This window comes from Staurois parvus, unplaced genomic scaffold (assembly GCF_062004578.1).
Source record: "Staurois parvus isolate SC_StPar_1 unplaced genomic scaffold, SC_StPar_1.0 ptg000654l, whole genome shotgun sequence".
Taxonomy (NCBI): Eukaryota; Metazoa; Chordata; class Amphibia; order Anura; family Ranidae; genus Staurois; species Staurois parvus.
The window spans coordinates 72,963-145,051 of record NW_028318450.1 but is presented as its reverse complement, the minus strand read 5'-3'; the positions used below and the strand labels follow the sequence as shown (position 1 = coordinate 145,051).

Below are 72,089 nucleotides of genomic sequence, written 5' to 3'. Positions count from 1 at the left end.
TTCAATTTCCGACAGTTTTTTCCACAGATCTCCTTGTAGTATCAGTGATTTCTTCTTAAATTCTTCCACATTTTCTATTGCAGCAGTCATATTACGTGCATACTCTTCTGCATTCTGACATTCAAGAGAGTTTTCATCTACAACAATAGCAAAGTCATGAATTTCTTTCCCCACATGGTCCAGTAGTACCCGTTTATTGTTAATTAAGGTACTAATGCATTTTTGTATCCGCTTCACAAATTCTACATTATTCCCTGTTTGTGCATTTGCTAATATTCTTGTTTTATCTAAGTTTAATATTGGCATTAGTTTTTTTAGGTATTGCAGTGTCTCACTTTTAATTTCTATACCAGGAACCGGAGTCACAATGAAGTAATATTGGGTGCTAGCAGTGCTGCAAGATGATAACAGTCTGAATTCCCTCTCAGAAATATTCTCAATCAAGATAAATACAGCTGATGAGACTCGCGCCAGAAACATAAACTGGTCCCAGTTGGTCTCCAGGTCTCCTCGAAGGTTGGTGACAGCGATGGGTTCTGGGAAAACATCTGACTTACCGCAGGGAAAATACCAGGACATTTCCACAAGTCCATCAGATATTTTCCTCTCAATATTTCCTCCCTCCATATCATGGTGGATGAAGAAGTTGTTATGTTGCTGAACTGGATTAAGAACTTGGTTCAGGATTTTAGATTTGGATAATTTGCTTTTGCCCATCCTAACAAAAGAAAAGATTGGCATGTGTATGTTGACCACATTTTCTTCTCTGAACCCTTTATTGTGAACGAGGGAATTAGGTTTCCACCTCTTCACTATATCTCTCATTGCCTCCAGCATGAGGGTGCAGTGTGACCCGTCATCAGCAGGAAGTAGCAGGGGGACAGCAAACTGGCACATGGACAATTTGGTTACAATCTCTCCCTGAACAAAACTGTCTGAGCAATGGAGGAGAGCACATAGGACATCCAGAGGGTGAATGGAATGTGGGAAATGTTTAACTTTAATTTTAAACATTTTAAGCAGGTCATCATCTTCATTCGGCCCTGCACATAGCAATTCATTTTCAATTAAAGTGTTTCTTGCAGTTATGTCCACAGCCATTAACTTCCGTAGAAAATGCCAGGGAAGGTCTTCTATCTTCTTGGGCTTGTCATCCTCTAGACTTTCTGGTCCTATAGCAAGGACATCACCTAATGTTATTTTCTCATTGCTTTTTAAATTCAACTGCATTAAGAGATCTAAGAAGGTCTTTCTCCTGTCTGTAAAAACATATAAGCACAGTTAGTGTTCAATGAAAATTAAATTGCAAATTTAAATTAATTTAAATAAAAATGTAAAATTAAAGTAAAATGTAAAAATTAATTGAATTAAAATGAAAAGTTACAAATTAAATTTTAAACGTTACAAAGGTGCTTGATAATAAATTTACACATTCTCTTTATTATTATTATACAGGATTATTTTAGTACTATCAGTTTGCGCAGCACTTTACAATATAAAGGGAGACAGTAAAGTTGCAATACAATACAAGGGGGAAAGGAGAACCATGCTCATGAGAGTTTACAATCTTATAGGGTGGGGGCAAGTGATACAAAATATATGTCAGGGAAGGGGCCGAGGAACGGACAGGCAGGCCTAACAATGTAACGCACTGGCTGACGACAACCACCACCCACAGACCGAAGTCCCTCAGGGCGCGGAGTCTAAGTCCCAGGCTGCCCTTCACCAGGGCCCCTGATGGTGGGGATGGACTTGACGCAGCCAGGAACCAGGTCGCGGCCCCCGAGACACCTCAGCTGCGGTAATGGCCGCCGCCAATGGCGTGTAGCTGGTGGAAGAGACAAAAGAGTAGTCAGACAGGCCGGGTCAACAACAACAGGACAAAACAGTACAGGACAGCAGACGAGAATCACAGGTCACGAGCCGGGTTCAGCAACAGAGGGTCAGATCAAAGGAGAATACAAAGAATAGTCGAGTCACAAGCCGAATCAGATACCAGGAGTCAGAACAGAGTAATAGCAACACAAAGACACAAGACACAAGTGCAAAGAGCATGTGCGGGCCACAGGCTTATATGTCATCAGCCACACCCCTCTGGGGGATGGACCTCAGAGACCTGAAGGCATAAAAGGATTCCCACCATGCACAGCAGAATTCCAAGATGGACACCAGCACATGGAGTAACATAACCTCAGGGAAAAGGTAGGACCTTGACAATATAGTAATTGTGAGGGATGAGCTTATGGAAGAGTTAAAATTTCAGTTATTAAGGGGATGTTGGATAGGCTTCCCCAAAAAGATGAGTTTTCAGGGATCATCTAAAAGCGGACAGAGTAGGAGATAGCTGGACAGGTTAAAGTAGAGAGTTATAGATGATGGGAGAGGCTCTGGAAAATTTCTAGAGAGCTAGAGAGCAAAATTTCTTAGAAATGGAGAGCATGGTTTTGGTGATATATTGAGACAAGATTGGTGATGTAAAATGGGACAGATTGGGAATATGTGTGTAGAGGTAGGCCAATGGGGAAAGGGTTGCAATAGTCAAGGCGAGAGATAACAAGAGAGCGAATGAGTTGGTGGTATCATTGGTTAATAAAAGTGCATATTTTAGAGATGTTACGAAGCTGATGTGTGCAGGATTTGGACAGTTATTGGATTTGGGGCTGAAAGGACAGGGCATTGTCCAGGATTATACCTAGCACCCTGGCATATTTGGGATGGACTGACAATTGTACACTGCTCAAAAAATGCAAGGAACACTTTGAAAGCACATCAGATCTCAATGGGGAAGAATCTCCTGCTGGATCTCTATACTGATATGGACTAAGTAATGTGTTAGGGACATAAGCATGACCCATCGTTTGATGGAAATGAAAATTATCAACCTACCAAAGGACTGAATTCAAAGACTCCCCGAAATCAAAGTGAAAAAATGATGCAGCAGGCGAATCCATTTTGCTGAAATGTCATTGCAGAAACTCAGAATGGTCCTCAATAGTTTGTATGGCCCCCACGTGCTTGTATGCATGCCTGACAAAGTCGGGGCATGTTCCTAATGAGATGACGGATGGTGTCCTGGGGTATTTCCCCCCAGATCTGGACTGGGGCATCACTGAGCTCCTGGAGAGTCTGAGGTGCAACCTGGAGGGTCGGATGGACCGAAACATGACATCCCAGAGGTGTTCTATTGGGTTTAGGTCAGGCGAGCGTGGGGACCATTCAATGGTATCAATTCCTTCATCCTCCAGGAACTGCCTGCATACTCTCGCCACATGGCTGGGCCCTGTCGTGCACCAGGAGGAACCCAGGACCCACTGCACCAGCGTAGAGTCTGACAATGTGTCCAAGGATTTCATCCCGATACCTAATGGCAGTCAGGGTGCCATTGTCTGGCCTGTAGAGGTCTGTGTGTCCCTCCATTTATATGCCTCCCCAGGCCATCACTGACCCACCACCAAAACGGTCATGCTGAACCATGTTACAGCAGAACGTTCTCCACGGCTCCTCCAGACACTTTCATGTCTGTCGCATGTGCTCAGGGTGAACCTGCTCTCATCTGTGAAAAGCACAGGGCGCCAGTAGTGGACCTGCCAATTCTGGTGTTCAATGGCAAATGCCAATAGAGCTCTGTGGTGCCGGGCAGTGAGCACAGGGGCCACTAGAGGATGTCAGGCCCTCAGGCCACGCTCATGAAGTCTGTTTCTGATTGTTTGGTCAGAGACATTCACACCAGTGACCTGCTGGAGGTCATTTTGTAGGGCTCTGGCAGTGCTCATCCTGTTCCTCCTTGCACAAAGGAGCAGATACCGGTCCTGCTGATGGGTTAAGGACCTTCTACGGCCCTGTCCAGCTCTCCTAGAGGAACTGCCTGTCTCCTGGAATCTCCTCCATGCTCTTGAGACTGTGCTGGGAGACACCGCAAACCTTCTGGCAATGGTACGCATTGATGTGCTATCCTGGAGGAGTTGGACTGCCTGTGAAACCTCTGTAGGGTCCAGGTATGGCCTCATGCTACCAGTAGTGACACTGACCCTAACCAAATGCAAAACAGTCAGAAAAGATGAGTGGGGAAAAAAATGTCAGCGGACTCCACCTGTAAAGCAATTTCTGTTTTGGAGGTCATCTCATTGTTGCCCATCTAGTGCATCTGTTAATTTCATTAACACCAAAGCAGCTGAAACTGATTAACAACCTCATCTGATACTTACCTGACCAGATCCATATCCCAGGAGTTTCATTGACTTGATGCTAGAGTCTGATTAAACAGTGTCCCTTTAATTTTTTTGAGCCGTGTATTATTGATCTTGATGGAAAAGTCAGGGAGGGCACAGGGAGGGGGGAATATCACAAGTTCAGTTTTAGAAAGATTTAGTTTGAGGAAGGTGTGTGACATCTATGGTGATGTGTCAATTAGTATGCAGTTATAAAATTAGATTTCTATCACAAGCATAATGACATTATTGAAAAAAAGTTAAGAAAAATAATAATGGTAAAGTAACAGAATTGTAAGTTTTATTACAGTCCATCAAAACAGCAGCTTAGCAGAGAAAGGGGTTCATTGGAGTTGATTAGCGTTAACTAAAGTTTAATCATGGGTTTATGAACTGGGAATTTTTATTTACATTTTTTTTACCTGCAAGGTTTATTTAACCTCTTCCCAACTGCCCTATAGTAGAAATACCGCTACAGGATGACAGGGGTGCACAAAATCACATACATATACGTGATTTTTCATTTCTGGGTAGGGGACGCGTGCCCTACCCACGCTGCCATTTGGGGCCGTGGCTTTCAATCACCGGGTCCCGGCAGATAATTACTCACCGTCGCCCGGTGATTTCCGAGCATCTAAGATGGGGAGGAGAACTTTTGTAAACAAAACAGTTGTCCCGTCAGCTTGTGCACACTGCTTTGGATGGCTGTGCACAGCACAGGCATTCAAAGCAGTGTGCTTACAGTGAAGCACACAGACACAGCACACAGTAAAACAGCACACAGTTAACCCTTTGATCGCCCCTCATGTTAACCCCTTCCTACCCAGTGCCATTAGTACAGTGTCAGTGCTTTTTATTACCACTGATCACTGTATCGGTGTCACTGGGGATGTCAGTCTGGTCAGGAAAAAAATCCTCAGGAGGGCAAGTGGTTAACTGAGGGCATATGCAGATCTCTTATGAATGAACCAGAGTAATTAGAATGTAGCAACACTAATATTGCTACTTGACAATTCTTATTGGCATTGTAGGCACTTTTCTGTGAGTGTCACTGAGGCCAGAAGACGCTGTAGCTCTTTACCCAAAATCTGTAGATGCTCATGGGTGACAAAAAAAAAAGTTTTTTTTTCCCATTATCATAAGATTTATCATTATAATGTAATTATCAGTTAAAGAAAAAAAAAAAGCTTTTGTGGTCACCACTTTGTGTGTCATATCCTGAACTTTATATCCCTCCTACTGCCAATTCACGTAATCCAAGCCCTTAATCTATTTCCAGATGGAACAAAACTCATGTTCCGCCATACTGGACAATATAGAACAGAAACAAATGCCCTGCACCCAGGATTAATGTAAATTGAGCCTAATATATATACATATATATATATATATATATATATATATGTATATATACATATATATATATACGTATGTATATATATACATACATATATATATATATATATATATATATATATATGTATATACATATTTATATATATATATATATATACATATATATATATATATACATACATATATATATATATATATATATGTATATACATATTTATATATATATATACATACAGTATATATATATATATGTATATATATACATATATATATTAAAATTAAATAGCTGTTATTATGTGTTCAGAATAAAGTGAAGTAAACTGTACAAGATAAACCAATAATAAATGGCTATGTAAATCAAAAAGTGCAGCGCTTAAAAGGGAAATACAGTATGAGTAGTACACGTATCTACATCATTAGATAAACAGTTCATTAGGTGACTTGAAGTGACTTCAGGTGTTCTCATGTGACTGTATCCTCCTATTATTAGTAAGGTGCTGTGATATAAAGTGCGGAAAGACTGCGCACTCACCAGAACGCGCAATTTAATGAGCGTTTGTATATAATTATCCTGATGTCATCTGTTGGTCTGGGTAGTATCTGGAATCCAATATATTCCCTTCAATGGTCCTAGAAGCTGTTAGTAGGACATCAAGATGATCCAGGGATCCCTTCAGGTGATAGCTCAGGTACTGCCTTATAGGAGTGGAAAGGGCTCCCTCTCTGGTGATCAGGTGGGTGGCGTCCAGTGCATAAGATGGCCGCCGGAGCTGCTGCATTGGGTGTTACCCCTCAAATATTGTAAACATAGGTAGGAAAGTGCTGCCTTATAATATCCAGAACATAATTGCAACAAAGTGAATCAATATAGTGACTCCATCAATAATCCATAACACTAGTGCAAACTCTGCAGTCTCTATATTAGTGCCTGTGTTTATTCTTCTTTGCCAAAGTGCCAATTCCCCATCTTTGCTCCCCGCCATTGGTCTCACTCACTCACCAACTGCAATGGACTCTTAGGGGTTTATTTACTAAAGCTGGAGAGTCCAAAATCAGACTCCCTTCTGCATAGAAACCAATCAGCTTCTAACCTCAGCTTGTTCAATGAAGCTTTGGCAATGAAACCTGGAAGCTGATTGGTTTCTATGCAGAAGGGAGTCTGATTTTGGACTCTCCAGCTTTAGTAAATAAACCCCTTAATGTTATATAAGAGCCTATTTCACTTATTCTGAAGGTCTCGGTTTTGCTGGTACTTGTAGTTCCCCTCGGTGCAGATATGCTCTTCACTCAACAGGATCATCCAGTACAGCTTTCTTTTTTTTTTTCACTTCTTTTTTTTTTTTTTTAAGTCCGCAAACGTGCAACTATAACGAAAAAACCCGTAAGTGTTCACAAAAAATGTGCAAGTGCAAAACACCACACGAAAAAGTGCACTTAGGGGTGTGCTGTGTCCTACCCCTAAAGGGGCTTGGACCGCTTACCCTGATCCCCCGGGGCACGAAGCTCCTGACGGGGACAAGGTTCCCAATTGGTCCTCCTGGCCAAAAGGCCTGGTGGACCACCGTTCCTTGTGTCCAGCCGAAGCCAGACACACAGTACTTGGTCAGGGGGCTCTCCCGAAGAAAAGCCCCCTAGGGATCAGGGGAGGAAGGAACCAAATGGCCACACATCCTCCCCCTAGACTTCAGGGTAGGCCTGAGGACCCACACCCTCCATCCGTGAAACACACACATAAGCGAAAGAAAAAAAGTGACAAACGTGGGAGGTGAATAAATTAAATAAATAGAAAATAAAAAAGTGGTACCGTGCCAAATAGTGCACAGACCAGGCCCTGAGGCCCGTAGCAAAAATTGCCCTGGATTTAGCCAAAAGACCTGGTCCTTAGGGCGCTGTGCAAAAAGAGTGAAAAACAGTGACCATGTGCCATCTTCACACCGTGGGGTCCCACACCCAAGTGTTACTAGTGACACCCCTGAGGCGACTACTCAGGGGGCACTGAGTTTGCGGACTTTTTGCGTCCTCAGCCCCTGGCCAGACCAAGGTAGATCCGTCCAAATCAGGAGGTACTGGGTCTTTCCAGTCTTCTCGGGGGAATTACTCCCGAGGCCCCAGAACGAATCATGGCGCTCCCCGGTTTCTGTCCCTCCGGTACTAGCCTTCCGGACCCCCATCATACCAGTGAGGGTACTATACAACAGCCATCCCCGCAAAGCTAGAATGGCCGGGAGCACCCCCACTGGACACTGATAAGAACAGATACTACACTTGATCTTAGCCAAAAGGCCGAGAAGCAATCATCCAGTACAGCTGTCACACAATGTGGATATATATTTATAGGAAGTAAAGGTAGGGGGCCATATAGTGTAATTCTATGTAAACAATTGATATTGCACTCACATTAGAGAGAACGATTATAAGCATTAAATGCCAGACAGGAGGTGACGCACCGGCGTGCGCTCCACTGGCTGGCAATGATGTCACCACAGCTCACATAGTTATGTTTTAACCATTAGCCGCCCGGCCAATGGCCGTTTGGCGGCTTCAGATGTGTTCCTCCATTCCGGGTGCACGCCATTTGGCGTGCTCCCGCACATTCGCCGTTTGCGCTAGTGCAGAGCGGCGCAGCAGTGCGATCTGTCGCCGGCCGTGCACCTCAGACACGGCCGATGACAGATCCAAGTACCGGCTCCCGTTGCTGGTACCATGTGACCTGCTGTGACCAATCACAGCAGGTCACATGACAGTTGTATACAATGGATGGCTTCATTCATGATGCCGTCCATTGTATACTAGTGCCTAGCTGTGAATGGTCACAGCTAATCACATGCACATGTCATGTGATTAGCTGTGACCAAATCACAGCTAAGCACAAAAAAAAAAAAAAGCTGAATGAATCGATTTCATTCAGGTAAATGCTTGCTTATAGCAAAGTAATTCTTTGCTATAAGCAAATTGTGTAAAAAAAAAAAAAAAAAATACTGATCACTTCCCCAAAGTAGTACAATGTTACTATGGTAACATTGTACTATTTTGGTCATAGTAAAATATGAAAAAAAATCTTAAAAAAATTTTAAAAAATGTAATAAAAAATTAAATATAATAAAAAAATTTAAAAAAATTAAAAAAATATATATATTTTTTTTTTTTCATACTGTCACCAGTCAGTGTCCCTGTTCACCGCCATGCCAGTTATATGATGACGCTGTACTGCACTGGTGACAGTATGTAAAAAAAAAAATAGTGAAAATAATTTTTTTCATTTTTTCATTTTCGGAAAAATTATGACAAAAAAATACAACTTCAAAAAACTCGCCATGCCCCTTATGAAGTACGTCGGACTGTCTACTCTGCAAAAAGGGGTCATTTGGGGATATCTGTACTATTCTGACATTTGGGGGATATCTGTACTGTCCTGACATTTGGTGATATCTGTACTATTCTGACATTTGGGGGATATCTGTACTGTCCTGACATTTGGGGGATATCTGTACTGTTCTGACATTCTTGGACCTCAAGAAATTAGATTGGCTGTCAGTACTTCAGGATTGATCAATATTCAGATCTATACCATAGTTTGTGAACTCTATAACTTTCCTACAAACTAAAAAATACATCCTAATTTGGGTTATTTTCACCAAAGACATGGAGCAGAATACATCTCGGCCTAAATTTATGAAGAACAATTATTTATTTGCAAACTTTTATAACAGAAACAAAGAAAAATGTGTTTTTTTTCAACATTTTTGGTCTTTTTTTGTTAATTTAGCAAAAAATAAAAAAACCAGCGGTGATTAAATACCACCAAAAGAAAGCTCTAGTTGTGTGAAGAAAATGATAAAATTTTAGTTTGGGTACAGTGTTGTATGACCGCGCAATTGTCATTCAAAGTGTGAGAGCGCTGAAACCTGAAAAATGGCCTGGACAGGAAGGGGTAAAATTGCCCGGTATTGAAATGGTTAATAACATATGGGTACAAAACTACAAGACTAACCAACCCCATGCAGTATTGCACTAACCTTCCTTGGTCAGAGTCTTGGAAATGCGGTGAAGGGTTAGAGATAGGTATTTTTGCACTCAATGTCACCATTGCATAGATTTATTTCACTTCCGGACCCAGTGACAGGTACACAAAGTGCATACTGCAAATTTAATTTCTGTTGAAGACACTGCAAAAAAATTTTTTTTTTTGCCATTGCGGCCTAATGTATGTAGAATAGAATATTTGCCCTTATCATTCGTTGGCAAACACAAGCAGATAAAAGCAAAAAACATTATCGGTTAAGTTACTGAAAGACTAACATATGCAGCATTTTCTGAACCATGGATTACGGTATTTCCTTTTTAACTTCACAGTCGTTATAATTCAGACCAAATGATCTGATCATTGTAGAGGAAATATACAGGACTGGGGAATATATAACCAATGATATCACTGTTCAACAGGTAAAAAGTTTTGGGCATAAAATTAGCTAATCTTACATAATTTTGGGGTGCTGAAAACGAAAATGACCCTAAAAAATGTTGATTGGCTCTAGTTTCCATGATATATTCACCCATCTAATGACGTAAGCCATTCAAAATTATGATGCAACTTCAGCTGCATATTGCGCAATTGATACTGGTGACTAGAGATGAGCGAATCGAATCAGGCGAAGTGGAATTCGTTTCGAATTTCAGGAAAAATTCGATTCGCAGCGAATCCGAATTTTTGCCAACTTCGGATGGTCGAATCGAATTTTTCCTGATCGGCCGTTTTCATCCCTTCTACAGCCGGCAAAAATGTCCCTGCAGAGAGCTCCGCTATTTCTGACAGCTGTCTGACAGTTCTTTCACATTTCCAGCGGTTGAAACATTGTATGTATTTGTTTCCATTTAGGATACAGATGTTTTTATTAGGAAACAAATAGATACAATGTTTCAATCGCTGTAAATGTGAAAGAACTGTCAGAAATAGAGGAACTCTGCACATACACTTTTTGCTTTACTGGAATTATTCTTATTTTCATTCTTCTTCTTCTTATTTTCATTCTTCTTTTCATTCTTTTCATTCTTCTTTTCATTCTTTTCATTCTTCTTTTCATTCTTCTTCTTATTTTCATTCTTCTTTTCATTCTTTTCATTCTTCTTTTCATTCTTCTTCTTATTTTCATTCTTCTTTTCATTCTTTTCATTCTTCTTTTCATTCTTTTCATTCTTCTTTTCATTCTTCTTCTTCTTTTCATTCTTCTTTTCATTCTTTTCATTCTTCTTTTCATTCTTCTTCTTATTTTCATTCTTCTTTTCATTCTTCTTTTCATTCTTTTCATTCTTCTTTTCATTCTTCTTCTTATTTTCATTTTTCTTTTCATTCTTTTCATTCTTCTTTTCATTCTTCTTCTTATTTTCATTCTTCTTTTCATTCTTTTCATTCTTCTTTTAATTCTTTTCATTCTTCTTTTCATTCTTCTTCTTATTTTCATTCTTCTTTTCATTCTTTTCATTCTTCTTTTCATTCTTCTTCTTATTTTCATTCTTCTTTTCATTCTTTTCATTCTTCTTTTCATTCTTCTTCTTCTTTTCATTCTTCTTTTCATTCTTCTTTTCATTCTTCTTCTTATTTTCATTCTTCTTTTCATTCTTTTCATTCTTCTTTTCATTCTTTTCATTCTTCTTTTCATTCTTCTTATTTTCATTCTTCTTTTCATTCTTTTCATTCTTCTTTTCATTCTTTTCATTCTTCTTCTTCTTCTTTTCATTCTTTTCATTCTTCTTCTTCTTCTCATTCTTTTCATTCTTTTCATTCTTCTTCTTCTTCTTCTTCTTCTTTTTCTTTTCATTCTTTTCATTCTTCTTCTTCTTTTCATTCTTTTCATTCTTCTTCTTCTTCTTCTCCTTCTTCTTCTTTGGCCCCGTGACTGCCCAAATGAGTGAAGTGTGCGGTGATTCTAAGATCGACGGCACTCATCTGCATGTCATACTGACTGACAGTATTATTTCTCTTCCCCAGCAGACTCCAAGGACATTTAAATTAAAGGTACAGTGTTCTGCACTAATATAAAGGCTCTCTGAAGCCTAGAAACCCTTTTTATAAGTAAAATTCGCAGCGAATAAATTCGAATCGAATCGAATTTTTTCGGAAAATTCGGCGAATCAGGCGAATCGAATTTTTGAAAAATTCGCTCATCTCTACTGGTGACCAATAGAAAATTGCATGTATACTGAGATGATGCAATATTAGCCTTTAATTGCATCACTTCACTGCATAAAAGCTGCAGTATCTGTAGCTGATTGTAGTTCGTCTTTACATTTCGTTTTATGCTTCTATAGGCTACTCAGTAATGCCTCGAACTTGTGTGAATAAAGCAGATAATTTCTGCTATATCTGCGGTGAAATAACTTTTATCTCACAAAAAAGGAGGATAACAGGAATGATTAAGAAAGCCTACAACTTGTATTTTGGCTGCAAGATAGGAGACCAGGACAAGAGCTGGGCACCACATATATGCTGCAATTCTTGTGGGACGGCACTGGAGCAATGGTTGAATGGAAAAAAGGCATCTATGCCTTTCGCTGTGCCAATGATTTGGAGAGAGCCAACAGATCATGTTAGTAATTGTTACTTTTGTATGGTGCCTCCAATTGTAAAAGGGCTAAATAAGAAGAAAAAGTTATCTGTGCACTATCCAAATATTCCATCGGCAATACGTCCAGTTCCTCATGGAGAGGGGCTACCAATTCCTAAAGCACCAGAATCCTTCGTGGTTGAGTCAAGTGAGGAAGAACCTGAAGCGTGTAGTCACGTGCAGTTGTAAGAGATAGCCCTTTCCTCGAATACAAGAGAAAAGCCAAGAGAAGCAAAACCGACACAAACTGAAGACAAAACTAGTGAGAATCCTAAGTATTAAAATGATTCAACTTAGCTTATGGCTATAATTTTTCTTGGTAATCCTATGCAATATATTATGCCATTTAGGCTTTGTTATGTAGTCAATATCACTTGCTTTATATTTGTGGAAAGACATCTATCTATATAATTATTGTGCATTATGTAGTCATTACGCCTATAGTAGAAAACTTTCCGTTTACAGAAAAACTAGAGCCAATTGACAAATTTCATTGTTATATTTGAACTCAGAATGTGAAATTCATTAAGAAATGGATCCTTTTGTTTCCAAAACTGGCAAAAAATAAAAATATATTTAAACAGATACTTTTATAATGTCAATAGCCACAAATTACTCACAGTCCTTCATGTATTGTGACAAGCCAGCCAGTTCAGGAAAACTTGGTGTCATTTTCTTTAAGTTGATGAAAAATTCAGCGCAGACTGCTTCTCCTTTACAATGTAAAATGTGTAGTAACATTTCAGTCCTCTCTTTTGGGGTCTCTGCTGCATCCAGAATTCTTTGGTCCTCCTGAGTGATGGAGTGTAAATCTTCATATAACCAACTTGCATCTTTCTCCAATATTTTCAGTAATTTTTCCCTTAATTCAGCAATGATTGATATCACCGATATGTCTGTAGCCATGGTTTCTTATCATAGAAGCCTGGAAAAAAAGTGTAACGATAATATTAAAAATATTATGATATTAATTCATTTTGTCACTTTTTACTAATTTTTTGTTATGCTCACATCAGTGACGTATCATCCATTGTGCAAGTGTGCGCAGGAAGCACAGGCCCCGATGGAGGGGGGGCCCACTTTGCCCTGTCAGGCACTGTACACTAGGGGGTAACTGAATCCTTTGCAGCACTGCCGATTTCCTCCTGTGCTCCCCATACCAATCCCCTGTGCCTTTTCCTCTTCTCCCTTCCTGCTGGCTTTGGGTGCTGCAGGCAGTGGAGTATTTAGTTCTTCTGCTCCCCTAGGCAACACTAAAATTGGTATCCCACAATGGAAAACCCTGCCAACCAAACCCCCCCCCCCCCCTCGGCCCCTGCCATCACCACTCTCCACCAACCACCCCCCATCCCACCCACAGAGGGAGAGAGTTAGTCAAGCACTACCTTTATCTGGAAAGCAGCTGGACATCCCCAGAGCCAAGCCCAGTGTCTTCCTTCTTTGTGTCTACCTTGTGTGGGAAGCATACACCCTCCAGCAGTGCTCGGCCTCCTCAGATTCCATGGCGGAGCCTCACCAGGTCCCTATCCCTGCCACATGTGTCCCTTCTTCTAGTGGGGGGTGACGCTGCCCCCCTGAAAGTCGCCGCCCTAGGCAAATGCCTTTGTTTGCCTTGTGGTAAATATGCTGCTGGCTGCAATGGAATCACATGGGGATTTTACTGTACTAATAAATCCCTACCCACCCTGCTCTGACCCTCCTGTACTGCCCCCTTCACAGATCCCCTGGAGCCCCCTCCCTGTAGATTTGCTGGCCAGCTTCCCCTCCTCTCCCACTTGCTGGTTTCAGCTACTGCATGGGAACCTCGGGGGGGGATCAAAATCTCATACGTTATCATAGAGTGTGTTCACAAAATCCCCTCAAGACAGGGAGAGAGGGAGCTGCAGGTCTTTTTACACTTGCAGCTCGGTTGGTGCTGGGAAGGGTGTGGCGCCCTTTGTTAGGATATGTTGAGGGAACAGGTGGAGGGAGGTTTCTCTTCCTCTTCCTGTGGGACCTGGAGTTGTGTTTGGGATGATCCCTAATCTATACATGTCAGCACCTGGTAATCATTGATCTTTTATATAAATTTTTTTACTTTCGATCTATATTCTTATTTTGGTAGTGTGGTAGTATATATATATATATTGCCCAAAGTATTGGTTGGCCGGCCTTTCCACGCACTTAAACTTTAATGACATCCCAGTCATAGTCCGTAGGGTTCAATATTGAGTTGGCCCCGCCCTTTCCACACACATGACCTTTAATGGCCCCCCAGTCTTAGTCCATAGGGTTCAATAATGAGTTGGCCCCGCCCTTTGCAGCTATAACAGCTTCAACTCTTCTGGGAAGGCCATCCACAAGGTTTAGGAGGGTGTCTATGGGAAGGTTGGACCATTCTTCCAGAAGCACATTTGTCAGGTCAGGCACTGATGTCTGGGGAGGAGGCCTGGCTCACAGTCTCGTAAAGGTGTTCTATGGGGTTGAGGCCAGGACTCTGAGCAGGACAGTCAAGTTCCTCCACCCCAAACTGGCTCCTCCATGTCTTTATGGACCTTGCTTTGTGCACTGGTGTACAGTCGGTTGGAAAAGGAAGGGGCCATCCCCAAACTCTTCCCACAAAGTTGGGAGCAGGAAATTGTCCAAAATGTCTTGGTATGCTGACGCCTTAAGAGTTCCGTTCACTGGAACTAGGGGGCCAAGCCCAACCCCTGAAAAACAACCCCACACCATAATCCCAGTTCACCAAACTTTACACTTGGCACGATGCAGTCAGGCCAATACCGTTCTCCTGGCCACCGCCAAACCCAGACACATCCACCGGATTTCAAGACACAGAAGCTTGATTGGTCATTCCAGAGAACACGTCTCCCCTGCTCTAGAGTCCAGTGGTGGCATGCTTTACGCCACTGCATCTGACGCTTTGCATTGCACTTGGTGATGGAAGGCTTGGATGCAGCTGCCCGGCCATGGAAACCCATTTCCGTGAAGCTCTCTACGCACTGTTGTTGGGCTCATCTGAAGGCCACACCAAGTTTGGAGGTTTTTAGCTATTGACACTGCAGACAGTTGGTGACTTCTGCACACTTTGCGCTTTAGCATGTGCTGACCCCGCCCTGTCATGTGACGTGGCCTACCACTTGGTGGCTGAGTTGCTGTTGTTCCCAGTTGCTTCCATGGCCATGGAATATTTAGTAGCCAAGAAATGGATGGATTTATTGCACAGGTGGCAACCTATCACCAATGTTTGTAGAAGAAGTCTGCATGCCTAGGTAATGATTTTATACACCTGTGGCCATGGAGGGGATTGGAACACCTGAATCCCATGATTCGGAGGGCAGGCCCAATACTTTTGGCAATATACTGTACATATATATATTTTTATTTTTATATATATATATATATATATAGTTAGTGTCTGCGAGGAATACTTCTAATGTATTGAGGCATTTTAGAGAGATGCACACTGATGAAATGTCCTCCTTTTCCTTTTGTGGTATTGAAAGGGTTTTGCCCCGTGACAGAGGTGGTAAGAGACATCATAGACTTTTAGAACGAGAGGCTTTTGGATTTTCAGGTTACAGACTCGTTCACCACAAGGCTTACATCATAGGTGGGATGTTGACCTTTTTTTGAGATGATAATATGAGCCTCTTTACAGTGTCATCTTTTTTGTATCTTTCTTTCCTTTCTTTTATGACATTATTTCTACCATATTAGCCTTGTTTTTCTACAAAGATTTATGGTATTTACATTGTTTACGTGTTTATGCCTTTATTACCTGGTACAGATTCCAGTCCACTGAACCATACAGGATTTCCTTTTAACTTTTACCATTGTCACTCCTCACCTGTGTTGGTCTGTCATGTGACTTTTCTTGTATTATACACATTTATTTTATACAGTGTTTTATCAGTCATGACTAAGGAGTAAGCTTCAAAACACGTTGGGGCTTTTAGCCTTGTTTATGTGCATTTAATAAAGAAGCAGACACTGGTTGTTCATCCTGAAGTGCTGACCATCTTTTGCCTTTATCATGGATCTGTGGGGGCATAGGCAGCCTCTGGGTCTGAGCACCAGGTGGAGCGGTAATTGAGGGAGGTTGCAGCGCCTACACACCTGTTTCTCCTATACTGGAGGACAGTTTGACCTTGGAGGTGAAGGACTGTACTAGGGGACAGACTGATCTGAGGGCATTATAATGGGGGACATACTGACCTTTGGGGGGTTTATACTGGGGGACAGACTGACCTGGAGAGGAATATACAGAGGCCAGATTGTCCCGGGGGGGAAGAATTATACTGGTGGACAGACTAATCTATAGGGGGAGGCAGACTGTACTGAGGGGAAAGATGGATGGGGGGATTATACTGGGGAGCATATTGACTTGGAGGGGATTATACTGGGGGCAGATTAGCCTGGGGGGGAAAATTATACTGGGGGACAGACTGACCTGGAGGGGATTATACAGGGGGGAGGGACAGAATCATCTTGGGAAGGAGGTCTGTACTTGGGGACAGATTTATCTGGGGGGATAATACTGCAGAACAAATTGACCTGGAAGGGGGCATTATACAGGGGCAAACCGACCTGAGGAGATTGTACTGGGGGAGAGGCTGATCTGGGGGATTATACTAGGTGACAGATTGACCAGGGGGGAGTTGACTGGGGGACAGAATGACCTGGGGGGATTATACTAGGGGAAAGATTGACCTGGAGGGGGGAAGAATTATACTGGGGGACAGACTGACCTGGGGGGATTATACTGGGTGACAGATTGACAAGAGGAGTTTTACTGGGGGACAGAATGACCTGGGGGGATTATACTGGGGGAAAGACTGACTTGGTGGGGGGATTATACTGGGGTACAGACTGATTTGGGGGAAAGATTATACTGGAGGGGACAGACTGACCTGGGGGAATTGTACAGGAGGAAAGATTGATCTTGTTTTTTTTTAATCACTTCCACATCTCCACTCCAAAGCAACACTAATTTTTCTCTGCTTTCTCCCTCCAATACAATTTTTCACCCCTCCCCCCCTCCTCCCCATGGAGATGATCTTCTCTCGCACCTTCCTTCTCCATACCATCTGCTTTCCACAGTGATATTCATTTCCTCTGCCTCCCCTCTGCAGTAATGCTCATCATCTACAATTTCCTGCTCCATAGCAATGATCATCTCCATCTCCACCCCTCTCCATACTGTCATTTTTCTCCTCAGTCTCCACTCTCCATAGTGATGATCATCTCCTCCGACTCCCTTCTATAGCAAAACCTCTCTGCGCTACCACCACTCCTCATACTATCATTCCTTTACCCTATAAATACCATCATTCATTTGTTCTGCCTCCCACCTCTATAGTGTGACTTGTTTTCTCCACTTCCCATCCCTATACCATGACTCATGTTCTCTGCCTTCCATCTCAGTAGCATGTTTCATCTCCTTCATTCTCCCTCTCCATACCATCTCACAGCTACTCTACTTTTGACCTCCACAGTGTGGCTATTTTCTCAATTTTTCCTCTCCATATTGTTGCTCATCTCCTTTGCCCTCCATCTCAATATTGCCACTCATCTCCACCTCCTCTCTCCATTGCTCTATCTGTTGATCATCTCTCTCTATAGTAATCATCTCTGTTGTGTTAATCTCCCCCACCTCCCATCCTCATAGTACCATTAATGTCCCACACTTCCCTACTCTATAGCAACACTCATTTCCCTCACCCTCACCTTGTCCTTCTCCCCTCTCTATAGTGGTGCTCATCTCCCCCATTTGTCCTCCTCATTATGATGCTCAACTCTCAATTGCTTTCACCCCCATAGCAAAGGCCACCTCCTCTATCTTCCCTGCCTATACTGTTGCATGGTGCAGCATGTATTGGGGTGTATTGTGTGGTTTGTATCAGGGTACACCGTGCTGTGGGTATCAAAGTGCATAATGTCAAACAAATAATAATTCCAGACAAATGGTAAATTTTTCAGGGTACTGCTTAGATACAAATAACATTTGTAGACGTTTCTTGTGATAATACACCTTTGGTAAAGAGTAAAAAGAATCTGAGCTTTTTTTTAAGTTGGTCTTTAATGTGCCTTGATAGTGGCCAGATTTGGGTGAATTCTCCCAGGCACATGTTACAGTCATCCACAATGCTCTGTACACCCTTTAATATTTGCTCAGAAGAGCCAATAACTGAGAGGACATGGATAAGCCAGCCATCTCACTATAAAAGGAGATGATAAGGAGAGCTGAAACACCGAGGGGAGAGATTAGGGTCAGTTATCAAACTGTACCTTATTTCTGTGAATTGCAGTGGTGATGTTCATTGCCTCCTGTGGCCATGTTTACAAGTCATCACTTGTCCTAACCCAACAACTGTTATCATCACTACTATCTGTATCCTGAAACACTAGGTCTTGGTCAATCACCTGCATTTTGCCTCAATCTTTTTTTGTGTTCTTTTTTATTCAAGGATTTGGAGTGCTCAAAATACAGCATTCACCTACTGACGACCCTCTGTTTCTGTATCTGCCTCCTGTTCACAGCATGCTGCTGCATCAGTTAAATAAAAAAAAATGCAAAACCATTGTGCACCAAACCACCTTACATCCATTACATTCACAACACCCTACTATAGTCACAGTAAAAATAAAAGTTAGGAGAAAACATGTTAGGCCTGTTCTTGCTAGTGCCAAACTGTCCTGCCTCTGACCAACTTTTAGAAACCTGATTCTGAGGGCTATTTTTATCTATCAAACATTTAGTTACCGAGGTGTAAAAACTGGCTAAGAAGGACAGTTTTGCATCAAAGAGGACAAGCCCAAAGGCAGAGAAACTAGAGAGCCTCAGACCTCAGACATAGCCATGTAAAATTGACCATTGGCAGTTTTTTGTTTGTTATGATGCCATTTTTTTTTTACTGCACTTCATAGTGTCTAAGCTGATGGAGCTCAGAGCATATACCGTATTTTTCGCTCCATAAGACGCACCTGACCATAAGACGCACCTAGGTTTTAGAGGCAAAAAACAGGGAAAAAAAATTCTGAACCAATGGACTGCGGACATAGTACAGGAGATGACCAGAGACTGCGGACATAGTACAGGAGATGACCAAAGACTGCGGACATAGTACAGGTGATGACCAGAGACTGAGGACACAGTACAGGGGATGACCAGAGACTGCGGATATAGTACAGGAGATGGCCAGAGACTGCGGACACAGTACAGGAGATGACCAGAGACTGCGGACATAGTACAGGAGATGACCAGAGACTGCGGACAGTACAGGAGATAACCAGAGACTGCAGACACAGTACAGGAGATGACCAGAGACTGCGGACACAGTACAGGATATGGCCAGAGACTGCGGACACGGTACAGGAGATGACCAGAGACTGCGAACACGGTACAGGATATGGCCAGAGACTGCGGACACAGTACAGGAGATGACCAGAGACTGCGGACACAGTACAGGAGATGACCAGAGACTGCGGACACGGTACAGGGGATGACCAGAGACTGTGGACATGGTACAGATGACCAGAGACTGCGGACATAGCACAGGAGATGACCAGAGACTGCGGACATAGTACAGGAGATGACCAGAGACTGCGGACACAGTACAGGAGATGACCAGAGACTGCGGACACAGTACAGGAGATGACCAGAGACTGCGGACACAGTACAGGAGATGACCAGAGACTGCGGACATAGTACAGATGACCAGAGACTGCGGACACAGTACAGGAGATGACCAGAGACTGCGGACATAGTACAGATGACCAGAGAATGCGGACAGTGCAGGGAATAACCAGAGACTGCAGACAGTGCAATGGATACCAGAGACTGCAGACAGTAAAGGAGATGATCAGAGACTGCTGACCTTTGGGGAGGGAGGGGGAGCGGGTACCTGAATTTGACAGGTACCCGCTCCCACTTCCGCGGCGTTGTCCTTCTCTCTTCTTCCCGCGCCGGCTTCTGTGACAGCCGCGTGCCCACTGCGCATGTGCGAGAAGCACTGCGCTTTGTGAATGGCCCGGCGCCTTCTGGGACCTGTCATGTGTCCCAGAAGACACCGGACCATTCACAAAGCGAAGCGCATGCGCAGTGGGCACCCGGCTGTCACAGAAGCCAGCGCGGGAAGACTGTGCAGCGCTGGAGCGAGGAACAGGTAAGGCCCTGCAGGAGAGAACAGCTGAGCGGCCGGCCCGGTATTCTGACATGGTGGCGGCAGAAATACCGGAGCGGCCGCTTTATATTCGCTCCATAAGACGCACTGACATTTTCCCCCCTTTTTTTGGGGGAAAAAAGTGCGTCTTATGGAGCGAAAAATACGGTAGTTTTTTTACGCTGCTTTTTAAATGAGCCCCTTAGTTTAGAAGTAGCAAGGTAATAATTTTTATCAACTTATACAGAACAGTAAAAAAAAACTACCTACCATTCATTCAGGGTCGCTGTGCTCATCACAAGTGTCCTAGTAGTGGAAAGTTGAAGAGGTTTCATGAGAAGCAGATGCTGACTACAAACTATTTTTCTCCTGTCTAGGCAATATGTAAGCTTGGTTACAGCAGTTCTTCTTCTTCCACTTTCACATCCTTATCTTTTTGTTTCTCTTTCAGTAGTGTGGCTGTCACATTGAATTATTATTATTATTATTACATTGAGTTTATATAGCGCCAAAGGGTTTCCTCAGCGCTGTACAATAGAGGGGGGGACAATACATGAAACAGTACAGCAACAACAACAGCACACGAGGGGTTAGAATGAAGGTTATTGCTCATACTATATTGTCCTCATATAGTACAGTCTATATCATATAAAATTCAGTGGGGCTCATTTATAACAAAAAGCAGATATCACTCTCTGCTCCCCATAATACTCTATGTGGCTTTGCACACTGTGGCTCACAGATGGGGGGTACAGTCACAGATGGGGTGCTGCTTTTGCGTGAGTGCTAAGACGCAGTTGAACACAGCAGTTTAACTAAAGCAGGATAACTCAAGCAGCAGGAAGATACACCAACAAGAATCTCTACTGCATGCTGGACAGACTGCAAGCAAATATCCTGGGAAACATCTCTTAAAAGTCTGAGTCCCACTCCGTGTACCTATTAATATGTCCCCTCTTACTCCTCCTTTTCATATTACTTTCCTGCGTTCCAAAAATCTCACTTCTTTATCCCTCTGCTCCACCCCAAAACTTGTACATCTCACCCTCACTGCTACCATCTCCCTACTTCTGCTCTCATCACCTCCTGCTGATACTTCACTCTCCTGCTGACCCAAACACCAGGACTGGAAGGCATGTGCGCTCGTGTACATCCCGCTCCCATGTTACTTTCCTCACCCTTTTTTTTCTCCTAACCTTTGGGGATATCTCCCCAAACCCTGGTCCTCCAATATCTCACCCCCACACCAGGCACCCTCTTTCTTCCGGGAATAGCCGCAATCCCCTCAATTTAACATCAATCCCCATGCTCCCAAAAACCACCCTTCCTTTTTCATGTGCGCTGTGGAGTGCGCTGTGGAATACAGAGCGTCTGTAATAAGCTCACCTCTGACCTTTTTGTCTCCCGCTCCCTTAACCACTAGCAATTACAGAAACCTGGCTCCAAGCAGCAGATTCTGCTTCCCCCACAGCACTTTCCTATGGAGACCTCATCTGGACCCACTCACCCAGACCCAGTGGTCGGAAAGGTGGTGGGGTTGTTTTGCTTCTATCCCCACTGAGCACCTTTCAAGTCCTCCCTAACCCTCCCTCTCTATCCTTCCCTTCTTTCCAGACTCACTGCATCCGGCTGTTTTCTCCCATTTCTCTGAGGATTGCTGTGATCTATCAGCCTTCTGGACCCGTGTCCCGCTTTCTTGATGCATTTCTCCGCCTGGCTACCCTACTTTCTCTCCTCTGAACTACCCACTATCATTCTCAGAGATTTTAACATCCCTATTAATGTCAACATCCCGGCTTCATCCCAACTCTTCAACATAACCTCATCTTTTGCATTAGCACAATGTATACAGTCCTCCACTCACTCTGATGGGAATACATTAGACCTTGTTTTCTTCCATCTTTGCACTCCCTACAACCTCACAAACACCCCCTTTCCTCTCTCTGATCACAATCTCATCACCTTCACAGTGTCCTCGTCTTCAAACACCTATCCCTCCAAGCAGCCAACAATTACCAGCAGAAACCTTCACAACTTGAACCCGGCTCCTTTCCACTCTGCAACTGACCAACTCTATGACAGAATCTCTCCCCTGTCCTGCCCTGACCTGGCCACTGCTGTCTACAACAGTTCACTTTCATCCGCATTAGACTTGCTTGCTCCTCTAACAACACGAAGCACCAGGCCCCGACCATTACAACCTTGGCAGACTGACCACACCAGGAATCTTAAACGACATAGTCCTGCGCTGGAGCGATTGTGGTGGAAAACCAAATCTCAGCAAGCATTCACCCTACTGTATATAAATTTGCTTTCTTCACATACAATTCCTCCCTCCATGCTACCAAACAAGCCTACTTTGTCACTCTTATTAATACCTTGTCATCCAGTCCTCGTCGTCTCTTCTCTACTTTTAACTCTCTACTTTCTCCACCTCCACCTCGCACCTCACTCACTGCTAACGAGATTGCAAATCATTTCAAAAACAAGATTGACGCAATTCGTAGGGGCATTGCCACTGCACAGACATCCATCCCACTTAGCATACCTTATACTAAACCTCCCTCAACACTTTCCTCTTTTGACCTTGCTACTACCGAAGAGGTCACTAAGGTTTTCTCAGAACTCCGTCTCACTACCTGCCCCCTGGATCCTGTCCCCTCACAACTACTACGGTCACCCTCTTCTTCCATCCTATGCTCCCTTACTCACATCTTCAATCTCTCCCTCTCTACTGGTGCCTTCCCCTCCCCTCTAAAGCATGCGCACATCACTTCCATACTTAAAAAGCCCTCCCTGGACCCCACCAACCTGAATAACTTAAGACCCATCTCCCTGCTGTCATTTACCTCTAAACTCCTAGAACGCTTAGTCTACAATCTCTTGAGCTCCCACCTCACCGACAACAACCTTCTTGATTCTTTACAGTCTGGCTTTCGCTCACTCCACTCCACTGAAACTGCCATATTAAAACTCACTAATGATCTGCTAACAGCTGAAACCAATGGCCACTACTCCGTACTCATCCCAACCAATGGCCACTACTCCGTACTCATCCCAACCAATGGCCACTACTCCGTACTCATCCCAACCAATGGCCACTACACCATACTCATTCCAACCAATGGCCACTACTCCATACTCATCCCAACCAATGGCCACTATGTCAGGGCTGGAGCTGTGGAATGGACAGGCAGGCCTAGTGGCAGGGTAACGCACTGACTGACGACAACCACCACCCACAGATCGGAGTCCCTCAGGGCGCGGAGTCTAAGTCCCAGGCTGCCCTTCACCAGGGCCCCTGATGGTGGGGATGGACTTGACGCAGCCAGGAACCAGGTCGCGGCCCCCGATACACCCCAGCTGCGGTAATGGCCGCCGCCAATGGCGTGTAGCTGGGAGGAATCAGAACAGACAATAGCGTAGTCGGGCAGGCCGGGTCGACAACAACGGGACAAACGGTACAGAACAGTAGACAAGAATCACAGGTCACAGGCCGGGTTTAGCAACGGTAGGTCAGATCAAAGGAAAACGCAGAGAATGGTCTAGTCACAAGCCGAGTCAGATTCCAGGAGAGTCACGAGAGTATAAACAGAGCTGTTGCAACACTGACACACAAGACACGAATGCAAGGGGCACGTGTGGACAACAGGCTTATATGTGATGAGTCACACCCCTCTGGGGGATGGACCGCAGAGGCCTGAAGGCATAAAAGACTCCCACCATGCTCTGCAGAAATCCAAGATGGATGCCAGCACATGGAGCAGCATAACCTCTGGGAAAAGGTAGGACCTTGACACACTACTCCATATTAATCCCAACCAATGGCCACTACTCCGTACTCATCCCAACCAATGGCCACTACTCCATACTCTTACTACTTGACCTCTCTGTGGCTTTTGATATGGTTGACCATCCCCTCCTCCTCAAAAAACGCCACTCTCTTGGTCTCAGAGACTCTGCTCTCTCCTGGTTCTCCTCCTATCTATCGCAGCGCTCCTTCTCCTCTTCACTCCCTCTTTCTGTAGGGGTCCCTCAAGGTTCTGTCCTTGGACCTCTTCTCTTCTCCATCTACACCTCCTCCCTTGGTCACTTGATAAACTCCCATGGCTTTAAGTACCATCTCTATGCTGATGACACACAAATCTATCTCTCTACCCCTCACCTCACCCCTTCAGCCTCCACTCGTATCACTAGCCTACTAAGCGACATATCAGCATGGATGTCACTCCACTTCCTCAAACTCAATGTTTCCAAAACTGAGCTCTTAGTATTCCCCGCAGTCCATGCCCCCTCCCCCGACTTCTCCATCAAGATCAATAACACAATCATCAGTCCCTCCCCTCATGCCAGGGTACTAGGTGTAATCCTAGACTCCCATCTGTCCTTTCAGCCCCAAATCCAATCACTGTCCAACTCTTGTAGACTTCACCTCCACAACATCTCCAAGATACGCCCGTTCCTAACTACGGAAACCACTAAGCAACTTATTTACTCCCTTGTTATATCTCGACTTGATTATTGCAACTCCCTCCTCATTGGCCGACCTCATTGCAGGCTATCCCCTCTTCAGTCTATCATGAATGCTGCCAGACTCATCCACCTTACTAACCGTTCTGTATCAGCCATCCCTCTCTGCCAATCCCTCCACTGGCTTCCCATTGCCCAACGGATAAAATTCAAAACATTAACAATAACATATAAAGCCATTTATAACTCTGCCCCAAATGACATCACCGATCTTGTCTCCAAATATCACCCTAACCGTACTCTCCATTCCTCGCAAGACCTCTTGCTCTCTAGTTCCCTTGTCTCCTCCTCCCATGCTTGTCTCCAGGACTTTTCCAGAGCTTCCCCCATCCTCTGGAACTCTCTACCCCAATTTATCAGACTATCACCTGCTCTGCTCAATTTTAGACAATCTCTGAAAACCTCTCTCTAATAATAATTTAATAAAAATGGAATCTTCTACTCCTCCTACCAGTCCATCCCCCACAGTTATTACCTTTCGTACCACCAGCCCCTCCCTCTTATTATACAGGATTAATATAGCACCAACAGTTTGCTCAGCGCTTTACAATATAAGGGAGATAATACAGCAACAATACAGTTCAATATAAGAGGGATAGGAGGGCCTGATCCTGGGAGCTTACAATCTAAGAGCCTATCCTGCCCTCAGCTAATGGAATCTTCAATTCCTCCAACCAGTCCATCCCTCACAGTTACTACCTTTTGTACCATTAGCCCCTACTTCCTAGATTGTAAGCTCCCAGGATCAGGCCCTCCTATCCCTCTTGTGTTGATCTGTATTGTTGCTGTATTGTCTCCCGTTATATTGTAAAGCGCTGAGCAAACTGGTGGCGCCATAAATCCTGTATAATAATAATAATAATATATTACGACCCATTCATAAAATGTAGGTTGTGATATAAATTCTGGGGTACTACTTCACACAGCACAGAGAACATGATTGAAGGAGAGATGGTCACGTGACTTTGAAAGGTCCCTTAACTGTGCTCTCTTTTTGGCCAAACACAAAAATTGTAGCACAAGAGAATAATACGGCAAATTACATGTCTCTCAATATACTGTATGGACTGAGTAATATACAAAAATGTGGAAAGAAATATCTAATATGCCCAGATGATATAAACACAACCTCAAAGGAGATTTCTTCATCTCTGATTTAACAATTTAAGTAAATCTCAATAATGAGACCATCAGATCTTAATGTTCACATCATTCCCTTGTAAAATAACTATGTGACAGTGGTCTTTATTCACTAAACAGATCGTATGCGGTTTTTAGGTGTCGGGACACATTTATTGCATGCAATCCTGAAGCTCTCAATTCACCATGCTGTTTTGCAGTATTTAAACGCTCAGTAAATACTGCATAAAGAGGCATTAATGTCAATTCACAAAAGGAAATAAATAATTAACTGCATGCGGTAATTAAGTAGTAGTAGCAATATAAAAATATAATAGCCAATCTGGAGTGATCTCTACGTTTTTGGATCATTTCTTTGAACAGTAATGTATAGGAACCTAAAGATGGAAAAACACAGATCCATTGAGGCTGATTTATTTAGCCACTTGCCCTCCAGAGGATCCCCCCCCCCCCTCCTGACCAGGCCATATGCTGCGTTACTTTAACTGACAATTGTGCAGTCATGCAACATTGTACATAAATTAAATTTACGTCCTTTTTTCCCACAAATAGAGCTTTCTTTCAGTGGTATTTGATCAACTCTGCGGTTTTTTTTATTTGCGCTATAAGCAAAGAAAGACCAACAATTTTGAAAAAAAAAAACAATATTTTTTATTTTTTTTCCTATAAAACATATCCAGTAAAAAAAATGTAAAAAATCTAATTTCGTCATAAATTTAGGCCAAAATGTATTTTGCTCCGTGTCTTTGCTAAAAAAAAAATCCCAATACGTGTAAATTAATTGGTTTACGTGAAAGTTATAGCGTCTACAAATGGTGGTATGTATGTTGTTGGTTTTTTTTTTATACTAGTAATGGCGGCGATCAGCAACTTATAGCGGGACTACGGCGGGCATTCTGACACTAACTGACACTGACTGATGCTGACATCCCCAGTGAAACCTATACAGTGATCAGTGCTAATATAAAGCACTGACACTGTACTAATGGCACTAGGCAGGAAGGGGTTAACATCTGGGGCCATCAAAGGGTAAACTGTGTGCTGTGTGTGTTTTACTCTGTAAGCATGCTGCTTTGTATGGCTATGTAGAGCAAAACAAAGCAGCATGCTGGTGCTGACAGGGGAGAGATGTGTATTGTTTACATACAGACCTCTTCCCTGTCAGTGTTTCTCGTCGATCGCAGGCAATCTCTGGCTGGGACCCTGTGATCGACAGCTGTAGCCACCATTAGTGGTATGGGTAGGGCGGTGCGGGTAGGGAAGCTCACGCGCCCCCTACCCGGAAATGCAAAATCACGTATGTGTACGTGATTTTGCGCAGCCCTGCCTCCCTGTAGCAGTAGTTCTGCTATAGGGCAGCAGGGAAGTGGTTAACCACTTGCCTACTGGGCACGTATACCCCCTTCCTGCCCAGACCAATTTTCAGCTTTCAGCGCTGTCATACTTTGACTTACAATTACTCAGTCACGCACTGTACCCATATGAAATTTTTGTCCTTTTAGTTTAGATTAGATTCAGCTTTATTGTTATTACACATGCAAAATTACAAGGCAATGAATTGCAGTCTAGTATCTAACCAGAAATGCAATAAGCAGTACAAAATATACAGGATAGATATCTGCAATATGTACAAGATAGACACTATTTATGAACATAATGTACATGTGGAATTACTATAGACTAATATGTAGATGGAAGTACTATGGACATAATATACAGATTATGAATAATTACTAACAATAAATGTAAAGCTAATGGATAATACGTATTGCACAAATGAGTGAAATAACTTATGTCAGTGTGTAAAATGAATACAATTCAATATTCGTATATACAGGAGAAATGGGAAGGAGAGATAAGTGTATGGGGAAATAAGGGATCAACAGGGGACAAAGTTCAATAATGTAATAGCTGTAGAAAAGAAGCTGTTCTTAAGTCTGGTGGTTTTAGTCCAAAGGCTCCTAAAGCACCTCCCGGAAGGCAGGAAATTAAAGAGTCTGTGAAAAGGATGAGAGAAATCCTTGAGAATACTGCTAGCTCAGCGCAAGCAGCAATTCCTCTAGACATCCTCAATGACTGGAGGTGGAATCCCTATAATACATTGGGCAGTTTTTACTACCCGCTGCAGTGCCTTACGCTCAGCGACAGTGGAATTTCCATACCAGACTGTAATACTGCTGGTGAGGATGCTCTCTATTGCACAGCGGTAGAAGTTCACCAGGATAGCTGAGGACAGATGGTTCTTCTTCAATGTCCTCAAGAAGAATGTCCTCATCGCTGATGAGCCTTCTAGACCAGACTGAAGGTATTGGTAGTCCAGAACAGGTCTTCTGAAATGTGGATCCCCAGGAATCTGAAACTGGTGACACGTTCAACTGCCATCCCATTGATGTGAATGAGGTCATGCATGCCTCTGTTCTCCCTCCCGAAGTCCATAATAAGCTCCTTAGACTTGGTGGAAGTAAGGAGCAAATTATTGTCTGCACACCACGCAACCAGATACTTCCTCTCTATAGGTTATCTCATCGTTGTTTCTAATGAGGCCAATCACCATAGTGTCCTCTGCAAACTTGATGATGGAATTGGAGCCATAGTCTGGTCTGCAGTCATGGGTGAAGAGGGAGTAGAGGAACAGGCTGACCACACAGCCCTGTGGTACTCCAGTGTTGAGGGTGATGGTGGTGGAGCAGGTATGGCCTGACCTGACATACTGAGATCTGCTGGTCAAAAAATCCGGTATCCAGTTACAAATGGAGGTACTGAAGCCCAAATCATCAGCATGCAGGGTATGACTATATTAAATGCTGAACTGAAGTCAGCAAACAGTATTCTTGCATATGTGTTGGTATTGTCCATATGTGTGAGCACAGAGTGCAGTGCTATAAATACTGCATTCTCTATGCTCCTACTGCTATGATACGCAAATTGGTAGGAATCCAATGTACTGTAGATGGCAGGCTATCCTTCATGTGTGCCAGGACCAGTCGTTCAAAGCACTTAATAACTATGGATGTGAGAGCTACAGGGCGATAGTTATTCAGGCACTTCAGGGTGGAGTGTTTTGGTACTGGCACAATGCAGGCAGATTTTAAGCATGTAGGCACAGCTGCTTGGGAAAGGGACAGGTTTAAAATGTCCGTAAAAACCTCAGCGAGTTGACTAGCACATGCCCTGAGCAGGTATCTAGGGATGCTGTTGGGGCCACCAGCCTTGCGTGTATTGATCCGGCACAATGCAGCATAGACGGCTGTGGAAGTGAGTATGAGGGGCTGGTGATCTGCAGAGAGAATGTTCTTGGTTGCTGTCCCCTTGTTATCTCGGTCAAAGTGAGCATAAAAGTAATTTAGTTCTTTGAGAAGAAAGACACCTGTGGTGGGCAGGATGGAGTTACTAAGCATGTAATCACTGATAGCCTGAATACCCCGCCACATACTTCGGGAGTCAGAGCCAGGGAAGCAATCCTCTGCCTTCAGCTTGGCCATTTTAAGGCCTCAAGTTTTCTTTAGATGTACTGTAGGTCTGTGAATCAAATGGCAGTTGCAGGCAGAAGGCAGTGTCACGAGCCCTCAACAGGAGCCACACCTCCTTATTCATCCATAGCCTCTGATTTGGGTACATGGTGATCTGTTTTTGTGTAGTGGCCCTGTTAATAGTGATGCTGATATAGTCCAGCACAGAGGAGGTATAGGTGTTAATATCCGTATGAGAGCCACAGGCAGCCCGAGAGCAAACATACTCCAATCTGTGTGTTGAACCTATCCTGAAGTATGGTGTCTGTCCCTGCTGGCCACACTTTAATGGTCTTCACTAATGGATTCACCATTAGTACTTGGGTATTTTTTCACACAAATAGAGCTTTCTTTTGGTGGTGTTTAATCAGCACTGGGGTTTTTTTTTTGTGTGTTTTCTTTGCATTTGTGTTTGTTTCTTTTGTAACATTTTGCAAATAAGTAATTTTTCTTCATAAATTTTGGCCAAAATGTATACTGCTACATTGCTTTGGTAAAAATAACCCAACTCTGTCTATGTTATTTGGTCTGTTTGAAAGTTATAGAGTCTACAAGTTATTGTACCAATCACTGAAAATTTATTACACCTGATCACACCTGATGTACTGACAGCCGATCTCATTTCTTGAGACACTAAGAAGCCAGGACAGTACAAATACCCCCCAAATTACCCTTTTTTTTTGGAAAGTAGACAGTCCATGGTATTTAGTAAGAGGCATAGTGAGTTTTTTTATGTTCTATTGAAAATGAAGATTTTTTTTATTTGACCAGTGAGGGTGGCATGTTCTGGTGGTTGTGGAAGTGATTGGGTGGATCTTCCTTCAGAAGGTTGACAGTTTCTCTTCCAGTGCTATACAATAACACAGGTGCTTCTTCCAGCCTCTTGGCTCACTCAGAACAACCCACAGCACCATTGTGCCCTGATCTCTGGGTAGGGGACCTCCTGTCTCTGGGGTGGAGCCCTGAACTATAGGCTACAGCCTTGATTATAAAGGCTGTGCACACCTGCACACACAGCCTGCTGATTCCCAGTGAAATGTCGACTCAGGGTTGGATCACACTATAGAAACGCAGTCCAGATGCATTCCAGATTAATTTCCACATGCACATTTTTGACACATTCCTGTGCAATTTTTGACATGTTTCAGTGTGTTTTATGCATTCCAGTTCATTCCCCCCCCCCCCTTCTCTTTTTCTTCAATTTAAATAGGGACGTGTGCATTCCGGTGTTTTTTTTATGCATTTTACTGTGTTCCAGTACAGTTCTGTTCAGACAAAATGCAGCATGTTCTACTTTTTTTTCCTGCAACCCTGGAACTACAAGCACTGATGTGAACTATGACATTGACAGCCATATAACCTACCTTCTGTATGTTTTGGTTGCAGAAAAAAACAACTGAAATGCATGTAGCATGAATTGGCCATCAGGGTTAGAGGCTTCTCCCCTCCCAAGAATCTTTAAAGCCTCTGGACTCCAGAACCCAATCCGGGAGTTACAAAATCTGGAGAAAGAGCCCTGAGTGATCTTTAATTTTACTAACATAGTGGCAGGGTATAGCACTGTCACACCATATATTGCTGGCCACAGGGGCATTCAAGTAAGTATTATAAACACTAAATTATTAAAAATATTAAAAATCGTAACTTAAGCATAGGTTAATCCCAGTTTCCTGCACATATGTAAGGGTCTACAGCAGTGTACGGAGTGGTAATTTGTTATATAAATGTAACCTATTGGCATCTGAGCAAAAGAGACATCTCTCCATTTCTATTGGATAGTGCAGATCAGTGACTGGACCTTGGTCTTTAATGTCATCAACCAAATATGGCCATGTAGCTAGATTATGTCAATAATGTCACTGGCATCCCTGTCCCTTTGTACAGGTGCAGCTACGGGGTGGAGAATCGCCTGCCCACAGCTCACAAGCCCAGCAGTGTCACCTTACAGATTTGATCTGAACCCCAGCTCATCCTCACGTGCTAGCAGCCATTGTGCAATTTTCTTTATGCGGCATCAGGAAAGCTTTAGAAGATTATGGTAGTGCTGTGGTTTTACCATCTGCTCACTGTTGGAATATCATTTCTACTTTTGAACACTTGTACTTCCCTTTTTAAATTGTCTGACTGCTATGGTTTGGACATTTGCCAATCCTAAAGCAGAACTCCAGTTTAAAATGTAATACTCTGCTGGGCTAGCTCAGGGTGGAATAAGCCCCCCCCCCCCCATGAATCACCTTCTTTCATGAGAGCTTCATGGAGTGCATTCAGCAATCCCCTACATTAAATTTCCGGCTTTGCAACAGTCAGCATCACACAGCTGTTTCTTATGTTTGTAAATGTATGAAATATATACTGTATATGTGGTATGAACCAGCTCAGTTGCAATTGCAACTAAATGCAATTAATCGTATAGAGGCAGTCATATGTGGATAGATATGTAGCTGATTCCTGCTGAATAGGTTGAAGTTTGAGCTATGGGTGACTCTGTTGGCAGCACCTGGCTAGACAAAAGTTGATTGTTTCAATGAATTTTGTCAAAGGAGCCATGTGAAAAAATTGGCATCTGAACAGTGCCTGCATTCTACTGAGACCTAGGCATTGTTTGAGTATTCTGTCAACTGCAGATGCTGGCTGTCAGAATACAATAGCTGACACTGAAGATTCTTTCGACCACACTGCATAGCGTGGAGGCTGAAGGAAAGAAATCTCTGAGTGTATGGCCAGCTTAAACAAGGACTCCAGGAATGATGACACTTTAAAAATTTTGGATAAAGTGAATTCTCCAGATATCAGTATGGTCACTGGAGGGCGCTACAATATACTGCTGTAAATGTGAAGTGCATCGCTAAACAAATACAAAAATTTAAACATAATTCATAGCATACAGTGTCAAAGATAAATGTCCATGTAAACAAATGATGCAAACCAAAAGTGGCAGCCAACAGTTTTGGTGAGTTTGAAATTCACAGGAAGACGGCGTATTTAATGTGAATTGTTTATTCTACAAGCAAGAGCACTTCTATATGGTGGTGGATGGACATTAATTTAACACTGTGATGGAAGGTAGACAGGACAGAACACACAGAGTAGATGGCAAACGCACAAAGCTTTATTGAGGCAAACAGATGACAGTCACTGAATAGGGGAGTTCGCAGGGAGGGTGAATACACCAGTAAAGGGTGACAAGGAGGGGCCAACACACTTCAAGTCCAACACCGAGAGCCAAGGAAGAGTCTCTGTAGCAATTGTAATCCAACAGGGGGGGGTCAACACAGGAACAGTTCGAGTGAAGCAGGGAGAGAGCATGTACTCACGGATCCGACAGGGTGCCTGGTCTCCCACTGGGGGTCTCTGGATCTCTTGTGGCTAGCAGGCAGTCTTCCCCTGCTCTGGGGGTCTCTAGATCCCTGGTGCCTAGCAGGCAGTCTTAGGCAGGCTTGGGTCTCTGCAGAGTCTGGCCACGAAAGTCCTGCCGCAGCTGGGGCTCCTTCAGTGGCTGCACAGTGGTGAATACCCCAGGAGCGCCCGACATCAGCTTCTTAAGCTGATGTCGGACGCCCCCTAGTTGGCTAGGCAATCGGGGTGGGCCGAAGTTGGCGTGCCGGCAACGCTGCACGCCCCCTGGGCAGAGGCTGCGCCTCTGTGAACGTGGCCTTTGTCCAGGGACATCTGCAAGCGTGAGAACTTCCCGTACACGCGCTGCGGATGTCAGGGCTCGCGCGGCTCCAGCCTGTCGCAGGGGTGCCTTTCATCTCTGCAGGAGGTGAGAGGGGCCCGCGCCTCTCCTCCTGAGGCTCACACCTCTAGTCCTGAGGCTCAACTTCAAAGAGCAGCACCAGGAAAGCAGGGGGGGCCTGAGGGGAGGGGCGAGGGAGGGCAGAGACAGCAGGGGGGGCCCTGAGGGGAAGGACGAGGGATGACAGGGACAGCAGGGACAGAGCAGGGGGGCTGAGAGAGGGAAGCAGCTGTGACAAACACCTTTTATCTTTTTGGTTTGCATCGTTTGTTTGCATGGACATTTATTTTTGATACTGTATGTTATCAATTATGTTTTCATTTTTTCATTTGTTTAGCGCTGCACTTCAGGTGTTCAGTTCTCATTAAGTCTTTATACTAGCTATTTGTGCCAGCTGCTCTGCATCATTAGTCAGCGCGGATACACATTTTTTATTTTATTTGAATATACTGCTATAGCATTTGCTACATAAAGTAAATTGTGTGCTGTTCCTGAGGGGTAGAACCGTTTTATAGCCACTAGGTGGTGGTGAGGAGCATACCTGTCTCATATGACAGCCAGCACCATCCAGTGGCTATAATGCAGTATTTTCCCTATTCACACATTTTTAATCTGCAGATAATGTATTCTGAGAACATTTGATTTTGCCCAATTCTGTTAATGCATTTCATCCACCTAATGAGTTTCATCTCCATCTCTGCCACCCCCCTCTGCCAATCCCTCCACTGGCTTCTGATTGCGCAACGGATCAAATTCAATATCCTAACACTGACGTACAAAGCCGTCCACCATACTGCCCCGAACTACATCACTGACCTAATATCCAAGTACCACCCAACACGTACACTCTGCTCCTCACAAGACCTCCTTCTCTCTAGTTCCCTGGTCTCCTCCTCCCATGCCCACCTCCAGGACTTCTCCAGGGTGTCACCCATCCTCTGGAACTCCCTGCCCCAACCCATCAGATTATCACCTACTCTCCTTTAGGCGCACCCTGAAAACCCACCTCTTTAGGGAAGTCTACCCCACCCCCTGCTAACTTGCCGACCCCCTCCACTCCTCCTACCACTCCATCCCCCACAGCTATCTCCTCCTGTGCCACCATCCCCTCCCTCCTAGATTGTAAACTAGAAAGAGCAGGGCCCTCAATCCCTCATGTTTTGCATTGTATTGGTATTGTTCTGTCACATGTTCTGTCCCCATTTGTAATGTACAGCGCTGAGCCAACTATTGGGGCTTTATAAATACTGTATAATAATAATAATAATAATCCAATGGGACATCATCAGGGGCCCCTGATGATGTCATATTGGACAAAATGCCAACTATTAGTGAACAAAATACTCTCTGCACAATTAACGAAACAATCCAATGGATGTGAATATTTACAGGTTGCTGCCAGCACTGATATATGGCACACTATTAGCCCAAGTTCACTCTGATGCGGTACGGCACATCGCATCTTCTCTAATAGTCTTGTTTACCATTATCATTGAAAGTAAAAGAAAATCCCAAATTTTGGGCTGTCCTAAAAAAAGTAATAAGGGGGTGATTAGTATTGGTGACCTGGGGGGCCCCAAAGAATCCCCTTAACCACTTGCATGTGATTCGCAACTGAACCGCATCGCATTCCTGTGCAAATAACATTTCTGTTAGAAGTGCGTATTAAATACGCATGAAGGAAGTGTCTTTACTCTTCAAACACCTAGGTCCTCAGCACTCTACATCATCCTCTGCTTCCCCGTAGTGATAGGGCTCCAAGGATCATCAAGCAATCACAGGCATCAGGGGTCCCCCTTATTAAAGCAGGCACTGCAGAAGGTGGTGCTCTCAAAGAGAGCCCAATAAGGGACACCACATAGTGTAATATTTCTATGATGCGTTTTTACTAGATCATTAATAGAAAAAAATTTTTACTGACCAAAAATTCAGGTTGGCCACCAGCGGTGGTTAGATGTCCAGATGCTGTAGCCCCTCTGATGCGTTTCGTGCTAAGCACGTCCTCATAGGGTGCAGGGCTGTAGAGTGCGGCCTGACCAGAATGCTGAGGACCTAGGTGTTTGAAGAGTAAAGACACTTCCTTCATGCGTATTTAATACGCACTTCTGGTGAGTGCGCATTCTATTCATTTATCAATCTTCACCTCTGGATTGCACACTATCACTATAGACAGGATCCCACAGGATTGATATGATTTATACCTTGTGATCTGGACATTTGTGTGATCATTAATCGTCATTTGCACTCTGTGCATTCATATAAGTTTTGCATATCGCACATAATATTTTTATTGTTATTTGCACTTTAGCTCTTAGCGCTGCACCTTTATTTCTCTATTATCTTTATAAGGTGCATTATGGAACTTTAGCGATGTGGTATGCCTTTTAGCACACACCGATTAGCTATAACTTTATGACCGCCCACCTAATACTGAGTAGATCCCCCTTTTGCCATCAAAACAGCCCTGACCCATCTCAGCATGGACTCCACTAGACCTCTGAAGGTGTGATGTGGTATCTGTTACCAAGCCCTCAGTAGCAGATCCTTTAAGTCCTGTAAGTTGCAAGGTGGGACCTCCATGGATCAGACTGGTTTTTCCAGTACCTCCCACAGATCCTCGATTGGATTAAAGTGTTAATAAACCCTGGACCCTGCATTCACTCTATCCGCTCTCCCTGGACCCTGCATACACTACCTCCCTGCGGCACTCTCCTATGGAGGTCTCGTCTGGTCCCATTCACCAAGACTGAGCGGTCACAAAGGTGGTGGTGTTGGCTTGCTCCTATCACCGCTGAGCACCTTCCAGGTCCTCCGTAACCCCCCCCCTATCCTTCTCTTCCTTCGAGGCTCACTACATTCGGCTCTTCACCCAAACCCCCTAAGGATCACAGTGATCTACAGGCCTCCCGGATCCATACCCCGCTTCCTGGATGACTTCGCCGCCTGGTTTCCCTTCTTCCTTTCCTCTGAGCTACCGACCATCATCCTTGGGGACTTCAATATCCCCATCAACGACATCAACCTGGCTACTTCCCAACTCCTCCACCTAACCTCCTCCTTCACGCTCACACAGCACACTCAATCCTCCACCCACATCAATGGGAACACCCTGGACCTCGTCTTCTCCCACCTATGTACCCTCAGCCATTTCACTAACACCCCCTTCCCTCTCTCCGACCACCACCTCCTCATTTTCTCCATCTCCCCTTCCCCTAACTCCCTCCCCCAGAGCACTAAACCATCACCAGCCGTAACCTCCGCAACCTGAACCCGGCCCCCCTCCACTCTGCTGCTGACCGCCTACACGACAGCATCCTTCCACTGTCATGTCCTGACCTAGCCACCACCACGTACAACGACTCACTGTCAGCTGCCCTAGACTCTCTGGCACCCCTAACCACACGCAACATCAATCCTAGACCACTCCAACCATGGCAGAACGACCATACTAAATGCCTCAAACGTCGCAGTCGTGCGCTGGAGAGACTGTGGCGCAAAACCAGGTCCCATTGTGCGTTCTCCCTCTACAAATCTGCCTTCCTCACTTACACCTCCTCCCTCCATGCCGCCAAGCAAGCCTACTTCGTTAACCTGATCAACACCCTCTCCACCTGCCCTCGCCGACTCTTCTCCACCTTCAACTGTCTAATCTCCCCCCCCCCCTCCACTCAGTACCTCACTTACCGCCCACGAGATTGCCACTCATTTCCACAACAATTGACGCAATCTGCAAGGACATAGTAAACTCGCAATCTACCTCCCCACCTAGCCCCCCCCCCCCATCTCCTCCTCATCTCCTCCCTCCTCTGACCTCACAACCGCACTGCCCCCCACTACACCCAAGGCCCCGATTACTGTAACCCCCCCAGCACTGCGCTCCTTCAGCCTTACTACCACTGAGGAAGTCACCAGGGACTTCTCAGAAGCCCGCCTCACTACCTGCCCCCTGGACCCTATCCCCTCTCAACTACTCCGGTCACCCCCTCTTACCTCATCTGCTCCCTCACCCACATCTTCAATCTCTCCCTCTCAACCGGCATATTCCCCTCCCCCCTAAAGCATGCGCACATCACCCCCATACTCAAAAAGCCCTCCCTGAACCTCACTGACCCAAACAACCTCAGACCCATCTCCCTGCTGCCACTCACTTCCAAGCTCCTTGAGCGCTTCGTCTACGACCGCCTAAGCGCCCACCTAACTGACAACAACCTCCTTGATCCACTACAGTCCGGCTTCCGTCCCCTGCACTCCACCGAAGCCACCTTACTCAAAATCACCAACGACCTACTAACCGCCAAAGCCAAAGGTGACTACTCTGTCCTCCTTCTCCTGGACCTCTCCGTGGCCTTTGACACAGTTGACCACCCCCTCCTCCTTAATAAACTACCCTCCTTTGGCATCAGAGACACCGCTCACTCCTGGTTTTCCTCTTACCTATCCCGACGCTCCTTCAGCGTTTCCTGCAACGGTGCCACCTCCCCTTCCCTCCCCCTCTCTGTTGGGGTCCCCCAGGGCTCTGTCCTTGGACCTCTTCTCTTCTCCATCTACACCTCCTCCCTTGGCAAACTCATACACTCCCACGGCTTCAACTACCACCTCTACGCTGATGACACTCAAATTTACCTCCCAACCCCTCACCTCACCCCCTCAGTCTCCGCCCGTATCACTCACCTCCTAAACTATATCTCTGACTGGATGTCGCTCCATTTCCTCAAGCTTAACCTATCCAAAACCGAGCTTCTCGTCTTTCCCCCTGTCCTCGGCCCCCCCCCATCCTATCCATCACTACCAACAACACCACCATCAATCCCGCCCCGCAAGCCAAAGTCGTTGTCATTCTGGACTCAAACCTTTCCTTCCAACCTCATGTCAAATCACTTACAAACACATGCAGGCTCCACCTCCGGAACATCGCCAAGATACGCTCCTTCCTTACCCCAGACACCACTAAACTACTCGTACACTCCCTGATTATCTCACGCCTTGACTACTGCAACTCCCTCCTCACCGGCCTACCCCAGTGCAAACTCTCCCCGCTTCAGACCATCCAGACTCATCCACCTCACCAGCCGCTCCACCTCTGCCACCCCCCTCTGCCTCTCCCTCCACTGGCTCCCTATCGCCCAACGCATCAAATTCAAACTACTCACTCTGACCTACAAAGCCATTCACAACACTGCCCCTAACTACCTCACCGACCTGATTCCCAGGTACCACCCTACCCGTTCCCCTCGCTCTTCACAGGACCTCCTTCTGTCTTGCTCCCTGGTCTCCACCTCCCACGCAAGACTCCAAGACTTCTCCAGGTACTCCCCCATCCTCTGGAACTCACTACCCCAATCCATCAGACTGTCACCTTCCCTCCTCACCTTCAGGCGCTCCCTGAAAACCCACCTCTTCAGGGAAGCCTACCCCACTCTCACCTAACAGCCGTTCTCCTTCATTCCTCCCACCACTCCATTCCCCTCAACCACTTCCTCCTGTACCACTACCCCCTCCCTTCTAGATTGTAAGCTCGAAAGAGTAGGGCCCTCGAACCCCTCGTGTGCTGTTTGTAGTTGCTGTACTGTTTCATGTATTGTCCCCCCCCCCTTTTTGTACAGCGCTGAGCAAACCATTTGGCGCTATATAAACTCGATGTAATGTAATGTAATCCGCTCTCCCCAGACCCCGCATTCACTATATCCGCTCTCCCCAGACCCGGCATTCACTATATCTGGTCTCCCCGGACCCTGCATTCACTATATCCGCTCTCCCCGGACCCCACATTCACTATATCCGCTCTCCCCGGACCCTGCATTCACTCTATCCGCTTCCCCGAACCCTGCATTCACTATATCCGGTCTCCTCGGACCCTACATTCACTATATGCGCTCTCCTTGGACCCAGCATTCACTATATCTGCTTTCCTCAGACCCTGCATTCACTATATCCGCTCTCTTCGGACCCCGCATTCACTATATCCGCTCTCCTCGAACCCTGCATTCACTATATCTCATCCCCCTGGACCCCGCATTCACTATATCCGCTCTCCTCGGACCCTGCATTCACTATATCCGCTCTCCCCGGACCCCGCATTCACTATATCCGGTCTCCTCGGACCCTGCATGCACTGTATCCGCTCTACTCGGACCCTGCATTCACTATATTTCATCCCCCTGGACCCCGCATTCACTATATCCGCTCTCCCCGGACCCTGCATTCACTATATCTGCTCTCCCCGGACCCTGCATTCACTATATCTGGTCTCCCCGGACCCCGCATTCACTATATCTGCTCTCCCCGAACCCTGCATTCACTATATCTGTTCTCCCCGGACCCCGCATTCACTATATCTGGTCTCCCCAGACCCCACATTCACTATATCTGCTGTCCCCGAACCCCTCATTCACTATATCTGGTCTCCCCAGACCCCGCATTCACTATATCTGGTCTCCCCAGACCCCTCATTCACTATATCTGGTCTCCCCAGACCCCGCATTCACTATATCCGCTATCCTCGGACCACTCATTCACTATATCCGCTTTCCCCGGACCCTGCATTCACTATATCCGCTCTCCCCGGACCCTGCATTCACTATATCCGCTCTCCCCGGACCCCACATTCACTATATCTGATCTCCCCGGACCCCGCATTCACTATATCCGCTCTCTCCGGACCCCGCATTCGCTATATCCTCTCTCCCCGGACCCCGCATTCCCTATATCCGCTCTCCCCGGACCCCACATTCACTATATCCGCTCTCCCCGGACCCCGCATTCGCTAAATCCGCTCTCCTCGGACCCCTCATTCGCTATATCCGCTCTCCCCGGACCCTGCATTCACTATATCCGCTCTCCCCGGACCCCGCATTCACTATATTTGGTCTCCCTGGACCCTGCATTCACTATATCCGCTCTCCTCGGACCCCTCATTCACTATATCCGCTTTCCCCGGACCCTGCATTCACTATATCCGCTCTCCCCGGACCCTGCATTCACTATATCCGCTCTCCCTGGACCCCGCATTCACTATATCCGCTCTCTCCGGACCCTGCATTCCCTATATCCGCTCTCCTCGGACCTCACATTCACTATATCCGCTCTCCCCGGACCCCGCATTCACTATATCCGCTCTCCCCGGAACCTGCATTCACTATATCCGCTCTCCCCGGACCCCGCATTCACTATATTTGGTCTCCCTGGACCCTGCATTCACTATATCCGCTCTCCCCGGACCCTGCATTCACTATATTTGGTCTCCCTGGACCCTGCATTCACTATATCTGGTCTCCCTGGACCCTGCATTCACTATATCCGCTCTCCTCTGACCCCTCATTCACTATATCCGCTTTCCCCGGACCCTGCATTCACTATATCCGCTCTCCCCGGACCCTGCATTCACTATATCCGCTCTCCCCGGACCCTGCATTCACTATATCCGCTCTCCATGGACCCCACATTCACTATATCTGATCTCCCCGGACCCCGCATTCACTATATCCGCTCTCTCCGGACCCCGCATTCGCTATATCCGCTCTCCCCGGACCCCGCATTCCCTATATCCGCTCTCCTCGGACCCCACATTCGCTATATCCGCTCTCCCCGGACCCCGCATTCACTATATCCGCTCTCCCCGGACCCCGCATTCACTATATCCGCTCTCCCCGGACCCCGCATTCACTATATTTGGTCTCCCTGGACCCTGCATTCACTATATCCGCTCTCCCCGGACCCTGCATTCACTATATCTGGTCTCCCTGGACCCTGCATTCACTATATCCGCTCTCCCCGGACCCTGCATTCACTATATCCGCTCTCCCCGGACCCTGCATTCACTATATCCGCTCTCCCCGGGCCCTGCATTCACTATATCTGGTCTCCCAGGACCCCACATTCACTATATCCACTCTCCCCGGACCCCGCATTCACTATATTTGGTCTCCCCGGGCCCCGCATTCACTATATCTGGTCTCCCAGGACCCCACATTCACTATATCCACTCTCCCCGGACCCCGCATTCACTATATCTGGTCTCCCAGGACCCCACATTCACTATATCCACTCTCCCCGGACCCCGCATTCACTATATTTGGTCTCCCCGGACCCTGCATTCACTATATTTGGTCTCCCTGGACCCCGCATTTACTATATCCGCTCTCCCCGGACCCCGCATTCACTATATCCGCTCTCCCCGGACCCCACATTCACTATATCCGCTCTCCCCGGACCCCGCATTCACTATATCCTCTCTCCCCGGACCCCGCATTCACTATATCTGGTCTCCCCAGACTCTGCATTTACTATATCTGGTCTCCCACAGTACGCAGAACATTTATTGTCAAATATTTTAGTAAATATAAACTGATAAATACCTTTTCTCATCAGCAGTATATAGCAGTCTTGTGACTTCAGTAGAGCACATGTTAAAGCTTGTAGAAGGAGTTTTCTTTCTTCTCTAGGAGGATGCAGAATCCCTGACCACACTAAACTGAGCATGTGCATGTGACTATGGGTTCAGTATGTATCAGGTGAACAAAAGGAGGGGCAGAGAAGACAGGATCAAACAGCGTTTTTACACAATGCAGAGGATTAAACCCTCAGGTTCCACAGTGAGTATAACAAGCATGCTTTACTGCATCTACAGACTGATTGTACTGTTGTGGGTTTAGTAACACTTTAAGATCTGGAGAATTTAGAGGCCAAGTCACCACCTCAAACTCATCTATGTTTTCCCTTAAATCAGTCTTGAACCATTTTTGCAGTGTTTAAGTACTTTGACACCCCCAGCCCACCTCTGAGGCATAAATAATTATCTGATGTAAACTGTCTTACATTCTTGTGCTTCCTGTATTGAATTCAGAAGGGATGTAATTTCGGTCACATGTGCTGCCAATAAATCATTTTCTCCTTCAAGAAACTGTGAGGAATATCCATGGCAGCATCAAAATAACACGTTTTAAGCTGAGCATGTACTATACAATCTGATTGTACAATCTCCTTTAGATCTATCATCAGCTATGTAGTGCAAGGGCCTGCCTGATTGGATACAAATTGTATGTGTATGATAGCCTTTACCTTCACAGTTGTTAAAGGTCTGAAAAATTGTTGGGTTTATTTGTGAACAGATTAGGGAAGAGTTAGGCTAGGTTCGCATTCTCATGAACGGGTGTTTGTGCAACTTTTTTTGTGTGCGTCTTTGCGATTACGCACTGCACTACGCACATAGGGCAGTCCATTCATTTCAATGTTCTATGTGTGACAAATGTGCCAAAGTAGCTCATGTACCTTTTTGAGCATTGAGCTTGTTTAACTGCATGTTTTTGCACATTTGTTGCGTGCTCTGCGGCAAAATAAAAAACATGCGTCTACTTGCTGCATTTGGGTTGAATTTAGAATAAATGGCACTGCAAGCGCAACATGCGTCATTCACGCATTTTGTGAACACGCAAAAAAAATATACACTTTTGCACACGTTTATGAAATCCTTGCAATGCTTTCTTACCCCAGGTTTACACCTAAGCGTTTTCCGCAGCGTTTTGCAGAAACGCAGTACAGTCCATTTAACATGATTTCCTATGGGACACGTTCAGATCTCCACGTTTTTTGGAAAGGGTCAGGGACTTTTTTTAACACAAAAAGTTGCGTTTTTGGTTCTATAGACTTCAATAGAAACACTGCAGAAAAACATGTAGTAAGTTTTTGCTGCATTTTTTTTTATATGTTTTTGATGTGTTTTGTGTTCTAAATCTGCCTAGCAACAAGAAAAATTTTAAAAATGAAACAAAATGCAAAACGCTGCAAAAACGCAAAGCAAAACCCAATGCAGAAATGGCTCAAACGCAACCTGCATAGGTGTGAGCCTAGCCTTAGCGCACTTTCCCAACATGTACAGAAATGCGCTGCTCTTTAGCAGGCACATGAGGGTGCCATTGATTCTTAATGGCACCGCCATGTATCAGCAAGTGCACCAAACCACGATGCGATTCGATGCAGTGAGATTTTACAATAGGATCAGGGACTTCTTTCCCTGTGTTTCTCACAGTTAGGGCAGTCCACTGAAATAAATGCCCAACATGCAACATGTAGGAACATACAAAAGACATGCACGTAGGTCATACCCTGCTGGTGTGAACATAGCTTAAGAAACCATAGCAGATTTTTATTGTGTGTGCTGCCTGGGAAGATTTTTTTCTCACTTCATCCCCTGGGTGACACAACAAGGAAAACCCTCCAACATGAGGGCAAATGTCACCCATGCAACCAGCATTTGTGCTCTGGGTTCCTTTTCACATGTTTGCCAGGCTATTCTTTACTGTTCCACTGAAACCATATGTTGTTTATAGAGTTTAATAGCTCAAGCTCAATTTTACACATACAACTGAATAAATCAGAGGGGTGGCTCCTCCCCCTTCCTGCCCGCTCTGTTCAGGCAGGGTTATCATTCAGTGAGAGAGCACCTGAAGGCAAACAGTTTCTTATTTGCTCTCTGGAAACGGGGTGGGAGGATTGGACAGAATTTGGAACAGTTGTGTATGGCCAGGGCTGCTGTTAGAAACCATTGGGCCTTAACAGCCAACCTAACAGAACCCCCCCCCCCCAAAAAAAAAACAGTTTTCTAGGCTTCAGATATGAATGAACACAGTGTGATCAGTACCGATTACTCATTGTGTTCATTCAGGAAAGGAAGTGGCTGGTAAATGTGAGCTATTTACCGGTCCCTTCCTCTACTCCCCATCCTGAAAGATCCTATTGTGTGTTGGCAGCTGCCAGTGGGAAGGAGAGGAGTCGGCAGCACACAGTAGAAGGGCACACAGGGGGGCCTGGGCAGCAGGGGGAAACATATGGTGCACAGGGAGGGTGATGGATGCAGTGGGAAAGGGGGCAATCACTGGAACCGATCCTGTATATGGCAACAGCTGAAAGCCAGCAGGAGGGAGAGGAGAAGAAGCCATCTTTCAGCTGCTGCATAGAGGGGATCGGTTCCAGTAATTACCCCCCAATGCCAATCACCCTCACTGCTGGGAGTAGAGAATGGGGAACTGAGCTGCTGAATAACTGCTGGGAGGGGAAACTGAGCTGCTGAATCACTACGAGGAGGGGGAGAAGGGAAATTGAGTTGCCAAATCCCTGCTGGGAGGAACAACTCAAAGAACTTCAGTGTCTCATTTATGAGCTTCCCCAATAACGTTAAGGGATTCTTTAGTTCTAAAGCCCTTGTAAAGAATATAATTAGGTGTGTAATACATTCATTGGAAATAAAAGTTTTTTATTCCATGTTTTCATTCTTACAAAGGAGTAAAATATTCAATGACAATTAAACAAGAAGACTCTCAGCCCATAAACACCCGCCACTCTAGGCTTTGGATTATGTTGCCTTTCCACAAAACCCATAACTAGCAACCAGTCAACCTCAAATTATTGAAACCAAAGACAGGGCACTGTATCTCCCACTGACCCCAAAGACGGGGATCTGTTCCTCCCACTGACCCCAATGACGGGGCTCTGTTCCTACCACTGATTCCAATGACAGGGCACTGTTCCTCCCACTGACCCCAATGACGGGGCTCTGTTCCTACCACTGATTCCAATGACAGCGCACTGTTCCTCCCACTGACCCCAATGACGGGGCTCTGTTCCTACCACTGATTCCAATGACAGGGCACTGTTCCTCCCACTGACCCCAATGACGGGGCTCTGTTCCTACCACTGATCCCAATGACAGGGCACTGTTCCTCCCACTGATCCCAACAATGGGGCTCTGTTCCTCCCACTGATCCCAATGACGGGGCACTGTTCCTCCCACTGATCCCAATGACAGGGCACTGTTCCTCCCACTGATCCCAACAATGGGGCTCTGTTCCTCCCACTGATCCCAATGACGGGGCACTGTTCCTCCCACTGACCCCAATGACGGGGCTCTGTTCCTACCACTGATCCCAATGACAGGGCACTGTTCCTCCCACTGATCCCAACAATGGGGCTCTGTTCCTCCCACTGATCCCAATGACGGGGCACTGTTCCTCCCACTGATCCCAATGACAGGGCACTGTTCCTCCCACTGATCCCAACAATGGGGCTCTGTTCCTCCCACTGATCCCAATGACGGGGCACTGTTCCTCCCACTGATCCCAACAATGGGGCTCTGTTCCTCCCACTGATCCCAAAGATGGGGCTCTGTTCCTCCCACTAATGCCAGCAACGGGGCACTGTTCCTCCCACTGATACCAGAAATGGGGAACTAATTACCCCACTGGCACCAACGATGGGGCTCTGTTCCTCCCACTGACCACCAAGCCTAGGGTATTGTTTACTCCCACTGATGCCAGGACATTTTCTACTCCCACTGGCCACAATCCGGCCCCCCTGAAGTTTGAAGGGCAGTAAACTGGCCCTTTGATGGCCAAGTTAGAGATGGCCTCTTATACTCTTCAACATTTCTAAGCAAAAATAAGGTAAACCCTGCCCAGCACGCCAACCTGTCACTGAACTTGGGGCATAAAATACATATGAATAGTAAACAATGCAAGGGAGAGAAAGAAATAGTTACGATCGGGGCTTTTTTTCCCCGAGAATAGGTGCAGGAACTCCCCCCTTCTAAATCACTTCTTGTATCCTCCCCCCTACCCACCTCTGAGCACAGTCCCTTGGTTCCACCCCTACCCTCCTCCCAGTTCTGCTCCTTATAGGTAATACATGGCCAAAGTATCATTTGGTAGGTTTATTTTACAGGTATTGTTATCTTAAGGTATTTAGTTTGGTGTAAATGATCTGGTTCCTGGGCAGGCAGCTTCTACACCCCAGAGGATCTCCACTGTCTCCTTGGCTTACAGTGTGATCTAAAAAGAGTTAAAATTGAAGCACCATACTACTGCTAAGAGGTCCAAATACAACCTTAGTCCATTAAAGGTCAGGGGTACAATTCAAAAAGTAATCGTGTTTCAGGGGGGCTAAGTGTGCCCTTCATCAGGGCGAAAAAGATTTTCATAGTAAATTAGGAGGGCTCTGCTCATGTGAGCTTACAATCTAGAGAAGGGGCATAACAGAAAATCGAGTATCGAACTGCTCGTCCCCAACATAAATGTAAATAAAGAATCCCCCTATGGGCCTTGAATGCAGCAACCATACCATTACACATGTATTCAAAAGAAGTTTTTTTTAAAACATATGCTTTATTACGTAGATGGATTTGTGAAAGATACATTAGCTCTGATAGATATTACAAAGATATTTCCTTCACATTATAACAAAATTCCCGAAAGTTAACTGACGCATTTTGATCATTCCACTTTTTGATCTTCTTCAGGGGTCATAAATACATGGAGAATTTCTAAATAAACACATTAGGAATAAGTGATAATTTGCATATAAGAAATTAATCTATAACATTCATATATTTGCCATTTTGGTACTTACAAGGGAATCCAGCAATCAATATTGATCAGAGCAATATGTTTAGACACTACTAAACAACTCGATCACTCCCTTATTATCTCATGTCTGGACTACTGCAACTCCCTCCTCACCGACCTACCTCATCACAGACTATCCCCGCTTCAGTCTATCCTGGACTCAGCGGCCAGACTTATCCACCTTACCAACCGCTCCTCTTCTGCCACCCCCCTCTGCCATTCCCTCCATTGGCTCCCGATTGCCTAACGCATCAAATTCAAGCCACTAACACTGACATACAAAGCCATTCATAAAGCTGCCCCACACTACCTCACCGACCTGATACCCAAATACCACCCAGCCCGTAATCTTCGCTCCTCACAAGACCTCCTACTTTCTAGCTCCCTGGTCTCCACCTCCCACGCCCGACTGCAGGACTTCTCCAGGACCTCCCCCATCCTCTGGAACTCACTACCCTAATCCATCAGACTGTCACCTTCCCTCCTCACCTTTAGGTGCACCCTGACAACCCATCTCTTCAGGGAAGCCTACCCCACCCTCACCTAACTGCCGATCTCCTCCACTCCATCCCCCACAGCCACTTCCTCCTGTGCCACTACCCACTCCCTCCTAGATTGTAAGCTCGAAAGAGCAGGGCCCTCGGACCTCTCGTGTATTGTTTGTTGCTGTATTGTCTCATGTTCTGTCCCCCACTATAATGTACAGCGCTGAGCAAACCTTTTTGGCGCTATATAAATACTGTATAATAATAATAATAATAATAATAATAATTTGGTGGTGCTATGTAATTTGTATAGAATTTTTTAATAATACGAGAAGCAGTAGAATAGATACCCAGCAGCCAGCAGCAATAGACCCCCCCCCAAGCAATAAAATACCACCCCAGCAACAATAGACCCCCAGCAGCAACAACAATTCTCCCAGCAGCTAGCATCAATAGACTCTCCAGCAGCCAGCATCATGAGACCACTCAACAGTAGAACCCTTCCAGCTACAATATATTCCTCCACCAGCAACAATAGACCTCCCCGGCAACAACAGACCACCATGCAAAAATAGATCCCCTCTAGTGACAATAGATCCCCCAGCAGCCAGCATCACTAGACCTTCTAGCATACCCCAGCACCCCTTGCCATGACATACATTTAGTGCTGAAGGTGCCGGAATGCATTCCCCCGCATTCCCGCTGAAAAAAAGCCCTGGTTACGACTAACTACGGGTTAATAAGGGGGAAACTAAGACCAACATAAAAAAAATGTACAGTAAGTTTTTGTTCACAATTGCAGGCTTCATGCAAGAGTTGTTGTCAGCCCTCCTGATGTCCAGAGTGTGACCCGACTGTCAATGTGGCATAGTATACCCGCAGATTATATTGGGAGAGTTTGTCCAGCAATGTGTTAGAAACCATTGCCGAGTCCATTCTCCCAGAATAATCTGCAGGGCACAGCTGTCCAGATGTAAAGGGAACTCTGATATAAGTGTATACTTTTATAGGGACTACAAAATACGGAGGATCTGATGGGGACATTAGAGTGGGGACTCTAATGGGAATGTCTATGTAAGGGTAGACTCTGATGATATAAAGGGGCTCTGATGGGGACACTGATGTAGTAGAGACTCTGATGAGCTTGTTTATTTAGAATTTCTTTGCTTTATTTACTGGAAGTATAACTAAAGGTAAAACTTTTTTTCGGGGGGGGAATGGAATGGAGTTGGATTAGAACTCCTGTTGGGTTTTTATTGCCACCTCTACACCCGTTAGGGAGATTCATCTTCTCTAATAGTTTTGTTTACCGTTATCATTGAAAGTAAAAGTAAAAGAAAATCCCAAATTTTGGGCTGTCCTCAAAAAAGTGATACGGGGGTCACTAGTTTTGGTGACTTGGGGAACCCCAAAGAATCCCCTTAACCACTTCACGTACAAGTACATTTTTTTCGGTCAGTGGTGGACTTTTTTATAAAAGCAATCCTAGATGCTAATTAGCTGCTAGATTGCTTTTATAGGCAGGGTCCCCTTCTCGCTGCCTTCCCGGGCTCTCTTGTCCCACTGAGGAATCTGGGACTGCAGACGGCTGATCATAGAGCTGATCAGGGAACGTCCCTGATCATCTCTATGATCTAAGAAACCGGAAACAATGAGTATTTAATCACTTCCAGTTTCACCGATTGTAAACAAACCACTCCTGGTTTGAAAAAGGCATTGGATCGAACATATCCAAGTTTGATCTGATACTTGGGTCTAATAGATCCCAGATGTCTCAGTAAAGAGAACCTGTCGCTGCTTATGTCTATCACAAGGGATCATTACATTCCTTGTGAAAGCAATAAAAGTGATAAAACAAATTTAAAAGGGACAGTGTAAAAATACATTTTTTAAAATAAAAATAAGTAATAAAAAAAATGCAAAGTGCCCTCTCCCCCAATGGGACACTTGCACTAACCAAAATGGAAAAATAAGTTTTGCCTATAGTTCTGCTTGAAGTTTTTTCCCTGTTGTCCTAAGTCATATCATACTGATTAGAAAAAAAACTCCATGAAAAATATAAAGTGTGGTCCTCATTGTTTGGAGATCCCTGCTTTAGATTCCAGAACGACAACAGTTCAATGGGAAAATCATTGAAAGTCAGTGAGAGAGTGCCATGTAGGATTTCGGCTACATACGATAGGATTCCTTTAGGCTCTCGATGGCTTGCTCTTTGGTTATGTCATTCCATTCTTCAGGAAGGTTGGCAGGTTTGGCATTGTATTCCTTTGCAAACTCTTTATTGAACTTTTTGAAAATGAATTTCCAGTAATCGGAGGCAGAGATGCTTGGATCTGGCTGAATTTTCCAGTCTGGGTAAAATGTTCGGTACTCTTTGTACGGATGACATTTCCACTCTGTGTCTGAATTTCTAAAGGCCCTTTCGGTGACCACTTCAGTAGAGCAAAGTGCTGTGTTCAGCACATTAGAATCAATAAATCTGTATCTTCCCAGACCTTTAGGCCGATGGACAGTGGCAAAGTGCTCTGTGTGCTCAACACACCCAGCCTCACAGGGGACTTTACAGAATGGACACTGCTCCCCGCAGCCAATCACCTTCTTAAACAATTCATCTTCAGGTTTGAGGGTCAGTCGTGCCAGGAGACACTCAATGCTTAGGGATCCAATTTCTGTTAGAATATCAACTTCTGTTTTAGAAAGGTAGACATCAATATCAGCAGAGAACTGACTGACAGGTGCAGAATTATGAAAAGTGACCAGCTTAATGTTGTCTAGCGATATTACCAAGTCCTTTTCTAACTTCTTACGAATCTGGGATAGAAAATCAGACACATTGTTACTTTCTAGAATTTGGGTATCTTGCAAAGTTTCTCTCACCTTCTTAACAATGGAAAGAGTAATGTAGGACAGTAAATTTTCCAAACATTCAGGTTCTCCATATCTTTCTTTGATAAACTCCAAAATAGTGTTCTTGACGAATTGCTTGTAGTTGGTAATATACTCCACATACTGTTTAAATTCACAATCTTCGATCAATTTGTTAAGCGCACAGTGCTGGAAAAAAGTTCGGCTCATGTATCTCTTGTTGTCTTTGCCATGCAGTAGGTCATTCACGATCTCTTTCCCAAGATGATTGCTCACATATTTCATTATGGCTGGTTTGAGACATTGTTGGTAGAACTGTTTTGCCCTGTTCTTGCACTCATCCTTGTTTTGGAATACATTTTTGAATATAGAAAGATAATGGGATTTGGCAGCTTGAAGACACAAGAATGGGTCGTTCTCTTCAACAAAGTTATCATGCATCTCCTGGAACATTTTAGCTGCTCTACCAAGAACAAGGAGTTTGAGGTCAAGTTCAAATTGGTCAGTGGTGTGAAGCTTCTCTACATCCTTCTGTCTTAATCTATGATTAACCATGCTTAGCAATTCTGAACAAAATGTATCATCGTAATCGTTGCCTGTACTAACCTTTTGTTTTATGTAGTCAAGGCATTGGTTCGTTAGATCGTTGGCGATCTTTTTTATTTTATAGCAGCAGTCAACTTTGAAGAAATTGTTATAACCTGTTCCCTTGTTACATACTTGTTGTTCACTCTTTTTGTACCACTGAAGGTCAATGTGTTCATCTTTGTCTACAAATGAAGTATCAGCATATGTAGAAAGTTTTCCAATATTTAGTAATTGTTGATTGATGACCCCGCTCTTGTGCTTCATCTCCTTCTGAAACTGTTGAAGCATTTGTTTGTCGACATCTTTTTTCTTTGTACGGTGGATTTGAAATCCTTTTACTGTGTCCTCCCATAAAGCCTCAAACCTCCATTCTAATGCCTTCTCTGTGATCTTTTCTTCTTTATCCTTGCACAAGTCCAAGAGGGAACTAACTTCCGATTCGATTTTTGCACTACAGTCATCCTTCAGACCTTGTATCTTACATTTCATCTTCTGGATATTAACAACTTCCCAGGATTTGGCATTCCACTCTTCATAAAGTGCCCTTCTAAGGACATTTATACTTTTCAAGAAATCGTCTAGGTACTTTTCCACCAGATGTGCATTTTCCAGTTCACTTTCAAAATATGAATTCAACGAGTCCTGCATTTTTCTTTCCAATTCGTTAAGCTTTTCAGGCATGGAGTTGTGGAATGTCATCATCAGATCCATTAGCATTTCTTGTTTCTGCTGATTTCTGAGAGAATTCAAAAACTCCATCATCCAATTATACATCTCTTTGCGAAAGCTCCATTCCATTTCGGAATATCTTACAGACAATTGGTCATATGCATCTGCTACCAAACTGTTTCTGAAGCTGAAGATAAATTTCTCATGTTTCACTGCTCTCCACAAACTTTGAAGCCACGTGAGAAATGATGGGATATTCTGTGGTTTCTGCACCTTCACCTTCATAAACTGAAGTAAGTAATTTTTTAGTGAAAGAATGCCTTCACTGTATCCAGTATTTACTGGAGCCATAGGTGGAACCCCATGCCATAGACCAGGAATGTACCAAGTGTGTTCATTGAGATCGTAATCCATGACATCGTTGAATGATGTGATTCCCTCTAGCTTCTCCATTTTTGCGGCTGCTTTTGTCATTTCATTTAGATGTTCCAAGAGTGTCTTCCGATGTCTAATATTCATGACATGAGCAGACACATCGCACACATTCTGATGTATAAATTGGCAGTTGGGTTTCTTTCCGATTTCTTTCATCCGAAGAAAAGCATGCACAACAATCTGTAAAACATCTTTCATTTCTGTTGTGTTTTCCATGGCTAAATTTACTATGGTGATATCACTCAACCCAACGACCAACGTGGCCAACTCATTGTCATGTTCATAACTGTCGTCCAAAGAAGCCAGCTCAGGAGCTTTCAACCCTTCGGTGTCAATCACCAGAATAAAGTCACAACCCAGCTCTTGCTTGAAGTTCTCTTTAACATTGAGAAGAGTCATGAAGGCTCCTCGTGTACATCGTCCACTGGCCACTGGAAACTGCAAACCGAACATGGTGTTGAGAAGGGTGGATTTCCCTGTACTTTGCACTCCCAGCACTGTGATTACTCTCATTGTGCATTTGTTTCCTGTTTTGGTGTCTAACTGAGTAAAAACGTCTTTTATCCACTTTACTGGAATGCTAGAGGTGTCTCCATCAATCAGCTCTAATGGAAACCCTTCCAGGAGAAGATCAGCAGCTATCCCTGGAAGGTTGCCAAATTTGCCTTTCAATATAGAATCATTTTTGTCAAAAAACTGTGCCTCGTGCATCTGTCCTAGTTCACGCAAAAAGTTTTCAATACCAAGAGAGCTGTCTGTGATTTGGTGGTCAATGCGTTTTAGTTCAGCTATGTTGCTGGAGTATTTGATATACTCGGCCTGCAACTCTGACAAGTTTGATCGAGCAATATTGTCAAGGAAGAGCTTCATCCACTTCAAGAAATAAAGCTTTTCTGTGGAAGAAAGATCAATAAGAGCTTCCAGAAATGTCTTAATGTCTCCATGAACTTCCTGCTGTCTCTGCTGGTTACGTAGCTCTACGCATTGTGCGCGCAGTTTTGACTTATAAACTTCCGCATCCATGTCATGAGCTTTTTTCATTCTGCACATTTCTTTCTCAATTTTCATGATGTTTTTCCAAAGATCCCTCTGCAGAATCAGCGTTTCTTTTTTATACTGTGGTACATCCTCTATTTTTTTGCAGATTTTCATAGCAAGGTCTTTAGCTTTTTGGCAATCCCTGGAGCTCTCATCTACCAAAATCCCAAATCTATTGGAATCTTTTTCAAGACCTGCCAGATGCTTCAGGTTAGAAGAATTTCTTGTTAAATTTGTCATAATGCCTTGTATTTGCTTTACAATCTCAGCCTCATTCATTGATGAATCTTTCACTAAAATGTTGTTCTTCTTCAAGTTTAGGAATGCAGATAGTTTTTTTTCGGTTTCTTTCTTTTTCTCTCCAACAATTTGGCCTTTTTGTGGACAGATAATAAAGAAACAGTTAGGGTTGCCTTGTGTAAAGCATTTTAAGAATTTGCAGTGGTTTTCATGGATGTCTTCAGAGAAAAAGAACACAGCGGTGGACATGTTTGTTAGAAAGCTGAACTGCTTCTGGTGGGAAATAACATCTCCACGTAGATTTGTGACAGCCACAGGCTCTTGAAATACATTTGAGTTTTCACTACCTCCTGGAAAGTACCAGGATATTTCGAGAAGACCTTCTGAGATGGTTCTAGGATGATAACCACACTCCATGTCCTTATATACAAAGAAGTCATAATGAGTGTGAGAGGGGCTCAGAATCTTATTGAGAACTTTAGACTTTGATAGACTGCAGTTGCCCAGTCGCACAAAAGAGAAAATAGGCATAGAGATGCTATTTATATTTTCTTCTTTAAAGCCTCTGGATCTTGATAAGAAAGGTGGTCTCCATCGCTTTATAATGTTTCTCATGGCCCAAAGCATGAAGGTGCATTCTGAACCATCACCAGCAGGGATCAACAGGGGGACTGCAAACTGGCATGTAGACATTTTGGTTATAATCTCTTGCTGTAAAAAGCTGTCGGAACAATTCATTACAGCACACAGGACATCCAGGGGATGGACAGAATAGGTTGAAGCTTTAGATGATGTTTCAAATGCCTCAAATAAATTTCCTTCAGTGAAACCAGCAGTGGTCTCTTCCTCAAATTCGTCCAGCCTTGTGTTTCGAGCTGTTCCATCCAATGCAATGAGTTTTTTTAGGAAGCTCCATGATGGTATTGTCTTCAATGAAGATCTGTCTTCATCCTCATTACTTATACACAACACTTCCTTCAGGGTCAGCTTGGAGTTTTCGTACTTTTTCAGATGAAGCTCTGATAGAAGCTCATCCATTTTGTTTGCCTTAAACAAAAAAAAAGATAAATCAGTTAGTGGCATAGTTTACACCTAATAGTTTATTTTAACCGCCACCTCATGGAGAGCTAGGCATGGGGAGAAGAACACAAGGATATGCTTTAAAGATAGCATTTAACCTCTTGTAGACCATGTAAAGCATATTCTTATTTAATGCCCTGTTGCCACACATATGTTTCCATAGTGGTCTGAGGTTGTGTACCGAGACAGAGAGCTTACTGCATGCTGCCAGCGCAATGACTAAGCTGTCTCTATCATCTTTTGATCACAACTTATGATCGGAAGCCAGCGGGACAAGCTCCTGATTTTGTGACCAATGTGAAAGCCAATCACAATGGTCCTGCGATAGAGAAACTGCGCCACCTCCTGGGCATTAATGTTCACTGAAAGGGTTGTCAAGAGACAGCTTGGCTCCTCTATCATGTGACTGTTGTGATTGGCTTTCACAGCGGTCACATGATCAGAAGCCCTTCCCACTGGCTCCCAATCATGAGCTATGGGTGACAGCTTGGTCAGTGAGCTGACAGCACACAATGAGCTTGTGCTCAGGACACAACCTCAGGCTGCCGTGGTTAGACTATCTCCCCTTCAGTCCATCACGAATGTTGTTGCTAGGCCTACACACATTGCTAACCAATCTGTGGCTGCTGTCCCTCTCTACCAATCCCTTCACTGGCTTACACTAGCCCAACATATAAAATCAAAATTCCAGCCAGAACATACAAAGCCATCTGCAACTATGCCCCCAGCTACATCACTAACCTCATCTAAGGATATTGGCCAAATCGTCCCCTCTGGTCTTTCAAAGACATCTTGTTCTCTAGCTCTCTTGTTGCCTCCTCCTATGCTCACCTCCAGAACTTCTCCAGAACCTCCCCCATCCTCTGGAACTCCTTACCCCAGTATGTCCGGTTAACACCAACCCTGTCTACCTTTAGGCGATCCTTGAAAATGCATTTATTCAAGGAAGCCTACCCCACCTCCACTTAAAAACTGTACTTCAGCCACCTCCATCAGATCATCCCCTGCAGATATTACCTTTCGTAGCACCTCCCCCTTCCTTTAGATCGTAAGCTCCATGAGCCCTCCTGTTCCTTCTGTATTGAATTGTATTGTAATTGTACTGTCTCCAGGGGCGGACTGACCATTTGGGAACTCAGGCACCGCCCGGGGGCCCGGGATCAGTAGGGGGCCCCATGAGATGCAAAAAAAGGGGGGGTTGTGAAAAGAAATTCACAGAGAAAGTGGCTACATTATGAACAGAATGTGATACTCAGAAAAATTTCCAAAAATTATGCTTTATTACATATACAAATTTGACATTTGGGCAATCGCCCTGGTTTACCATCACCTCAGTATGAGACAATACACACAGACCTAAAACCATATAAAATGACACCAATACCGGTCCAAATACATGTGCAACAGAGACAGTGACTACTAGAGTCTAAAGTCTTTGTAGCACTGGCGCACAGGTGAACACTTCCCACAGGAGGTGTATGCAAAAAATTATACCATAGGTATACCATGTAACATGTGGTAAATATGTAGACATGTGCTACTACCAAAATGGTTATATCCCAAGCAGGGAGTATCAAAACATTATACTATAGATATAAAATATCACATGTATGCAATGCAGCAAGCACAGTATGCGTCAAAAAGAGAAGCATGCCTCTAGGCCTATATGAGACAAAAAATATATGTCATATATAAAATGCAGTACACTCCTATGCCGGCACATGTGGTTGGGGCCCATTCATCTGTAATATAAGCGACTGCTTCCTTAGGGCTCTTAAATGAGAAAAAACCCCATTTGTTACCAGGATGGAAGGATAGATGCAAATAGCAGAGCACTGCTAGAAATGGTTTCTTCACCACTATATGTGGACTACACACCACTTTCTGTAAGGAAAACAAGACAAATCCCAATAGATCTTCTGCCTGTTGAGATACACGTGGTATGTCCTGTTTCCTATGAAAAGCACCATGATGTCCCCATCCTGTAGTGAAACAGACAATATGTGGAAAGTCACTGGAAGAGCTTTCACTCTATATAGGATGTATAGGTCATATCGATCACATAGGACCATATAACTAGTGTCCTGTAACAGTCCACTCACCACCTGCGCAATGGATAATAGGAGAGGAAGAGATGTCCTTCATAGGTACTGCCTTACAAGGCCAGAGAGGCCAGGGAACCAGCGCTGACATCAGCCGACATACCGTGGGTTCCGACCTCTTCTCGGCGCCTGTGCTGCTTAAGCTTGCCTGTATTGCATACATGTGATATTTTATATCTATAGTATAATGTTTTGATACTCCCTGCTTGGGATATAACCATTTTGGTAGTAGCACATGTCTACATATTTACCACATGTTACATGGTATACCTATGGTATAATTTTTTGCATACACCTCCTGTGGGAAGTGTTCACCTGTGCGCCAGTGCTACAAAGACTTTAGACTCTAGTAGTCACTGTCTCTGTTGCACATGTATTTGGACCGGTATTGGTGTCATTTTATATGGTTTTAGGTCTGTGTGTATTGTCTCATACTGAGGTGATGGTAAACCAGGGCGATTGCCCAAATGTCAAATTTGTATATGTAATAAAGCATAATTTTTGGAAATTTTTCTGAGTATCACATTCTGTTCATAATGTAGCCACTTTCTCTGTGAATTTCTTTTCACAACCCCCCCTTTTTTTGCATGTCTTTTTTGGCTACTGAATGGAGGCCATCTACTGGGTGATATGGTAATTTATTTTACAACCTCTAAATAACTATCTTCAACTAATGGCCCCATGAGATGCCCCTGGTACCTTTTTTATAGCCTTTTTTGAGTTTGGGCAAGGACACAGGGGCCCCATGATTCCCTATTGCCCGGGGGCCCCATGAGTTGTCAGTCCATTCCTGACTGTCTCCCATTATATTGTAAAGTGTTGTGCAAACTGTTACTGCTATATATATCCTGTATAATATTAATAATAATAATATGTGCGTCAGTTGGGCGTTAAAGCCCGCTATTCTTTTCACCAGATATATGAGTTACATGGTCTTTGTTTTTCTACCCGTGTCTATCCCATAAAGTCATAAACAATATCAGAAGACATGGAATAATTCACCCCCACGCCAGCCAGCCTAATCATCTCTTGAACAGAGAATCAGCTCTAAATATCAAGCCTTATTAATGCAGAATCCCTGGCATAAACACTTTCATTTAAATACACTACTCAAAAAAATGAAAGGAACATTGTAATCGGAGTATAACATGAAGTCAATGAACCTCCTGGGATATTGATCTGGTCAGGTAAGTATTAGATGAGGTTGTTAATCAGTTTCAGCTGCTTTGGTGTTAATGAAATTAACAACAGGTGCACTAGATGAGCAACAATGAGACGACCCCCAAAACAGGAATGGTTTTACAGGTGGAGGCCACTGACATTTTTTTTCCCTACTCATCTTTTCTGACTGTTTTCACTAGTTTTGCATTTGGCTAGGGTCAGTGTCACTACTGGTAGCATGAGGCCATACCTGGACCCTACAGAGGTTGCACAGGCAGTCCAACTCCTCCAGGATGGCACATCAATACGTGCCATTGCCAGAAGGTTTGCTGTGTCTCCCAGCACAGTCTCAAGAGCATGGAGGAGATTCCAGGAGACAGGCAGTTACTCTAGGACTGCTGGAAAAGGCTGTAGAAGGTCCTTAACCCACCAGCAGGACCAGTATCTGCTCCTTTGTGCAAGGAGGAACAGGATGAGCACTGCCAAAGCCCTACAAAATGACCTCCAGCAGGCCACTGGTGTGAATGTCTCTGACCAAACAAAGAGAAACAGACTTCATAAGGATGGCCTGAGGACCCAACGTCCTCTAGTGGCCCCTGTGCTCACTGCCCGGCACCATAGCGCTCGATTGGCATTTGCCATTGAACACCAGAATTGGCAGATCCACCACTGGCGCCCTGTGCTTTTCACAGATGAGAGCAGATTCATCCTTAGCACATGTGACAGACGTGAAAGGGTCTGGAGAAGCCATGGAGAACGTTCTGCTGCCTGTAACATGGTTCAGCATGATCGTTTTAATGGTGGGTCAGTGATGGTCTGGGGAGGCATATCCATGGAGGGATGCACAGACCTCTACAGGATAGAAAATGGCACCCTGACTGCCATTAGGTATCGGGATGAAATCCTTGGGCCCATTGTGAGACCCTACGCTGGTGCAGTGGGCCCTGGGTTCCTCCTGGTGCAGTGGGTTCTGGGTTCCTCCTGGTGCATGACAATGCCCGGCCTCATGTGAGGAGAGTAAGCAGGCAGTTCCTGGAGGATGAAGGAATTGATACCACTGAATAGCCCCCATGCTCGTCTGACCTAAATCCAATAGAACCCCTTTGGGATGTCATGTTTCAGTCCATCCGATGCCGCCAGGTTGCACCTCACACTGTCCAGGAGCTCAGTGATGTCCTGGTCCAGATCTGGGAGGAAATCCCCCAGGACACCCTCCGTGGTCTTATTAGGAGCCTCCCCCGACGTTGTCAGGCATGCATACAAGCACGTGGGGGCCATACAAACTACTGAGGACCATTCTGAGTTGCTGCAATGACATTTCAGCAAAATGGACTCGCCTGCTGCATCATTTTTCACTTTCATTTTCAGGGTGTCTTTGAATTTAGTCCTCTGTAGGTCGACCATTTTCATTTTCATCAAACCAATGGGCATCCTTACATTCCTAACACATTATCCATATCAGTATAGAGATCCAGCAGGAGATTTTTCCCCATTGAGATCTGATGGGTTTTCAAAATGTTCCTTTAATTTTTTTTGAGCCGTGTATATTCCTCAATTGTCACAAAGCATATAAATCCACTAAACCAAATACCTTTGAAAACCAGAATTTTATCTTGCAGTGACATCATCACTTTGTTGTACATAGCCTATGCAGAGAGCAGAGCTGTGGGAGGGGCCCAGAAGGCTCCACCTACTACAGGCTTCCTGCAGAAAACTACAGGAGGGGGCGGAGACAAGACCAGTCACCTTGCGTTATGGTGGCGGAAAGAAGTGAAGCATCTCTGCCTGGAACTGCGGTACCTCCGGCTGTCAGAACAGTTAGTGCTTATTCACACCAACCTATGTTCTTTAATGATTCGTTTTGGCCTGTAGGCTGATGTCTGCTGTGCAGTGGTCATTTCCTCACCAAAAATATTTTCATCATAATTTGTCAGCGGCATGTTTCCAGCGACAAAAACGGAAGGAAAATTACTCTGAATTTTCGTCTATTGATGAAAACTATGACAAAAATCAATTCCAGTTTTTGGCAACAAAGAAAACGGAACATAAGTGTGAGGGAGGGACATTTTACTGATAAAGACGTTATATCAAACCTTAATACCAGAAATCTGCTATGCAGAGCCATACAAAGCAGTGTGCAGGAGCTTACAGGGGAGACATCTGTGTTGTTTATACTGAGGTATCTCCCTCATAGGAGATACTCGGCGATCAGCGGGTGCCGGAGAGTAATCACTGGCCAGGACCCTGTGATTGACAGCCAAGACCGCGAACAGCGGCGTGGGTAGGAAGCACGCATGCGCCCCCTACCCGGAACTGCAAAATCACGTATATATATGTATTTCTGCTATAGAGCGGCGCGGAACCGGTTTATGTAAGCTATCAACTGTACAACTCAGGTGAACAACAAACTGAAATCTTTTAGGTGGAGGGAAGTAAAAATAAAAAACTAAAATAATATGGTTGCATAAGTTTGTACACCCTAAACTAGTACTTTGTTGAAGCCCCTTTTGATGTGATTCCAGCACTCAGTCGTTTCCTGTGCACAGCCCTCTTCAGATCACCCCACAGATTTTCAATCGGATTCAGGTCTGGGCTCTGGCTGAGCCATTCCAAAACTTGAATCTTCTTCTGATGAAGCCATTCCTTTGTTGATTTGGATGGATGCTTTGGGTCGTTGTCATGCTGAAAGATGAAGTTCCTCTTCATGTTCAGCTTTCTAGCAGAAGCCTGAAGGTTTTGTGCCGATATTGAACGGTATTTGGAACTGTTCATATTTCCCTCTACTTTGACTAAGGCCCCAGTTCCAGCTGAAGAAAAACAGCCCCAAAGCATGATGCTGCCACCACCATACTTCACAGTGGGTATGGTGTTCTTTTGGTGATGTGCAGTGTTGTTTTATAAACAAATGTAGGATGTTTGGGAAGTACCTTTGCTAATACATGATCTTTCATCAAAACGTGACAGTGTTTTTTTTACTGCCCTTTCAATTTGTTTTTATTGTCTATTATATGTGGTACAAAAAGTTAATCTGTAATCCCCTTTATGCTTTAGTGTTGTTTTAAGTTATTCCTCTATTTTCATCTTCCACACCTCTTGCTTAGTTTTTTCAAGGTCTGCTCTTTTATATCCTTTCTGCATAAATCTTTCCGTCAATCTACTTGTTTCCCAAAATCTATTTCTTGGTCAGAATTTCTCCTAATCCTCATCATTTGTTCCTTAGGAATAGCCCCTAGCCATCTTGGATGGTATCAGAATGTACCCATTGCGATCTGTGTCTTTAAAGTATGTGCGGGTATTTATTTTTTCCTCTTTTATAAAAATTTCCAAGTCCAAATAATTGACCCTCATATTGCTATGAGTTGCTGTAAATAAGATGCCATATTTGTTTATATTAATCTCTTCTAAGAATTCCAGTAGAGTTTCCTCTGATCCCTCCCATATAATGAATATATCGTCAATGTACCTTTTGTACATCAACAGTTCCTTTTTCTTGTGATGGTAGATGGTTTCAGCTTCCCATTTGCCCATAAATATGTTCGCTACCGTAGGTGCCCATGGCTACTCCCCTAGTTTGTGCAAAAAAAATGTCCATCATGCCAGAAATAATTGCCTTTCATGGCCAGTTCCAATAGTTCAAGCATGAATACAATCTGTTTGTCTTTCAAAAATGTATTTCCTTTTAAGACTCATTCAACAGCTGATAGTGCATCTCTTTGTTTGATATTGGTATAAAGTTAACATCCATGCTAGCCAGTATACATTTATCGTTCATATTTTCTGACTTCAATAGATTGATGAGCTCTTTACTATCTTTGATAGATGAGGGATAGTTCTGTGCTATGGACTGTAAGAAGTGATTCAGATATTCCCCTGCCCTGGAGAATAATGAATCTACCCCATTAATGATGGGTCTTCCAGGTAGATCCTTAACATCCTTATGGATTTTTGGAACTTGGTAATTGATGGGTGTTTTGGGTGCTTCTGAAATTAAATACTTAGCTTCTTTCTTATTTCGGATTCCTTCTTTCTGGGCTCTTCTAATCATCTTTACTAATTTCGCTTTCAGTTTGTTTCTAGGGACCCCTGTTAATTTTTCATACGTTTCCTTATCCAAAACCAGTCTATTTCATTCCCTTAGATAGTTGTCCTTAGTTAGGACGATTACCCCCCCCCCCCTTTAGCAGCTGGTCTGATAATTATATTTTTCTTTTTTCTAATTCCTCTAAACCTTGTTTAATTTTTTTTTATTTCCCCTAATGGGATTTACATCAATATTCTCTATTTCTTGTTCTGTCATCATTTTAAACACATCTAAACATTGGTTGCTAGAGGATTTAGGTTTACCGATTCCTCAGCCCACTATGTTGATATAGGGAAGGGGTACTGAATTAAATTCAAGGAGGTCCGGTCAGTAAAGTTTTCTTCTGGCCGAGGTCCGAATAGGGTGTGTCCATCAGTGTGCCCCCTTACATTAGGTGTCACCATCAGAATGCAACTTTACATCATGTATTCCCATCACATCAGTTGTCCCCATCACAGTGCCACTTTAGATCAGGTATTCACATGCTGATGGGCCCATTTTATGTTAAGGGGCACTCTGATGTGTCCATTTTATATTAAGGGGCACTCTGATGTGTCCATTTTATATTAAGGGGCACTCTGGTGGGCACATTTTATGTTAAGGGGCACTCTGATGGACACATTCTATGTTAAGGGGCACTCTGGTGGGCACATTTTATGTTAAGGGGCACTCTGGTGGGCACATTTTATATTAAGGGGCACTCTGGTGGGCACATTTTATGTTAAGGGGCACTCTGATGGGCCCAGTTTATGTTAAAGGACACTCTGATAGGCACATTTTATATTAAGGGACACTTTGATGGGACCATTTTACGTTAAGGGCCACTCTGATGGGCCATTTTATGTTAAGGGGTACTCTAATGGGCACATTTTATGTTAAGGGGCACTCTGATGGACCATTTTATGTTAAGGGGCACTCTGATGGACACATTCTATGTTAAGGGGCACTCTGATGGGCACATTCTATGTTAAGGGGCACTCTCAAAGCCACATTCTATGTTAAGGGGCACTCTGATGGGCACATTTTACATTAAGGGGCACTCTGATGAGTACATTCTATGTTAAGGGGCACTCTGATGGGCACATTCTATGTTAAGGGGCACTCTGATGGGCACATTCTATGTTAAGGGGCACTCTGATGGACACATTCTACATTAAGGGGCACTCTGATGGGTACATTCTATGTTAAGGGGCGCTCTGATGGGCACATTCTCTGTTAAGGGGCACTCTGATGGGCACATTCTATGTTAAGGGGCGCTCTGATGGGCACATTCTATGTTAAGGGGCGCTCTGATGGGCACATTCTATGTTAAGGGGCACTCTGATGGGCACATTCTATGTTAAGGGGCACTCTGATGGGCACATTCTACGTTAAGGGGCGCTCTGATGGGCACATTCTATGTTAAGGGGCGCTCTGATGGGCACATTCTACGTTAAGGGGCGCTCTGATGGGCACATTCTATGTTAAGGGGCACTCTGATGGGCACATTCTACGTTAAGGGGCGCTCTGATGGGCACATTCTATGTTAAGGGGCGCTCTGATGGGCACATTCTATGTTAAGGGGCGCTCTGATGGGCACATTCTATGTTAAGGGGCGCTCTGATGGGCACATTCTATGTTAAGGGGCGCTCTGATGGGCACATTCTATGTTAAGGGGCACTCTGATGGGCACATTCTATGTTAACGGGCGCTCTGATGGACACATTCTATGTTAAGGGGCGCTCTGATGGGCACATTCTATGTTAAGGGGCGCTCTGATGGGCACAATCTACGTTAAGGGGCGCTCTGATGGGCACATTCTACGTTAAGGGGCGCTCTGATGGGCACATTCTACGTTAAGGGGCACTCTGATGGGCACATTCTACGTTAAGGGGCACTCTGATGGGCACATTCTACGTTAAGGGGCGCTCTGATGGACACATTCTACATTAAGGGGCACTCTGATGAGCACATTCTATGTTAAGGGGCACTCTGATGGGCACATTCTATGTTAAGGGGCGCTCTGATGGGCACATTCTATGCTAAGGGGCACTCTGATGGGCACATTCTATGTTAAGGGGCACTCTGATGGGCACATTCTATGCTAAGGGGCACTCTGATGGGCACATTCTATGTTAAGGGGCACTCTGATGGGCACATTTTACATTAAGGGGCACTCTGATGGGCACATTCTATGTTAAGGGGCACTCTGATGGGCACATTTTACATTAAGGGGCACTCTGATGGGCACATTCTATGCTAAGGGGCACTCTGATGGGCACATTCTATGTTAAGGGGCACTCTGATGGGCACATTCTATGTTAAGGGGCACTCTGGTGGGCACATTTTATGTTAAGGGGCACTCTGGTGGGCACATTTTATATTAAGGGGCACTCTGGTGGGCACATTTTATGTTAAGGGGCACTCTGATGGGCCCAGTTTATGTTAAAGGACACTCTGATAGGCACATTTTATATTAAGGGACACTTTGATGGGACCATTTTACGTTAAGGGCCACTCTGATGGGCCATTTTATGTTAAGGGGCACTCTGATGGACCATTTTATGTTAAGGGGCACTCTGATGGACACATTCTATGTTAAGGGGCACTCTGATGGGCACATTCTATGTTAAGGGGCACTCTCAAAGCCACATTCTATGTTAAGGGGCACTCTGATGGGCACATTTTACATTAAGGGGCACTCTGATGAGTACATTCTATGTTAAGGGGCACTCTGATGGGCACATTCTATGTTAAGGGGCACTCTGATGGGCACATTCTATGTTAAGGGGCACTCTGATGGACACATTCTACATTAAGGGGCACTCTGATGGGTACATTCTATGTTAAGGGGCGCTCTGATGGGCACATTCTCTGTTAAGGGGCACTCTGATGGGCACATTCTATGTTAAGGGGCGCTCTGATGGGCACATTCTATGTTAAGGGGCGCTCTGATGGGCACATTCTATGTTAAGGGGCACTCTGATGGGCACATTCTATGTTAAGGGGCACTCTGATGGGCACATTCTACGTTAAGGGGCGCTCTGATGGGCACATTCTATGTTAAGGGGCGCTCTGATGGGCACATTCTACGTTAAGGGGCGCTCTGATGGGCACATTCTATGTTAAGGGGCACTCTGATGGGCACATTCTACGTTAAGGGGCGCTCTGATGGGCACATTCTATGTTAAGGGGCGCTCTGATGGGCACATTCTATGTTAAGGGGCGCTCTGATGGGCACATTCTATGTTAAGGGGCGCTCTGATGGGCACATTCTATGTTAAGGGGCGCTCTGATGGGCACATTCTATGTTAAGGGGCACTCTGATGGGCACATTCTATGTTAAGGGGCGCTCTGATGGACACATTCTATGTTAAGGGGCGCTCTGATGGGCACATTCTATGTTAAGGGGCGCTCTGATGGGCACATTCTACGTTAAGGGGCGCTCTGATGGGCACATTCTACGTTAAGGGGCGCTCTGATGGGCACATTCTACGTTAAGGGGCACTCTGATGGGCACATTCTACGTTAAGGGGCACTCTGATGGGCACATTCTACGTTAAGGGGCGCTCTGATGGACACATTCTACATTAAGGGGCACTCTGATGAGCACATTCTATGTTAAGGGGCACTCTGATGGGCACATTCTATGTTAAGGGGCGCTCTGATGGGCACATTCTATGCTAAGGGGCACTCTGATGGGCACATTCTATGTTAAGGGGCACTCTGATGGGCACATTCTATGCTAAGGGGCACTCTGATGGGCACATTCTATGTTAAGGGGCACTCTGATGGGCACATTTTACATTAAGGGGCACTCTGATGGGCACATTCTATGTTAAGGGGCACTCTGATGGGCACATTTTACATTAAGGGGCACTCTGATGGGCACATTCTATGCTAAGGGGCACTCTGATGGGCACATTCTATGTTAAGGGGCACTCTGATGGGCACATTCTCTGTTGTGCCCATCAGAGTGCCCCTAACATTCAATGCGCCCATCAGAGTGCTCATTTAAGACTACCTTGAGGGCAGACAGGAGCTGTGCCGGGATCCTTGCTGAAGGACGCTTGTGTACAGGCAGGGAGAGGGAGCTGGAGAGACAGTGAGGTGCAAGGGGCGGGGCGCACACGTGATGTCATGTTGCCATGACATCCGCCTTGCTCAGTGGCGGCTCTGTCATTGTGGGCTGGCGGTCCAGAAGGGAGCGCTGCTGGGGCCGTTCTCGGACCGCGGTCCGCCATTTAGTGACCACTGATATAGGTTTCCTTTTTGGTAATATTGTCATCTTTGCCTGTGAAAAACTTTTTTATGTTTAATTTTCTCATGAACTTCTATAAGTCCATGTATACCTTGACCTTATCTATATTCCTGGGTGGGGCGTACGTAAGACCTAAATTCACTGCTTCCATTTCTTCTTCTGTGAGCGTGGCATTGCTGAAATTAAATATGCCTGTCATTATACTTCTCTTTCCTTTTCTCCTCTGACCCCCTCTGTCTCCTCTGACCCCCTCTGCATGCTCTGACCCCCTCTGTCTCCTCTGACCCCCTCTGCATCCTCTGACCCCCTCTGTCTCCTCTGACCCCCTCTGCATGCTCTGACCCCCTCTGTCTCCTCTGACCCCCTCTGCATCCTCTGACCCCCTCTGTCTCCTCTGACCCCCTCTGCATCCTCTGACCCCCTCTGCATCCTCTGACCCCCTCTGTCTCCTCTGACCCCCTCTGCATCCTCTGACCCCCTCTGTCTCCTCTGACCCCCTCTGCATGCTCTGACCCCCTCTGTCTCCTCTGACCCCCTCTGCATCCTCTGACCCCCTCTGTCTCCTCTGACCCCCTCTGCATCCTCTGACCCCCTCTGCATCCTCTGACCCCCTCTGTCTCCTCTGACCCCCTCTGCATCCTCTGACCCCCTCTGTCTCCTCTGACCCCCTCTGTCTCCTCTGACCCCCTCTGCATCCTCTGACCCCCTCTGTCTCCTCTGACCCCCTCTGTCTCCTCTGACCCCCTCTGCATCCTCTGACCCCCTCTGCATCCTCTGACCCTTTCTGTCTCCTCTGACCCCCTCTGCATGCTCTGACCCCCTCTGCGTCCTCTGACCCCCTCTGCGTCCTCTGACCCCCTCTGTCTCCTCTGACCCCCTCTGTCTCCTCTGACCCCCTCTGCATGCTCTGACCCCCTCTGTCTCCTCTGACCCCCTCTGCATGCTCTGACCCCCTCTGTCTCCTCTGACCCCCTCTGCATCCTCTGACCCCCTCTGTCTCCTCTGACCCCCTTTGTCTCCTCTGACCCCTTCTGCATCCTCTGACCCCCTCTGCATCCTCTGACCCCCTCTGTCTTCTCTGACCCCCTCTGCATGCTCTGACCCCCTCTGTCTCCTCTGACCCCCTCTGCATCCTCTGACCCCCTCTGTCTCCTCTGACCCCCTCTGCATCCTCTGACCCCCTCTGTCTCCTCTGACCCCCTCTGTCTCCTCTGACCCCTTCTGCATCCTCTGACCCCTTCTGCATCCTCTGACCCCCCCTGCATCCTCTGACCCCCTCTGCATCCTCTGACCCTCTCTGTCTTCTCTGACCCCCTCTGTCTCCTCTGACCCCCTCTGCATCCTCTGACCCCCTCTGTCTCCTCTGACCCCCTCTGTCTCCTCTGACCCCCTCTGTGTCCTCTGAGCCCCTCTGTGTCCTCTGAGCCCCTCTGTGTCCTCTGACCCCCTCTGTCTCCTCTGACCCCCTCTGCATCTTCTGACCCCCTCTGTCTCCCCTGACCCCCTCTGTCTCCCCTGACCCGCTCTGTCTCCTCTGACCCCCTCTGCATCCTCTGACCCCCTCTGTTTCCTCTGACCCCCTCTGCATCCTCTGCCCCTCGCCCTCTTGAGGATTCCACCCCCCTCCCGACCAGGCCATTTTTTGCGTTACGGTGCTGCGTTTTAATTAACTGGCAATTGCGTGGTCATGCAACGCTGCACCCAAATTAAATGTACGTCCTTTTTTTCCCACAAATAGAGCTTTCTTTTGGTGGTATTTGATATCCTGTGTGCCTTTTCTATTTTTTGTGCTATAAAAAAAAAATAGACCAACAATTTTGAGAAAAAAACAGTATTTTTGACTTTTTGCTATTGAGCATGTCCATTAAAAAGATGTAAAAAAATAAAATTTCATCATAAATTTCGGCCAAAATGTATCCTGCTCCGTGTCTTTGCTAAAAAAAATCCCAATACGTGTAAATTAATTGGTTTACGTGAAAGTTATAGCGTTTACAAATGGCAGTATATACTGGGCTTTTTTTTTCTTTTTTTACTAGTAACGGCAGCGATCAGCGACATATAGAGGGACATTCTGACACTGGGGGGAGGGAAACTGACTTGGTGGCACTGACATCCCCAGTGACACCAATACAGTGATCAGTGCTAATAAAAAGCACTGACACTGTACTAGTGGCACTGGGCAGGAAGGGGTTAACATGAGGGGCGATCAAAGGGGTAACTGTGTGCTGGGAGTGTTTCACTGTAAGCACACTGCTTTACATGGCTGTGCTATGCAGAGCCATACAAAGCAGCATGCAGGAGCTGAAAGGGAAGAGATCTGTATTGTTTACAAACAGTAATCCCCCCCCCCCTCGTTGAAGATGTCTGGGTGACCAGCGAGTAATTACCAGCGATTGACAGCCGTGGCCGCGAATGGCAGCGTGGGTAAGGCGCGCAATGTTTGCCGGTAATCGCCGGGCTCTAGCAGGTAATCACCGACTGGGACCCGGTGATTGATACCCGCGGCGGTCGCGCGCCTCGTGCGCGCCCCCTACCCTGAAATGCAAACTCACGTGTATATATACGTGATTTTGCACACCCGTGATGCCCTGTAGCAGTGCTTCTGCTATAGTGGGGACGGGAAGTGGTTAATGTATTGTTTCCTTAAAATACGCATTTGATAAATATCTGTGCAAATATTACCAAGAAATTGCAGCTACCACCATTTTATTCTCCAGTGTCTCTGCTATTAGAAAATACATATTTGTTTGGGTGGCTTTACATTAATTTCTAGCCAGAAAAGCACATTTTAACATTCAAAAAATACAAAAAGCTGCCCCGGCAGACAAGTGGTTAAAAAAGGCAAACAATTGTGCCACGTCAGCGCAGCTCAATGGATGTGATGTTACGGAGCCAGGGGTGGGCTGACCATTTGGAAACTCGGGCATTGCCCGAGGGCCCAGGGTCAATAGGGGGCCCCATGAGATGCCCCTGGTACCTTTTTCATAAGCTATTTTGAGTTTGGGCAAGGACACAGGGGCCCCATGATCTCCTATTGCCCGGGGGCCCCATGAGTTGTCAGTCCGCCCCTGCACGGAGCCCTTAGTGACCATGGACTCTGACCAGAGCTAACATTTCCTGTTGAAGCCGCACCCAACTGCAGCACAAAGGATCGATCAGTAATCAAGACAACGCAAAGACCACCGAAGATGTGCAAACTATAGAAACAAAGTATCAGATCGGATTAGCGGATTCATTGCAGGAAATAGAAATTCTGATCAACTGATCACTTTCATCTGAATTCTGTTCCTTCAATAGATACAAAGTTACTGATCGATGATTTATTCTACTTACCCGACGTTCAGCGACGTATGAGACGTGTCCGGCTGACAACATGCGTCGCAGAGCCTCGGGATACAGACGTTTGGGACACGAAGGGATCCGGTGGCCGTGTCGCTGACTTCTCAACTAGACGAGTGATCAAAATGAAAAGTGAAAGGGCAAGAGGAGCGCAGAGGACGAGTTTCACTTTCTGTTCTGCTGAACGCGATGCCCTCTGCTGGTGACGTTCCACCTTCTATCAGTCAGGCTCACACCTATGCAGTTTGCGTTAGATACGTTTCTGCAGTGCGTTTTGCATTTTTGCACATGCATTTTTTATAAGTTTTGCGCTGTGGGGTTTTTTTTCCTTGTTTTTTTCTTGACTATATTCTCAAAAACTCATCAAAAACGCTCTACATGCCTTTCTACAGCGTCTCCATTGAAACCTATTGAACCAAAAATGCAACTTTTTGCGTTTAAAAAAGTCCCTGACCCTTTCCTAAAAAACGCACCGGGTGAAAACGCAGAGATGTGAATGTGTCCTATAGGAAAATCATGTTAAATGGACTGTAGTGCGTTTCTGCAAAATGCTGAGGAAAATGCTGAGGTGTGAACCTGGGGGAAAAGAGAATTGTACTTTGTTAACCCCTCGCCCTCCAGAGGATCCCCCCCCCCCTTCCTGACCAGGCCATTTTTTGCGAAACGGCGTTGCGTTACTTTAACTGACAACTGCGCGGTCATGCAACGCTGAACCCAAATGTATTTCCTCTTTCTTTTAGTGGCTCTGATTATGAATGTACCTGTTCTCTGTATGTCGCCACAATACTGGAGGAAAGATATTTAACCCCTCGCCCTCCAGAGGATTCCCCCCCCCCCCTTCCTGACCAGGCCATTTTTTGCGTTACGGCGCTGCATTTTACTTTAACTGACAATTGTGCAGTCATGCAGCTCTGCACCCAAATGAAATTTATGTCCTTTTTTCCCACAAATAGAGCTTTCTTTCTGTGGTATTTGATTGGCTGTGCGTTTTTTATTTTTTGCGCTATAAACAAAAAAAGACAATTTTGAGGAAAAAAAACAATATTTTGGACTTTTTGCTATTAAACATGTCCAGTAAAAAAAATTTTAAAAATAAAATGTCGTCATAAATTTAGGCCAAAATGTATTCTGCTCCATGTCTTTGCTAAAAAAAATCCCAATACGTGTAAATTAATTGGTTTACATGAAAGTTATAGCGTCTACAAATGGCGGTATATACTGTATACTAGAAATTTTTTTTTTTTTATACTAGTAATGGAAGCGATCAGCGACTTATAGCTGGACTGCAGCGGGCATTCTGACACTGGGGGGAACTGACTAACTGTCACTGACATCTCCAGTGACACCAATACAGTAATCAGTGGTAATAAAAAGCACTGACATTATACTAATGGCACTGGGCAGGAAGGGGTTAACATCTGGGGCGATCAAAGGGTTAACTGTGTGCTGTTTCACTGTGCCAGCACACTGCTTTGTATGGCTGTGCTATGCAGAGCCATACAAAGCAGCATGCTGGAGCTGACAGGGGAGAGATCTGTATTGTTTGCATACAGATCTCTCCCCCATCAGTGATACTCCCCCATCAGTGGTACCAGCGGGGAATCATCGGCCGGGACTCGGTGATCAACAGCTGAACCCATCAATGGCGGTGCGGGTAGGGTGGTGCATGCACCCCTACCCAGAAATTCAAATCACATATATATACTGTATATGTGATTTTGCGCAGCCCTGCCGCCCTGTAGCAGTATTTCTGTTATAGGGCGGCAGGCAAGCAGTTAACTATGGACTCAAGCAGAAAGTTTCAAATTTAACACTTGTGCTACCAGAACCGTTTTTTGCGTCTTTTTGCACACGCGTTTAAAAATATCACTGGAACTGCACTGTATTTGAGCACCAAAATCCAAAAATTCTATTTTATTCATTTTTAATATTCAAAGCAAACTCCCCCGTCCATCCATGCCTCCATGCTTTATTTTGCTGAGAATTCATTTTGAACCCCCCCCTGGCATTTCTGGCAGTGGCCATCTTGAGTAAGGGAGATGATTCATGTAGCATTTACTTCACGAGACCCATCTGCCCTTAAATCAGGCATTGGCTGAGCTGAAAACCTTCCTTCCTTTCCTGAAGACTCCTGGGATGTATGACATCATTTGCCTAGGCATAGAAACCAGGAAGTAACTGAAGAAATGTAAAAAAAAAAGTTTAAAACAAGTAAATATGATATACTTTCCTATCGATTTACTAATGCTCGTGGTATAAGGATTGCAAATAATGTTGAATGGGAGAGTAAAGTTCCACTTTAAACCTTAAGATTATTTAAAGTGTTTGTTAAACTTAGACATGAAAACTGAACAAAGCACATATTTCTATAGTGTTTATTTGCCTCTTTCCAAAGCACTAAGTGTCATTTCTCCCTGCTGTGTAGTTCCTCTGCTATCAGCAGGAGTCACTTCTGACAAGTTTTCCTGACACCAAGAGCTAAAAAGGTGACAGGGTAGGGAACAGCCTGTGATTGACAGCCTCAGCTCTGTTCCTGTGTGAAGGTGGGGGGATTCCCTCAGGGCTGTCTTAATGCATGGGTACTGTCCAAGGGTCCCAAGTGCATGGGGGCCCCATGATAATCTTGCATTTCATCACTTGCCAACTGTCCCGGATTTTCCGGGACAGTCGTGATTTTTTACTAAGCTGTCCCGGGCAGCATCCTGGAACCTGTGCTGTGATCTGATCCCAGTATTGTGACCTCTTGACCCCCTCCCCAATTCTGTGTCCTTCTGCCTCCCCCATCCTCCATATTGTGCTTTTTGTGTTGATTAGTCTTTGATTTATGGCATGTTTTTCTATTGTTTAAAATCTATTTCATTGAAAGCCAACTATTTATACTTTAATTCTTGAGTGTATGTGCGGGGCAGGCTGGTAGGGGCCCCAGTGCATTACCTTGCCCAGGGGCCTATGATGCTTTTAAGACAGCCCTGGGGTCCCTTCCCTCCAATCAGCTCTCAGAGCTCTTGTACAGTCTGTAAGTGAAGGACCATTCACAAAGTGCAGGTGAGGATGGCCCTGGACCCCTGGACAGGTAAGTGTCCTTTTATTAAATGTCAGCAGCAACAGCATTTGTACGCTTGCAACATAGATCTGAAAGGGTTAATCACG

At 45.0% G+C, this 72,089-nt stretch overlaps 1 protein-coding gene and 1 pseudogene across 1 annotated transcript; both read right to left on the bottom strand.

The window, feature by feature from the left end:
* Positions 1-7,743: 7,743 nt before the first annotated feature.
* Positions 7,744-7,859, bottom strand: LOC149448852 (U2 spliceosomal RNA; annotated as a pseudogene).
* Positions 7,860-44,456: 36,597 nt separating this feature from the next.
* LOC149448851 (up-regulator of cell proliferation-like) lies at positions 44,457-69,116 on the bottom strand. Its single transcript, XM_089694165.1, has 2 exons — positions 68,934-69,116; positions 44,457-53,983 (listed from the first exon to the last, which is right to left on the bottom strand). Exons 1-2 carry the CDS (start codon positions 68,973-68,975, stop codon positions 49,271-49,273), a joined length of 4,755 nt encoding a protein of 1,584 aa, XP_089550291.1. The 5' UTR covers positions 68,976-69,116; the 3' UTR covers positions 44,457-49,270.
* Between the last annotated feature and the right edge of the window lie 2,973 nt (positions 69,117-72,089).

Coding starts and splice junctions, on each gene's coding strand:
- LOC149448851 (XM_089694165.1), bottom strand. CDS start 68,975: ATGTTGTCAGCCGGACACGTCTCATACGTCGCTGAACGTCGG. Junction 53,984..68,933: donor CATACGTCGCTGAACGTCGG/GTAAGTAGAATA, acceptor TTTTTGTTTAAG/GCAAACAAAATGGATGAGCT.